At 42.7% G+C, this 72,089-nt stretch overlaps 8 protein-coding genes across 8 annotated transcripts; all 8 read right to left on the minus strand.

Moving 5' to 3' along the window:
• Window positions 1-60: 60 nt before the first annotated feature.
• On the minus strand, window positions 61-3,048 carry LOC140738331 (hydroxycarboxylic acid receptor 2-like). The gene has a single exon (XM_073065534.1). It carries the CDS (start codon window positions 3,022-3,024, stop codon window positions 2,005-2,007), a length of 1,020 nt encoding a protein of 339 aa, XP_072921635.1. The 5' UTR covers window positions 3,025-3,048; the 3' UTR covers window positions 61-2,004.
• A 7,479-nt stretch (window positions 3,049-10,527) lies between these two features.
• On the minus strand, window positions 10,528-11,535 carry LOC140738916 (hydroxycarboxylic acid receptor 2-like). The gene has a single exon (XM_073066931.1). It carries the CDS (start codon window positions 11,533-11,535, stop codon window positions 10,528-10,530), a length of 1,008 nt encoding a protein of 335 aa, XP_072923032.1.
• Window positions 11,536-22,525: 10,990 nt separating this feature from the next.
• On the minus strand, window positions 22,526-23,533 carry LOC140738917 (hydroxycarboxylic acid receptor 2-like). The gene has a single exon (XM_073066932.1). The coding sequence runs from the start codon at window positions 23,531-23,533 to the stop codon at window positions 22,526-22,528; it is 1,008 nt and encodes a 335-aa protein (XP_072923033.1).
• Window positions 23,534-31,688: 8,155 nt separating this feature from the next.
• On the minus strand, window positions 31,689-32,720 carry LOC140738918 (hydroxycarboxylic acid receptor 2-like). The gene has a single exon (XM_073066933.1). The coding sequence runs from the start codon at window positions 32,718-32,720 to the stop codon at window positions 31,689-31,691; it is 1,032 nt and encodes a 343-aa protein (XP_072923034.1).
• A 10,237-nt stretch (window positions 32,721-42,957) lies between these two features.
• LOC140738919 (hydroxycarboxylic acid receptor 2-like) lies at window positions 42,958-43,989 on the minus strand. Its single transcript, XM_073066934.1, has one exon. It carries the CDS (start codon window positions 43,987-43,989, stop codon window positions 42,958-42,960), a length of 1,032 nt encoding a protein of 343 aa, XP_072923035.1.
• Window positions 43,990-49,276: 5,287 nt separating this feature from the next.
• On the minus strand, window positions 49,277-50,227 carry LOC140738920 (hydroxycarboxylic acid receptor 2-like). Its single transcript, XM_073066935.1, has one exon. It carries the CDS (start codon window positions 50,225-50,227, stop codon window positions 49,277-49,279), a length of 951 nt encoding a protein of 316 aa, XP_072923036.1.
• A 6,251-nt stretch (window positions 50,228-56,478) lies between these two features.
• Window positions 56,479-57,510, minus strand: LOC140738921 (hydroxycarboxylic acid receptor 2-like). Its single transcript, XM_073066936.1, has one exon. It carries the CDS (start codon window positions 57,508-57,510, stop codon window positions 56,479-56,481), a length of 1,032 nt encoding a protein of 343 aa, XP_072923037.1.
• Window positions 57,511-62,268: 4,758 nt separating this feature from the next.
• On the minus strand, window positions 62,269-63,219 carry LOC140738922 (hydroxycarboxylic acid receptor 2-like). Its single transcript, XM_073066937.1, has one exon. It carries the CDS (start codon window positions 63,217-63,219, stop codon window positions 62,269-62,271), a length of 951 nt encoding a protein of 316 aa, XP_072923038.1.
• Window positions 63,220-72,089: the final 8,870 nt, after the last annotated feature.

Below are 72,089 nucleotides of genomic sequence, written 5' to 3' on the forward strand. Positions count from 1 at the left end.
GTGTTTTTTTTGTGTCTTTTTCTTCATAGTTTACACTGATGAATGTACAAATCACAAATGTAAAATGTCCTTTTTTACTGTTTATTCCTTTGTACTGTATATAATTTATATCATGAATAAAGTCATTTTTTTGAAATACAATAAAACGCAACAAGTTATAAAGAGCACAAAGATGGTCAAGCACAGGACGGAATGGGGGAGGATTGGGGGGGGGGGGGGTGTTACATCTCGTGTGCCCGGTGATCAAAGCATCTGAAGAACAGAGTTGAATTGATTCATTGCAATGTCTAAGCCTGGTCAGAATGCTAGGTCTACTTCAACAAAATATAATTCTGTAAGCAGTAGGAGAAAGGACAGCAGTACTTCCTCATTTTCAATTCCCCAGCTGTACTGCTAAAACTTGACTTTCACTAGTTTGCACTTTAACATTTTGAGACACTTATTACTGAGGCAGTCCCCTTGGGATTGAGAAGACTGGCTCTGAGAAGAGGTGGCTAGTGACGCTAAGATGCAAACGGCAGACTCTTCCACAATCTGGGTGGTAGTGCACTCCTTTCCCAACTTACACGGGGCCTCCATGTGCCCCTGATCTGCCCTGGGTCCTGGTCCAGATATCAGGTCAGTGGGGAAGCAAGTGCAGAAGCCAGCTAGATTTGAACCTGGGACCACTCGTCTTGAAGGCCAGTGCTGATGCCAGTACACCACTGGATGGCAATGGCACTATACCGTCGTGCTGTTAATAAGTACTGCTTGACATCCCCAACACTCTGCTGCTGATTGCCATGGGTATATTTGGCTGGACCAGCATTGTTCTGTTTTGCCCTTAACTGAGTAACGTTAGATTGAACTAATTAAATGCCAGTAAGAACAGCGCAATTTGGCGAGAGAATGGGTGAGAACTGTATGAGAAATACTTTGAGATTAAATGAAAGCAGCATGGTTGACAAGGAGCAACTTTAAACATTATGTACATAGAAAATACAGCTCAGAAGCAGGCCCTTTGGCCCATCCATTCTGTGCTGAATCATTTAAACTGCCTACTCCCATTGACCTGCAACTGGACCACAGCCATCCATGCCCCTACCATCCATGTACCTACCAAATTTCTCTTGAACATTGAAATCAAGCTCGCATGCATCACTTGTTCTGGAAGCTTGTTCCACACTCTTACGCCCTCTGAGTGAAGAAGTTCCCCCTCATATTCTCTGTAAACTCAGTGTCATTTCTAATTCCTGCTGAAATGGTCCCTTTATCAATCACTTTCCACCACTGAGCACATCTACAAGGTGCACTGCCACAAGAAAGCAGTGTCCATCATCTAGGTCCCCCACCACAAAGGGCATCCTCTCTTCTCGCAGCTGCCACTGGGAAATACATGCAGGAGCCTAAGGTCCCATACCACCAGGTTCAGGAACAGTTATTACACTTCAAGCATTGGGCTCCTGGACCAGCGTGGATAACTTCACGCAGCTCAGCTCTGAACTGATTCCACAACCTATAAACTCACTTTCAAGGACTCTACAGCTCTATTTCTCACTTGCATACCTACTTTTTAATGTATCTGTCTATTTATTTATTTATCCATCTATACATTTGTTTAACCAATTAAATGATTGTTTAATTACAAGGCCTATTTTCTTTGTAGTCTTACATTGGTTGTTAGTCAATCTTTGTGTGTAGTTTGTCATTAATTCTATTATTGTACCTCTTTGTTCTACCGTGAACGCCTGCAAAAAAATGAATCTCAGGGTAGCATATGGTGACATATAGATACTTTGCTAATACATTTACTCTGAACTTTGAGCTTTAAAAGGATTTAAACAGATACGCCGCAACATCAAGACTTAATAAGGTTCCAGTAAATCACAGTTCATTTCAGAACATGTTAGGACCAAACCACTTCTTGACAAAACGTGCATGATTCCGTAGTTTTGCACTAAGTCACAGGTTATCATTTAGCTACATGAGAATCGATATTACACAGCAGAATCCGACTGCAGGCGATCAGAGGAAAACGGCGGAGCTCAAATGTCGATCCGTAGAATGCTCTGCCTTAGATTCCCGAGGCTCCATTTCCTGATCCGTTGTTGACTTGGAAACGCTGATATTAAGGGGACGCAGAGCCTTCCTCAAGGCACCTTTAAACGCAGAACTTGAAAAGTAGTAGATAACTGGATCGACCACACTGTTCAGATATGTCATGAATAATGTATTATAAAATATATTAACTGCTGTGACATATGACTGGCAATCTTCATCGCTTCTAAGCCTTGTGATTAGAACGGCGACCACAGCAACATTAGTGGGCAGGAAGCAAAATATAAAAACTGCCGTCACGGCGATCACAAGCTTAATCGCTCGCCTATATTTACCCCTTATATCACTGTCCATCTGTCTTAGCTTCCAGATGATGCAGGAGGTAGAGAACAGAATCACCGTAACCGGCAAAACAAACTTAAAAACAATAAAAACCGCATCAGTCCAAATTGCTGTGGGATTCATGGGGTAGTTTATGTTAAAAGGCTCACAGAACGTGACATTCCTTTGGATGAAATCGTGTCTTTCTATCAACAAGTGCGAACAAATCAACACTGCCACAACCCAAAGGACGATTGCTATCTTCACCGCGCACCTCGGAGTTGCCTTGTTCGCTTTGTGGAGCGGGTGGACCACCTTAAAATAGCGGTCAACCGCTATGACCATAAGGAAGATGATGCTGCCGACGCGGTTTAAGGAAATCATGAATATGTTCAGGCGACAGAGGACATCACCAAAAATCCAATTTTTGTCACGTATGTAGTAACCGGCTCGGAACGGAAGACAGCAGATTAGCAGAGTGTCCGCAATTGCCAAGTTCAGAGAATACACCGTGTTTGGCTTCCAGCTCTTTACATGGAAGCAGTAGATCCACAAAGCAATCGCATTTCCAATGAATCCCAGGATGCATGTTATAATGATCACTGGCGAATTGTATGCCGAACTGGAATCGTCAGTGGGAGCACAGCGGCGGGTCACGTTCTCCATTGAAAAAGTACTGCAGTAACTTCCGTCACATTGCAATAAAATGTTTCACTTAACCGAAAGATGGGCAAATTTATACACATTCTCTAGATTACATCATATCACATGACGGGGTTAACAGAATAGGGGAAGTACGGGATTAGTAAACTTACTGGGCAAAAAATTCGAGGATACCATGACTGAATATGCATGAGGAAGAGAACAGAGTAATTGTGTAAGCCAAACTTAAACTCAGTTCTCCACACGCAAATTGATCTCTTTGGGATCAAATTTAATGAATAAAAATAATCGTAATGAGAACATTCACATTCTTATTACATTAAACCTTATTAGATATTCGGAACTCAATAATTTGAGACGGCACTGGAGTGTAGGGGTCAGCCAAGCGCTTCACGGTATGGGCGACCCAAGTTCAGATCCCGCCGCTGCCTGTGAGGAGTTTGTACGTTTTTCTCCCCACAACCGCGTGGCCTTCCTCAGGGTGCTCCGGCTTTCTCCCACAGTCCAAAGACCTACTGGTTAGTAGGTTAATTGGTCATTGTAAATGGTCCTGTAAAAAGAATCAGAATCGGATTTATTATCACCAGCATGTCTTGCGAAACTTGTTAACTTAGCAGCGGCAGCACTATTCAGTACATGACTATACAGAAATAAATGAATAAGTAAATCCATTACAGTGAGTGTGTATATATGTATATTGAATAGATTTAAAATAGTGGAAAACAGAAATAATATATATTTTTAAAAAGTGTTCATGGGTTTAATATCCATTTAGGAATGGAATGGCAGAGGGGAAGAAGCTGTTCCTGAATCACTGAGTGTGTGCCTTCAGGCTTCTGTGCCTCCTACCTGACGGTAACAGTGAGAAGAGGGCATGTCCCGGGTGATGAGTGTCCTTAATAATGAACGTCGCCTTTCTGAGGCACAACTCCTTGAAGATGTCTTGGGTACTCGGGAGGCAAGTACCCAAGACGGAGCTGATTAATTTTACAACTTTCTGTAGCTTCTTTCGGTCCAGTGTAGAAACCCGCTCCCCTTTTCAGACAGTGATGCAGCCTGTCAAAATGCTCTCTGTTGAACATCTATGGAAGTTCCTGAGTGTTTTAGCTGACAAACCAAATATCTTCAAACTCCTAATGAAATATAGCTGCTGTCTTGCCTTATTTATAGCAGCATTGATATATCAGGACCAGGTTAGATCCTCAAAGATATTGACACCCAGGAACTTAAAATTGCTCATTCTCGCCACTTCTGATCCCTCTATGAGGATTGGTTCATTTTCCCTCGTCTTACCCTTCCCGAAGTCCACAATCAGCTCTTTCATCTTACTGACATTGAGTGTAAGGTTGTTGCTGCACCATCAACTAGCTGGTACATCTTGCTCCTGTGCACCCTCTCATCTCCATCTCAGATTCTACCAACAACGATTCAATCATCAGCAAATTTATAGATGGTACTTGTGTTATAACTAGCCACACAGTCGTGAGTATAGAGGGAATAGAGCAATGAGCTGAGCACACACTCCTGAGGTACCACACTGTTGATTGTCAGCAAGGAGGAGATATTATGACCAATCCACCAGATTGTGGTCTTCCAGTGAGGAAGTTGAGGATTCAATTGCAGAAGGAGGTACAGAGGCCCAGGTTCTGTAACTTAACGATCAGGACTGTGCAAAAGATGGTATTAAATGCTGAGCTATGGTCAACAGCCAACATGCTGACATAGGTGGGTTTTTTTTCAGTGGTCTAATTAAATCCTTAGAAAGAGGTAACGTAGGATTGGAAGTTGTAGAATCCTCGTGGGTAGCATTAAGAAACGGCAAGGGTAAAAAGCAGGCCTCCAAGCAATGGCCAGGCTGTGGGATGCATATTACAATGGGAGATATAAAAATGCACGTAAAAGGGGCAATGTTGCAATAGTCATGGGATATTTCAATATACAGGTAGGTTAGGAAAATCAGGTTGGTGCTGGATCCCATGAGAGAGAATTTGTAGAATGCCTACAAGGTTGCTTTTAAGAGCAACTTGTGGTTTGGGTTCTGATTAGGAAGCTTAAGGTAAAGAAACCCTTTGGAGACAATGAATATAATAAGATAGAATTCACCCTGCAGTTTGAGAAGGAGAAGCTAACATCAAATGTATCAGTATTACAGTGGAGTCAAGGGAATGACGGGGATGTGCGAGAGCAGCTGCCAAAGTTGATTGGAAGGGGACTCTAGCAGGAATGATGGCAGAACAGCAATGGATGGAGTCTTTGGGAGGAATTTGGAAGGCACAGGAAAGATATGTCCCAAAGATGAAGAATATTCTAAAGGGAGAATGAAGCAACCATGGGTGACAAGGGAAGTCAAAGACAGCAAAAAGGCAAACGAGAAAGCATATAAAACAGCAAACAAAAAATTAGGAAGTTAGAGGATTGGAAAGCTTATAAAAACCACCAGAAGGCAACTAAGAAAGCCATAAGGAGAGAAAGGATGAAATATGAAGGTAAGCTAACCAATAATATAAAGGAGAATGCCGAGAGTTTTCTCAGCTATATAAAGAGTAAAAGAGAAGCAAGAGTGGAAAATGACACTGAAGAGTTAGTAATGGGGGACAAAGAAATGGCTGATGAGCTTATTGAGTATCTTGCATCAGTCTTCACTGTGGAAGGCATCAGCAGATGCCAGAAATGCGAGAATGTCAGGGCAGAAGTGAGAGTTGCTGCTATTACTAAGGAGAAAGTGCTTGGGAAGCTGAAAAGACTGAATTTGATAAATCACCTGGACTAGATGGACTACACCCCAGGGTTCTGAAAGAGGTAGTTGATGAGATTGTGGAGGCATAAGTAATGATCTTTTAAGATTCACCAGTTTATGGATTCGTTCCAGAGGACCAGAAATTTGGAAATCTCACTCCAATCTTTCGGAAGGGAAGGAGGCAAAAGAAAAGAAATTAACCTGACATCCGTAGTTGGAAAAAAAAAATTAAGAGTCTATTATTAAAGACGAAGTTTGGGGTGCTTTGATGCACATGATTAAATAGGCCAAATTCAGCATGGTTTTCTTCAGAGGGAATCTTGCCAGACAAATCTGTTGGAATTCTTTGAGGAAGTAACAGGCAGGATAGAAAAGGAGAGTCAGAAAATTCTTCATTTCGATTTTCAGAAGGCCTTTGATAAGGTACCACACATGAGGCGGCTTAGCTAGAGAGGAGCCCATGATATTACAGGATAGAGGACTGGCTGACTGGCAGGAAGCAAGGAATGGGAACAGAGTGGGTCATTTCTGTTTGGCTGCCAGTGACTAGTGGTGTTCTGCAGGGGTTGATATAGGGATTGCACCTTTACACGTTATATGTCAATGATTTGGATAAAGGAATTGATGTCTTAGTGTCCACATTTGCAGATGATACAAAGATAGGTGGAGGGGCAGGTAGTGTTGAGGAAGCAGGGAGGCTACAGAAGGACGTAGACAATCCTCTGGCCAAAGAAATTCCTCCTCACTTCTGTTCTAAAAGGACATCTGTATTTTCTGAGGCTGTGCTCCCTGGTCCTAGAATTCCCCACTACAAGAAACATCCTCTCGGCATCCACTCTGTCTAGGCTTTTCAGTATTTAATAGGCTTTAAGGAGATTCCCCCATGATCCTTTTAAACTCCAGCAACTACAGACTCAGAGTGTTGTGGATTTAATGTTTCAAACTCGAAGTATATTTAATATCAAAATATGTATACCATGCACAACCTTGAGGTTCGTCACCTTACAGGGAGTCACAAAACAAAGAAACCCAACAAAACCCATTTAAAAAGCTGCCAAACAGCCAATGCGCAGGGAAAAAACTCTTGCAAACCACCGAAGTTATGGAACTGAGACCGCGAAGCCAGTCATCACTGCAGCCGGTGTCGCAGCCCATTAGTTGCAGGCCACAGCCTCAGTACAGCGCAGAGAATACTTCAATAATGTTTGAGTAAACTTGTAAACAAATTGTCGGTTAAACATTGTTTGTTTCAATAATGCATTACGAGTTATCTGTCAATTACATATGTCGTGACGCTATCACGTGACGTGGGGGCGCCTCGCTTAAAGTAAAAGCACAAACTTAAAACTCTCGTCTCTTGACTCCTGTTTTCTCTTGAATTAGTTTAATATTTGTGAGTTACAAAACATAACCCAGAGTCATCAAATGCTTTTCTTGTCTCATGTTGATGCAAGAAATGAAGCACAAAGCGACCAAAACTGTTTAACAAACCTATGTGGAATATAAAGTGGTGTCGATCCAAACTGCTGCAGTATTAAAAGTGTAACTCATGTTGCTGGGCTCACATTGTGTCGCTTGTTGCCATGTGGTTCTTTATTTTTATTTATTTAGAGATTTAGCGTAGTAACAGGCCCTTCCGGCTCACCGAGCCCCTGCCCAATTACCCCCATGTGACAAATTAACCTGCTAATCAAACGTGTTTGGAATATGGCAGGACAGCGGAGCACCGGGGGGAAAGCCACACTCTCACAGAGACAATGTGCACACTCCTTGCAGACAGCGGCGGGAGCTGAACCAAGGTCACCGGTGCTGCAATAGCGCTACGCTAACTGTGCTGACCCAAACAACTTCCATCAGCAAGTGGAAACAAATGCCAGTTCCACAATTCTCAGTGCCCGTCCTGTCATCATCCCGTACATTCTGTTTACATTACAGAGTGCTCGGGCCATCTTAACACTGTGATCAAGGGTTAAATTAATCAAAAAGATGACACTGTCAATCAAGTTTAGCAAAGTCATAAACATCTTGAGGGGACAGAGAAAATCCGCAGAAATCCATTGCTTCTCAGTTACAAAGTTATCACCCTGCAGTGAGACATGACAGCACATGAACAGTGCTCACGAATACCAGATTCAGTGAATAGACAGTTCGGCATTTGAATTCCACAATTTTGAACTCCAGCTGTACAGGTAGGGTAAAGGCAGGTAGGCTTTTTTCCACTGAGGTTGGGTGGGACGGCAACTAGAAGCCACGAGGTAAGGGCAAATGGTGTAAAGTTTAAGGGAAACATGAGGGGAAACGTCTTCACACAGAAGGTCCGGAGAGTGTGGAAGGAGCTGCCATCACAAATGTTGCATGCAAGCTCGATTTTAATGTTTAAGAGAAGATTGGATGGTAGGTACATGGAGGGCTATGGTCCTGTGCAGGTCAATGGGAGTAGGCAGTTTAAATGGTGTAGAACAGACTAGATAGGCCAAACGGCCTGTTTCTCGGCTGTACTCTTCTATGACTCTACGATTTTACCTGAAAATAGAACATCTATAAAGCAGTTGTATTTCTCACTAGTCCAAGTCGATTCTTCTGCAAATTAACTGGTGGGCTGTGAGCAGAATCGACCATCTCATTGGAGACGCGTTGCGGGACTGAATTGTCAATTGTTAAAATGCCGCAGTAAACACAGTCACAATATTTCAGAGACAAGTAAACAAAATGATCTCAAATGAATTTCTGTGCACAGCAAAACTCAAAACCTTTATTGCTGCATTCCATGTTTATTAACATTCCTCTCAGAAATCACAAGATTTAATGCAATGAAATATATCCGGCATTATTATCAGAATTTTATAGGTTATAACATACAACTGTATGATACTTCAATTTGATATTAAGTACATAAACCATTTGTATGGTCCTATCAAAACCGTTTGGGATTCAGAGTTCACTCCTAATTCTGTGGAAATGCAATTTCTCTCTCTGAATAAAAACTACTCAGCTGGAACCTTACTCTACTCCAGCTCCCGTCGTAGACTAGGAAGTTGGTCCAGCAGGTGCCTTCAAATGAGATGAGCAGAGTGTTATTCAAATCCATCTCATTGATTATATAGAATTGCTGTTCCATGCACGATACTTGTACAGAGATACGAGTACAGAGAGACAACAGTATTCCCTGAGAAGATATTCTGTTGCCACAAGGATCTGCTGAATGAAGGTTAAAAGTGATTCATGCAGGCTGGACATGATTTATCATGGTTGCAGGAGGGGAGGCAGCAATAGTTCCCCGTGACACACTTTATCATGATGTTTAAGTTCACGTGGGTAAGTGTGAAGTAATCGGACAGAGACACCAGAAATATTTTGATTATGACTTGGGGAATAAAAGAACTTACTAACTCAGTATCCCACATTTCCTTGGTTATCCTTGATTCTTCATAAGGAATACAGTATTCAGTGTTCATTCCTTTCCACACTGCCACCTTGTGTTGGAGTTCTTTGCTGCAAACAATGATCCACAAAAATCACTGCCAAGGAATTTAAAGAAGAGAAAGTTTGCTGGAAATCCAAGCAACACACACCAAATGCTGGAGGAACTCAGCAGGCCAGGCAGCATCTATGGAAAAAAGTACAGTCGATGTTTCGGGCCGAGACCCTTCGGCAGGACTTTCAAGATCAAATACATTTCTGTTTTTTGACATTCCTAGATGGGTCGCAACAGGTAAGCAAAATTGTTTTAATATTAGTAATTCCAGAGCGGATTTTATAATAACCTGGTAACTTCATTGACACCCATAACACATAGGAGCAGAATTAGCACATTCAGCCCGTCGACTCTGTTCTACTATTCAATTATGGTAGCTTTACTATCGCTCTGATCTCAATCTCATGCCTTCTCGCCAGCAGTTAACAATCAAGAACATATCAACCTCTGATTTAAATACACCCAATGACGTGGCCTCCACAACCACCTCTGGCAGTAAAGTCCACAGATTGACAGCCTTCTTGTAAAAGAATTTCCTCCATATCTCCGTTCTAAATACTGATCAGCCTTCTTTAATGCTGCCCATCATTCTTCAGTACTGGTAATCTTCCTTCATTCCAGATTTCAATTTTATTTACGGAAAATAAATTCCCCAGTTTTGAACCGGCGCTTCACTTCCTGTCTCCAGTTCACCAGAAAAGGCTTTTCTTTGGCACCATTCCAGCAACCCCTTACAACACTTTGCTACAGACTGGGAGAGGCTGTTTATTCGAATTCAGTACCCAGTTACAATACTGTCAGGACATGGGTACATGCAGTTTGGCACCGGCGCAGCCGAATCTTACATCACATTGCTCCTGACTGAAAGTCCACAGGTAGGGTTGTTCTTGATTGACTAGATCACCACTGATTGCAGTGGGCAGTCCCCTGCAAAATGCTAAAAGCGGGGTAGTTCCCTCAGAGCAACACGGCTGACGCCGTCCGCCGGGATCTGCGTGCCCGCCGGGATCTGCATGCCCGCCTTCCATTAAAAAAAAAACAGGGAAGCCATGCTCTAAAGACAGGAAGGGTTTCTTAATGAACAACCTCTGAAATAAACTGACTTGATGTAGATAAGATGCTCTAACTTCTCTACATATAAAGGGAAGTGTATTTCAGAACTTGTTGGTTAAGTTCGACTTATTTCGCACCAACATTTTCAAAATTGATCAATTTCTGCGTCCGGTCGCATTTATCAGCATAACTTTGACCACATAACAATAAAGAGCATCTAGTTCACGCGGTCCGGGAGCGATCAGAAAGCTGTTACAGAGCTCGTTTGCTGACCCACAGTCTGCTCCTCCCTGGATGTTCCGGGTTCAGTGGCTGATCTGCCACAACTGAAATTAAGACGAAGTAGAGCTTTCTCCAAACCATCTTTAAACTGCGAAGTAGAAAAATAGTAAATAATGGGATCGACCACACTGTTCAGATACGTTATAAACAGCGTATTGTAAAAGATATTCACTGCTGTGTGATACGACTTGCAGTCGAAGTGTCTTCTTAGTTTAGTGACCAAAACGGCGACCACAACAACACTGGTGGGCAAGAAGCAAATGACAAAAACTGCAGCCACGGCTGTCACAAGTTTCACAGTTCGCTTATATTTACCCCGCATTCCAGTTTCCATCTGGCGTAACTTCCAGATGATGGAGGACGTAGAGTATAAGATAACTGAAACTGGCAAAAGAAACTTAAAGAATATAAAAATAAAGTCAGTCCAAATTGCTGGGGCACTCAGAGCATTCTTACTGCTGAAAGGCTCACAGTTTGTCACGTTGTGCTGTTTGAAGTCATGTTTGTCGAACAGCAAGTGCAAACAAATAGCCACCGCTACAATCCACAGACCGCCTGCTATCATCACCGCACACCTCGTAGTGATCTTGTTTACCTTGTGGAGTGGATGGACCACCTTAAAGTAACGATCGATCGCAATAATCATGAGGAAAAATACGCTGCTAATCCGGTTCAGGGAAATCATGAATATGTTCAGTCGACACAGTCCATCACCAAAAATCCAGTCCTTCCCTCGGAGAAAATAATCAGCTCGAAAGGGTACGCAGCACATTAACAAAGTGTCCGCAATCATCAGATTCAGTGAATACACAATACTCGGTTTCCGGGACTTCACATGAGCACAAAAGATCCACAAAGCAACCGTATTTGTAGCAATCCCGAGGATGAATGTGACGATAATTACGGGCGGGTTGTAGGACGAGCTCACATCTTCACCAAGAGCACATTCCTGGGTCGAGTTCGCCATTGCGCAAAGAGCGGCCACACAGTCAAGGTGTTTCAGAGCGGAGCGAACTCATTCGGAGACGAACAACCTGATCAACTGATCTTCTTCGAATGAGTTTGCGGGGTCGAGTTGGCCATTGCACGAAAAAGTCAAGATGTGTCCGGGGAGATCAAACTCAATCAGAGACAACCAACCTGAAGAGCTGATCCGCATCGAATGAGTTTGTTCCCGTCTCGCTGCAGTACATGGGCGGAGTGAAATAGTCAGAGCACCAATAAAAAGTGCGATCAACTCATCAAGTTCCAGGAAAATTAGAAGCATCAGCATTCAGATTAAGCAGCAAACAATGACATATATTTAGCTTTCAATGCCCGGCATAAAATTGTACTCCACTTAGTTTTGCTGTTGAGTGCATGAACAATTTTATTTTTAAAATTAATGAGGAGGCGTAATTTTAAGCTGATTAGAGGGAAGTATAAGGGGGTGTCAGTCAGGGGCGGAGTTTATTACGCAGCGAGGTTGGGTGCGAGGAACACGCTGCCAGGTTTGGCGGTGGAGGCGGATACATCAGGGGCATTTCAGAAACTCTTAGGTAGGCACATGGTTGGTAGGAAAATGGAGGACTATGCAGGGTTTGACAGACCTCAAAGAAGATTAAAATTCGACACACATCGTATTGTGATATAATAAGTTCTTTCAAAAAGGACAAATTATCTAATAGTATCAACCCAAAAAAAATATTTCACTCTGTTATAAAGATATTCTTGTAAAATCTCCTGCCAACAATTGACATCAAAATGCACTGGGATATGAATTAAAATCGCAAAACGCAGAAAACTCCCAGTATGTAAACCCTGGAAAGAAAATCAGAACTTATGCTTCAGTTTTCTCCTTCTTTCTCCTTTTTTTATTTGGATTTCAACAGTTTTTGATTGTCTTTTGAGAGGGGGATGACTCCCTGAACATCATCTGGTATCAGTGAAGGTGCTGTATTTAAGCAAATATTCTTCCTATTTTAAGGATTTGTAATATAGAAGTCCATCTACTTCCTCTGGTTTGGGCAAGAGATTGAATGACATAGCTGTGGAACAGAATAGTTTCAAAATATCTGAGTGGATGAATATCTATCCTGGTGTGCAATGGAGATGCTGAGAGACATTATGGGACCAGGAAAGAGGAAACTGTCAAAGCAGCAGAGGACTTCAGAGGTATCACAGGCATCTGTGATCCGTTAGCCTGTGGGGAGGCGGCAGAAACAAACTGTAAGTTATGAAACTGACGCTGGAGGGTAAATAGAGTCTTCAAGGAAATACGTCAGGGGTTCCTCCGGGAGATTAAAGCCTGATACTCAGTGGTGGGTCGAGTTCCCATTGGAAATACGAGAAAGTATCCAGGACCTGACGCGACACAGGCTCTTTCAAGTCTTCCAACAGTCAGAAGTTTAGATCTACTTTGGCTGTGAGGTTATCGATGTACTCGAACCAGTACAATAGAAATGAATGCAGGACCAGGCCATAGAAATCGTTGAACTTCATCCACAGTTCATTCAGATCTTCACCTCAACACTTGATGCACATTGGCACAAATGGCAGAACCTCTGCCGCACTGCACCTGAACTCTGGGTTCAACACATAACCCTGGATTCATTTGGGTGTGGACTTTGTACATTCTCCCTGGACTACATGGATTCGCTCCGGGTGCTCCAGTGCCCCTGCCACCTTGCAAACAAATGCATCTCAGTAGATGAATGTCCTGCTGTAAGTCGCTCCAAATATTACACCATTGGGCCAAAAGATATAGGCGCACAACAGGGTATTTGGCCCATTGACTTTGCTTTCATCGTGGCTGACACATTTTCTGTATCAGTCCCAACCTCCTGTCTTCTCCCCATATCCTTTTTTGATTAATTAAGAATCTATAAACTTCTGCCTTAAGTATACCCAATACCCTAGCCTCCACTGTCACATGTGGCCACGAAATACACAGGGTCACCAGACTCTGGCTAAAGAAATTCCTCCTGATCTCCATTCTAAAAGGAAGTCCCTGTATTCTAAGGCGCTATCCTCTGCTCTCTGACACCCGAATCTTAGGAAACATCCTCTCCACATCCTCTCTTGGTAGGTGGTAGAGTGTGGGAGGAACCAAGGAATTTGTGAGGAGAAATTTTAAAAGTTTGGATTAATTTACGTAGTATAGCTTGACAGTCACCAGAATCATAACGGGGTAAATTGTTAATTTCTCCCCGAGACTTATAGAATTAAGGACATCTGTATTCAAATACCAACAGTTTTAAGCTGATATTTGCCATACACCATACTGAACATGCAACTTGTCACGCACATGGAACAGTGGCAAGCTCACTCTCAAATCCGCAGCTTCATTCACTGACAGCTCAATAACCATATTAGGAACACTTCCACATTCCATTCTTTCACTCAGACTGACTCATTCCCTTCCCATCCGGGAAACGTGGTGCTAATCTAAAAGAAAGACGAGTTACTCAGAGTGGACGTGTGCCATTACGTTCTCATCAAAGCCATTAATTTCGGCATGAAGACAAAGGTCCATAACAGCCACTGTGAGTGGACGGATACTGTAGGTTCAGTACCTTCCGACCAAAATGCCCAAAAAGCTGATTTCAACTTGGATAAAGACTTATGAAGGCAGATTCCAAACGGTCTCTCGGAGTATCTGGGCAGCCCTGTGGTGAGGTTGTTTAAACAGTGGAGGAACCAGACTGGTGAAGATTAAAGGCGCGAAACCCCATCAGCTGGACTCCTATCAGGTTCCCTCATGTTGCCTGTGAGTTATCCTGCCAAGATTGCCAGTACTCGTGCTCAGGTATACAATATGAACTCCTGCCTTTGAGTCGCAAACCTCCAGACAATCCTTCATTGCCACCTGCATTTCTACTTCACTGAAGGCCTTTGCTCTTCCTCCAGTCTTGTTTCCATCACTGGGGCATGACAGCCCCATTCAACAAATGCAAGATGCCATCTGACTTCGGGAACCCCTGGCCTACAGCTGCTCAAAGAACAAAAGGAGCATTCGGGATGGAACTGAGAAGCTCAGGTCTATACTGCAGAAACGCTACAGAGAGCTGCCTAAATTGTAGGTGGAGCAGAGCACCTCACGTACACCCTGTCACAAGGCATCTCCCATCTCTGGAGGACCATAAGACCTCCGTAAGATATTAGATCAGAACTAGCCTATTCAGACCATCGAATCTGATCCTCTATTTAATTATGCCTGAATTTCTGTTTTCAACTCCAGTATCCCAACTTCACCCTACAAACCTTTTAAACTTTTTTTTATTGTGTTTTCAAATAGTTACAGAATAAAAGTGTGTGAAAAAGAAAATATGCGTTACCCATCCCCCCTCCCCTTAACCCCTCCCCCCTAACATCCCTATAGAAAAAAAGAAGAAAGAAAGAAAGAAAGAAAGAAAGAAAGAAAGAAAGAAAGAAAGAAAGAAAGAAAGAAAGAAAGAAAGAAAGAAAGAAAGAAAGAAAGAAAGAAAGAGAGAAAGAAAGAAAGAGAGAAAGAAAGAAAGAAAGAAAGAAAGAAAGAAAGAAAGAAAGAAAGGAAGAAAGAAAGAAAGAAAGAAAAAGGAATGGCTGGATATTGGAAGATCCCCACATGCTCCATGGAGTTCGTAATAACTTTAGTATATATATTTATTTCTTTACCCAAGTAACCAACTATTTCATCTTCGGAGCACCAATATATTTAATCCTATCTTTTGTAAATAAGGGCGCCAAATTTTCAAAAATGTTTCATATTTATCTCTTAAATTATAAGTAATATTTTCAAGTGGAATACAGACATAAATTTCTTTCTTCCAACGATCTATACTTAAGTATGTATCCGATTTCCAAGTAACTGCAATAGCCTTTTTGGCTACTGCCAATGCAATTTTTATAAATTCTTTCTGATATTTATTCAATTTGGATATCGGTTTTATCCCTTCAATATCACCTAGTAAAAGTAATATTGGATTATGTGGAAGTTGTATTCCAATAATTTGTTCCAATAAAACTCTTAAATTTGTCCAAAAAGGTTGAATTTTAGAACAAGACCAAGTAGAATGTAAAAAAGTACCAATTTCTTGGTTACATCGGAAACACTGATCAGATAAATTTGGGTTTAATTTATTTATTTTTTGTGATGTAATATATAATTGATGTAAAAAATTGTATTGCACTAATCTTAATCGGACGTTTATTGTATTTGTCATACTCTCAAGACATAGTCTTGACCAATTTTTTTCTTCAATTTTAATATTCAAATCACTTTCCCACTTTTGTCTTGACTTGTGGACTCCTTGTTTAATTGCCTGTTTTTGAATCAAATTATACATACAAGAGATAATTTTTTTAATCTTTCCTTTTTGAATTAAAGTTTCTATTTCATTGGATTTCGGTAATAACATAGTTTGACCTAATTTTTCTCTTAAATAAGCCCTTAGTTGAAAGTAACAAAAAAGAGTGTTGTTTGATACTTTATATTTATTCTTTAATTGATCGAATGACATTAATATACCTCCTTCAAAACAATCTCCTATATATCTAATCCCTTTTTGAAACCAGTTATATAAAAGTTGATTATCCATTGTAAAAGTCTATTTTGAATTAAAGATCTCTTTGCTAATAAGGATTTCTTTGTCTCATCGTCAACATTTATCTTATTCCATAAGTCAATCAAATGTTTTAATATAGGAGATTCTCTTTTCCCGTATCCATTTAGATTCCCATTTATATATAAAATCTTCTGGTGTGTTTTCTCCTATTTTATCTAGTTCTATTCTAATCCATGCCGGTTTATCAAAAGATGCAATAAAACTAAGTTGATTTGCTTTATAATAATTCTTAAAATTTGGAAGTTGTAACCCTCCTAGCTCAAATTTCCATGTCAATTTTTCCAACGATATTCTTGACATCTTACCTTTCCAAAGAAACTTCCTCACATATTTATTTAGCTCTTGAAAAATCTTCTGGGGTAATTGTATTGGTAGTGATTGAAATAAGTATTGTAATCTAGGGAATATATTCATTTTTATGGTATTTACTCTACCTACTAATGTTATTGGTAATACCATCCATTTATCAAGATCTTCTTGAATTTTTTTCAATAGTGGTAAATAATTTAATTTGTATAAGTTCTTTATGTCATTATCAACTCTTATACATAAATATTTTATACCATTTGCCGGCCATCTAAATTAAATACGGAAGAACAGAAGGGATTAGATACGCCTTTTACATTGAAAGAGGTCGAAGAAGCACCAGGATCATTTCAAAGTAATAAATCTCCAGGAGAAGATGGTTTTCCGCCTGAATTCTATAAAAAGTTTAAAGATTTATTAGTTCCTCCTTTTATGGAGTTAATACACCAAGCGGAAAGAACGCATAAACTTTCAGAATCTTTTTCGACAGCTCTTTTAATAGTATTGCCAAAAAAAGATAGAGATCTTTTAAAGCCAACATCATATAGACCTATTTCTTTATTAAACACTGATTATAAAATAATAGCAAAAATCTTATCTAATACATTATCTAAATGCTTACCAAAATTAGTACATATGGATCAAACAGGATTTATTAAAAATAGACAATCGGCAGATAATGTAACTCGGTTATTTAGTATAATTCACTTAGCGCAGAAGAGGGAGGAAATGAGCGTGGCAGTTGCTTCGGATGCAGAAAAAGCATTTGATAGATTGGAATGGGATTTTTTATTTAAGGTATTGGAAAAATATGGATTAGGAGTATCTTTTATAAAATGGATTAAAACCTTAAATACTAATCCCAAAGCTACAGTAGTGACAAATGGTCAAATTTCAACACCATTTCAGTTAACAAGGTCAACTTGGCAAGGTTGTCCATTATCACCTGCTTTATTTGTGTTGGCGATAGAACCATTAGCTGAATTGATTAGAATGGACCCAGATATTAAGGGTTTCAGAGTTAATCAGGAAGAATACAAGATTAACTTATTTGCTGATGATGTTCTGCTTTATCTAACAAACCCATTGCATTCGTTGCGTAAATTATCCTATAGATTAGAAGAATATGGGAAAATATCAGGTTATAAAATAAATTGGGATAAAAGTGAAATTTTACCTCTTACTAAAGGAAATTATAATCAATGTCGATTAAGAACCCAATTTAGATGGCCGGCAAATGGCACCCTACAAACCTTAAACCCCTTCACATCAAGAACCTATAAATCGTTATCTTAAATACACTCAATGATTTGGCCTCCTCCGCCCTATATGACAATGAATTCCACAGGTTCCTACTCTCTGCCTGAGGAAATTCCTCATCCCAGTTCCAAAGAGATGTCCCATTGTCTGGAGGCTGTGTCCTTGGATCCCGGATCCTTGGATCCTCGTATCGTCCGCTACTAATAGAAACATCCGTGACTAATTACCTCAGGATGGGAAAAAACCATCTATAGGAACGGACAGGGGTGGACAATGTTCCTTAGCTGAAGAGGTGGATATTTTGCAAACCTTTTGTATATTGAATATTCTGTAATATTTCAGTAATATTGTATATATATTTGTTGACTAAGGATTCTTCTTATAATTAATATTAATTACCATATAAATTACGTTATTTGCCTACGTCATTGTATAATAAGTGTGCGCCTCGTTGGAAGTAAAATAACGACGTTAAGGGTCTCATCTTCCTGCTCTTGTTTGTCTTTGAATTAGTTTAACGTTTTGCAGTTACAAAACATAATCCAGAGTCACCAAAGGCTTTTGATTCCTCATGTTGATGCAAAAAAAATGAAGCATAGAGTGATCAAAACTGTTCGACAAACCCATGTGGAATATAAAATGATGTCGATGAAATTGCTGCAGCATTGAAAGTGTAACTCATATTGCTGGGCACAGATTGTATCGCTTGTAGACATGTGGTATTTTATTTGGATTTATTTAGCGATTTAGCGCAGTAACAGGCCCTTCCGGCTCACCGAGCCCCTGCACAATTACACCCATGTGACCAATTAACCTACCAATCCAGGCGTGTTTGGAATGCGGCAGGAAAGCGGAGCACCAGGGGGAAACCCATGCGGTCATAGATAGAATGTACATACTCCTTACACACAGACAGCAGGTAGAAACAAATCAGCAAGTAGAAATAACTGGCGCTTCCACGATTCACAGAGCCCCACTCGTCATCATCCCGTACATTCTGTTTACATTCCAGAGTGCTCGGACCATCTTAACACTGTGATCAAGGGTTAAATTCATCAAATGGATGACACTGTCAATCAAGTTTAGCAAAGTCATAAACATCTTGAGGGGACAGAGAAAATCCCCAGAAATCCATTGCTTCTCAGTTACAAAGTTATCACCCTGCAGTGAGACATGACAGCACATGAACAGTGCCCACAAATACCAGATTCAGTGAATACACAGTTCTGCATCTGAATTCCGCAATTTTGAGCTCCAGCTGAATTCAGATCATTAATGTTGCGTTCCATGTTTATTAACATTCCTCTCGGAAATCACAAGATTTAATGCAATGAAATATATCCGGCATTATTATCAGAATTTTATAGGTTAGAACATACAATTGTATGATACTTCAACTTGATATTAAGTACATAAACCATTTGTATGGTCCTATCAAAACAGTTTGGGATTCAGAGTTCACTCCGAATTCTGTTGAAATGCAATTTCTCTCTCTGAATAAAAACTACTCAGCTGGAATCCCACCCTACTCCAGCTCCCGTCGTAGACTGGGAAGTTGGTCCAGCAGGTGCCTTCAATGAGATGAGCAGAATGTTACTCAAATCCATCTCATTGATTATATAGAATTGCTGTTCCATGCACGATACTTGCCGAGTACAGAGAGACAACAGTATTCCCAGAGCAGATTTTCTGTTACCACAAAGATCTGCTGAATGAAGGTTAGAAGTGATTTCTGATCTCCTTCATGCAGCCTGGACATGGTTTATCATGGTTGTAGGAGGGGAGGCAGCAATAGTTCCTCGCAACACACTCTATCATGTTGCGTAAGTTCACGTGGGCAAGTGTGAAATAATCGGACAGAGACACCAGAAATATTTTGATTAGGACTTGGGGAATAAAAGAACTTACTAACTCAGTAACCCACATGTCTTTGGCTATCCTTGATTCTTCATAAGGAATACAGTATTCAGTGTTCATTCCTTTCCATACTGCCACCTTGTGTTGGAGTTCTTTACTGCAAACAATGATCCACAAAAGTCACTTCCAAGGAATTTAAAGAAGAGAAAGTCTGTTGGAAATCCAAGCAACACACACACAAAATGCGGGAGGAACTCAGCGCGCCAGGCAGCATTTATGGAAAAAGGTACCGTCGATATTTCGGGCCGAAACCCTTCGGCAGGGCTTTCAAGATCAAATATATTTCAGTTATTTTTTGACATTCCTTGATAGGTCTCAACAGGTAAGTATAATTGTTTTAATATTAGTAAATCAGAGCGGATTTTATAAAAACTTGGCAACTTCATTGACACCCATAGCACATAGGAGCAGAATTACTCCATTCAGCCCATCGACTTTGTTCTACCATTATATAATGGTAGCTTTACTATCGCGCTGAACCCATTCTCACGCCTTCTCGCCAGCATGTAACAATCAGAAACATATCAACCTCTGCTTTAAATATACCCAATGACTTGGCCTCCACAACCATCTCTGGCAGTAAATTCCACAGATTGGCCACCTTGTTGTAAAAGAATTTCCTCCATATCTCCGTTCTAAATACTGATCAGCCTTCTTTAATGCTGCCCATCATTCTTCCTTCATTCCAGATTTCAGTTTTATTTACGGAACATAAATTCCACAGTTTTGAACAGGGGTTTAACCATCTGTCTCCAGTTCATTGGGAGAGGCTGGTTATTCGAATTCAGTAACCAGTTTCAGTACTGTCAGGATATGGGTACATGCAGTTTGGCACCAGCGCAGCCGCCTCTTAGATCACATTGCTCCTGACTGAAAGTCCACAGGTAGGGTTGTTCTTGATTGACTAGATCACCACTGATTGCAGTCAGTCAACCTGAGAAAGGCCCACTATAACGGGTAGAAGCTAGCTACAAACGAGAAACATAGGCTGAAGTCATCTGGGGAAGCAATTGCTTATATGGAAAGAGGAAATCTTAAATATCCATAAACCCTTTCCTTTAAAGCAGGGGATCCCAACCTGGGGTCCTCGGAAACCTTACTATTTTTTTAAGTTAATTTTTTTATAAGTTTCTACAATGCAACAACAAAAATACAGTAAAAAAAATAAGTTTATTCAGTGTAAAACCAGCATATCAAATGTACAGTTCATAACAGTTAAGGAAAAGCAGCCACAGTAGAATCGTATAAACCAGCCCACCCTCCCACCACCCAACTCCAAGCCAATTTACGATATATAGAAAAGTTAATGAAAACACCACAAAGCTGTGTTTATAAAAAGAAGGTATATTGCCTACTACCTAAACTATAATATGTTTAGACATTTAAAAAACCATAAATCTTAACCGACAGAAGCTGGCAGTAAAGGATTTAAATACAAAAGAAAAAAGGAGGGATGAACCCTGCATCTAAACGGGAATTATGAAAATATTCAAGAAAAGGTCCCCACGCCTTTTGGAACTTTATGCCCGAATTAAGAAGTGAATAATGAATCTTTTCAAGGTCTAAGCAGGACGTAATATCTCTGAGCCATTGAGCATGAGTGGGTGGGGCCGCATCTCTCCGCCTAAGAAGGACTGCATGTCTGTCCAAAAGAGAGGCGAAAGACAATGTACGACGTTTAGTCCGACTCAGATGCGCGTCATCTCCCGAGTTGCCGAAAAGAGCAGAGGGTTAGGTTCCAAGAGGCAATTAAGCATATGGAATAAACTTTAACAAAACTATGGAAGTGTATTTACATCACATAAACACAAGGTACAGCAATCAGTCAATATTTACAAGACAGTAAGTATACTGAAATTAAAATGTACCGTCTATAAGAATATCAATTCCCCGGGGGGGCCCATCGCTCACGGAAGTCCACACAATGTACCCGTCGCAACCGCGTGCTCCCTCTCCAGGTCCAGTCGGGCACGAACGTGTCCTCGGAAAAGGGGCAGGCAGACGGCTCGGGCAGCGCCCTCCACTTCCCGCCGCTATGCCTGTGAAGGGCCATCTTGGCCAAACCCAGGACCAAGCCCACCAGCAGATTCTCCTCACGCCCCGTTCCCTGGCGTCCGGGTCGTACACTAACACCTCCCGCCCACACAATGGACAGCTGGCAGGTTAAGCTGCTCAAGGGGAAGCATCCCTGCGGAAAGGGACTTCCAATGGGGACCTCTTCCCTTGCCAGATGGTAACACAAGGCGAGTCCGGTCGGCAGACGAAGGCAAGGAAGTCAAAGGTGTGCAGGAGCAGCCCGCACAAGAAACGCCTCCGAGCGTCACGGAACCGCCCGGTGGGCATCCCTGCGAGACGGCTCACGCTGTGCGGGACCCTTTCCCGCGTGCTCTCCCGAGGCGTGGCTCCATACAGCCGGAACACCACTTCCCCGCAACTCCCGGCACCCACCGTAATAGGATCGGGACCAGAAACCCCAGCAGCCACAGAACCATCCGACGGCACAGGAGCGCCCTGCCCGGATGAGGCCAGACCCCGTACCCTCCACAGTTCCCGTTAAAAGCGGGGTAGTTCCCTCAGAGCAGCACGGCTGACGCCGACTGCCGGGATCTGCGTGACCCTCCTTCCATCAGAAAACAGGGAAACCATGCTTTAAAAACAGGAAGGGTTTCTTAATGAACAACCTCTGAAATAAACTGACTTGATGTAGATACGATGCTCTAACTTCTCTACATATGAAGGGAAGTGTATTTCACAACTTGTTCGTAAAGATCGACTTATTTCGCACCAACATTTTCAAAATTGATCAATTTCTGCGTCCGGTCGCATTTATCAGCATAACTTTAATCACATAACAATAAAGAGCATCTAGTTCACGCGGTCCGGGAGCGATCAGAAAGCTGTTACAGAGCTCGTTTGCTGACCCACAGTCTGCTCCTCCCTGGATGTTCCGGGTTCAGTGGCTGATCTGCCACAACTGAAATTAAGACGAAGTAGAGCTTTCTCCAAACCATCTTTAAACTGCGAAGTAGAAAAATAGTAAATAATTGGATCGACCACACTGTTCAGATACGTTATAAACAGCGTATTGTAAAAGATATTCACTGCTGTGTGATACGACTTGCAGTCGAAGGGTCTTCTTAGTTTAGTGACCAAAACGGCGACCACAGCAACACTGGTGGGCAAGAAGCAAATGACAAAAACTGCAGCCACGGCTATCACAAGTTTCACAGTTCGCTTATATTTACCCCGCATTCCAGCTTCCATCTGCCGTAACTTCCAGATGATGGAGGACGTAGAGAAGAGGATAACTGAAACTGGCAAAAGAAACTTAAAGAATATAAAAATAATTCCAGTCCAAATTGTTGTGGTATTCAGAGGCATATTAATGCTGAAAGGCTCACAGTTTCTCACTTTGTGTTGTTTGAAGTCACGTTTGTCTATCAACAAGTGCAAACAAATAGCCACCGCTACAATCCATAGACCGCCTGCTATCATCACCGCACACCTTGTAGTGATCTTGTTTACCTTGTGGTGTGGATGGACCACCTTAAAGTAACGATCGATCGCAATAACCATGAGGAAAAAGACGCTGCCAATCCGGTTCAGGGAAATCATGAAAACGTTCACTCGACACAGTTCATCACCAAAAATCCAGTCCTTCCCTCGGAGAAAATAATCAGCTCGAAATGGTACGCAGCACATTAACAAAGTGTCCGCAATCATCAGATTCAGTGAATACACAATACTCGGTTTCCGGGACTTCACGTGAACACAAAAGATCCACAAAGCAATCGTATTTGTAGCAAGTCCGAGGATGAATGTGACGATAATTACGGGCGGGTTGTAGGACGAGTTAACATCTTCACCAGGAGCACATTCCGGGGTCGAGTTCGCCATTGTACAAAAAAGCGGCCGCACAGTCAAGATGTTTCAGAGGAGAGCGAACTGATTCGGAGACGAACAACCTAATAAACTGATCTTCTTCGAATGAGTCTGCTCTCCTCTGGGTGCAATATATGGGTGGAGTGATTACTCAGAGATGTCCGATGAAATCATCAAGTTCCAGGAAATCCAGAGGCACAAACGTTCAGATTAAGGAGCAGACAATGAAGTTATATCTGATTGTCAGATTCCTTCCACAATCTGATGTTTGCTTTAAACAACAACTGAACCCCTTGACCATGTCTGCATGTTTTCATGAACCACGAGGTTCAAGAACAGATACTACCGTCCAACCATTAGGTCCTTGAACACAACAGGATAACTGCAGGCATTCTGTTTCTGCTGTTCCCACAACCAAATGATCTAACATAAAGCACACTTTACCTTGTTATTTCATGTCCGTCTCTCTTTTTTCGATTTCAACAGTTTTTGATTGTCTTTTTAGATTTAAATGACTCCCTGTGCATCATCAGATGTTCGTGAAGTTGCTGTATTTAAGCAAATCTTTTTTATTTTAAGGAATTGTAATATAGAAGTCCATCTACTTCCTCTGGTTTGAGCAAGAGATTCTGTCGTGGTCCAGTCCGAAATCCGCATTCCGGTTCACGATCCCGTCCGCGGACTCCGGACTCTGGGTCCTCCGACTGTCCCTTGTTTCGATTGGACTTAAACATAAGCACCTGATGCTCATCTTAAGGGCTGGGAATATAAGTGGCCCTGGGATTGAGTGTGGGTGAGGGGTCGTCTCGTCAGTCTCCCCTTGGAGTAACTCACCGGTGGAAGACTAGTACATTCAGTAAGTTATGGATTTGGCTGTTCCGTAGCCCGGTGAGGTTACCGGCCGCTCGAGTCTTGGAGCCACCCCAGACCGAGCTCCCTTCCTGTCCCTCGCCTCCGTCGGGTAAGCCAGGCCGTCTGCCGTTCCCCTACGGTTAGTTTTGTCCCTTCCTGTTCCTTGCCTCCGTCGGGTTGTGTCTCACGTCCTGTCCAGGAGGCTAGCTCCTAGAACCCAAGACTCTAGCTTCGAACTCCAAGCCCCAAGACTCTAGCCTCGAAATCCAAGCCTCAAGACTCTAGCCTCGAACTCCAAGCCCCAAGACTCTAGCCTCGAACTCCAAGCTCCAAGACTCTAGCCTCGACCTCCAAACCCCAAGACTCTAGCCTCGAACTCCAAACCCCAAGACTCTAGCCTCGAACTCCAAACCCCAAGACTCTAGCCTCGAACTCCAAACCCCAAGACTCTAGCCTCGAACTCCAAACCCCAAGACTCTAGCCTCGAACTCCAAGCCCCAAGACTCTAGCCTCGAACTCCAAGCCCCAAGACTCTAGCCTCGAACTCCAAGCCCCAAGACTCTAGCCTCGAACTCCAAGCCCCAAGACTCTAGCCTCGAACTCCAAGCCCCAAGACTCTAGCCTCGAACTCCAAGCCCCGACTCTAGCCTCGAACTCCAAGCCCCAAGACTCTAGCCTCGAACTCCAAGCCCCAAGACTCTAGCCTCGAACTCCAAGCCCCAAGTCTCTAGCCTCGAACTCCAAGCCCCAAGACTCTAGCCTCGAACTCCAAGCCCCAAGACTCTAGCCTCGAACTCCAAGCCCCAAGACTCTAGCCTCGAACTCCAAGCCCCAAGACTCTAGCCTCGAACTCCAAGCCCCAAGACTCTAGCCTCGAACTCCAAGCCCCAAGACTCTAGCCTCGAACTCCAAGCCCCAAGACTCTAGCCTCGAACTCCAAGCCCCAAGACTCTAGCCTCGAACTCCAAGCCCCAAGACTCTAGCCTCGAACTCCAAGCCCCAAGACTCTAGCCTCGAACTCCAAGCCCCAAGACTCTAGCCTCGAACTCCAAGCCCCAAGACTCTAGCCTCGAACTCCAAGCCCCAAGACTCTAGCCTCGAACTCCAAGCCCCAAGACTCTAGCCTCGAACTCCAAGCCCCAAGACTCTAGCCTCGAACTCCAAGCCCCAAGACTCTAGCCTCGAACTCCAAGCCCCAAGACTCTAGCCTCGAACTCCAAGCCCCAAGACTCTAGCCTCGAACTCCAAGCCCCAAGACTCTAGCCTCGAACTCCAAGCCCCAAGACTCTAGCCTCGAACTCCAAGCCCCAAGACTCTAGCCTCGAACTCCAAGCCCCAAGACTCTAGCCTCGAACTCCAAGCCCCAAGACTCTAGCCTCGAACTCCAAGCCCCAAGACTCTAGCCTCGAACTCCAAGCCCCAAGACTCTAGCCTCGAACTCCAAGCCCCAAGACTCTAGCCTCGAACTCCAAGCCCCAAGACTCTAGCCTCGAACTCCAAGCCCCAAGACTCTAGCCTCGAACTCCAAGCCCCAAGACTCTAGCCTCGAACTCCAAGCCCCAAGACTCTAGCCTCGAACTCCAAGCCCCAAGACTCTAGCCTCGAACTCCAAGCCCCAAGACTCTAGCCTCGAACTCCAAGCCCCAAGACTCTAGCCTCGAACTCCAAGCCCCAAGACTCTAGCCTCGAACTCCAAGCCCCAAGACTCTAGCCTCGAACTCCAAGCCCCAAGACTCTAGCCTCGAACTCCAAGCCCCAAGACTCTAGCCTCGAACTCCAAGCCCCAAGACTCTAGTCTCGAGCTACCCAAGAACTCCAAGTCTCAAGTTCCTAGAACCCAGGCCTCGTCACGCCTTCGCCTGGTTTGGGGTCTGAGCCCGAGTCAAGACCCAGGTTCTGGGTCCGTGTGCAGTCTCGGGCTCGGAGTCCACCCCAGGCTCTTTGTTCCCAGTACCTCTTCCCGGTCCTGCTTCCCCAGCCCTGATGCGACCTGTCCCGTCCTGTTCCTAGTACTTCAGTGTCTGAGTCCCGCATTTGGGTCCAGTCTCAACGCCCCCCTTATCAGAGATTCAACTTGAGTGACATGGCTGTTGAACAGAATAGTTTCAAAATATTTGAGTGGATGAATATCTATCCTGGTGTGCAATGGAGATGCTGAGAGACATTATGGGACCAGGAAAGAGGAAACTGTCAAAGCAGCAGAGGGCTTCAGAGGTATCACAGGCATCTGTGATCCGTTAGCCTGCGGGGAGGACGTAGAAACAAATTGTAAGTTATGAAACTGACGCTGGAGGGTTAATAGAGTCTTCTGGAGAAATAGGTCAGGGATTCCTACGGGAGATTAAAGCCTGATACTCAGTGGAGGGTCGTGTTCCCATTGGAAATACGAGAAAGTGTCCAGGAGCTGACGTTCAGGAGAGAGTAAATTTGCACAAGCACTCTCACACTGTCCTTGTCAGGAGACTTGACGAGTCATTCTTATTGAAGAGAGTCTTGCAAATGCAGGTTCACTAGACGGAGCAAACTGAAATATTTAGTGCTGAGTTGGCAGAGAGTGAGGAACAGATCAGGGGAAGGAAAGGGCTTTCCAGAGTGAGCAGGATTTGTAAAGGATTCTGGCAATGGGGATCTTAAGTGTTGAGTACACCTGATCATTGGGACTCTAGCTTTTTAACTTCTTCTCAAGAAGGTCTGGAATCAAGCATCACTCAACTCACACATGGGAAAAGCAGGGCCTGGGGATCGATTGTCTCTGAATATATCTCCAGCAGTGCGAATACTGAGAATGTTACTGTACAAACTGAGTGGAGTGGGGAGAGCGACCAGCAGCGACATAGGCTCTTCCAAGTCTTCCAACAGTCCGAAGCTTAGATCTTTTTTGGCTGTGAGGTTCTCGATGTACTCGAACCAGTACACCAGAAATAAATGCAGGGGCAGGCCATAGAGATTCCTGACCTTCACCCACAATTCATTCAGATCTTCACCTCAATACTTGATGCACATCCACACAAATGGCAGAACCTCTGCCTCACTGCACCTGAACTCTGGGTTCAACACATAACCCTGAATTCATTTGGGTGTGAACTTTGTACATTCTCCCTGGACTACATGGACTCCCTCTGGGTGCTCCAGTACCCTGCCACCTTGCAAACAAATGCATATCAGTAGATAAATGTCCTGCTGTAAATAGCTCCAAATATTGCACCATTGGGCCAAAAGATATAGACGCACAATTAGTGTATTTGGCCCATTGACTTTGCTTTCATCGTGGTTGACACATTTTTCGTCTCAGCCCCAACCTCCTGTCTTCTCCCCATATCCTTTTTTGATTAATTAAGAATCTATAAACCTCTGCCTTAAATATACCCAATACCCTAGCCTCCACAGTCACATGTGGCCACGAAATACACAGAGTCACCAGACTCTGGCTAAAGAAATTCCTCCTGATCTCCGTTCTAAATGGACGACCCTGTATTCTAAGGCGCTATCCTCTGCTCTCTGACACCCGAATCTTAGGAAACATCCTCTCCACATCCTCTCTTGGTAGGTGGTAGAGTGTGAGAGGAACCAAGGAATTTGTGAGGAGAAATTTTAAAATATTGGATTAATTTACGTAGTATAGCTTGACAGTCGCCAGAAACATAAAGGGATAAATTGTTAATTTCTCCCCGAGACTTATAGAATTAAGGACATCTGTATTCATATACCAATAGTTTTAAGCTGATATTTGCCATACACCATACTGAACATGCAACATGTCACGCACATGGAACAGTGGCAAGCTCACTCTCAAATCCGCAGCTTCATTCACTGACAGCTCAATAACCATATTAGGAACACTTCCACATTCCATTCTTTCACTCAGACTGACTCATTCCCTTCCCATCCGGGAAACGTGGTGCTAATCTAAAAGAAAGACGAGTTACTCAGAGTGGACGTGTGCCATTACGTTCTCATCAAAGCCATTAATTTCGGCATGAAGACAAAGGTCCATAACAGCCACTGTGAGTGGACGGATACTGTAGGTTCAGTACCTTCCGACCAAAATGCCCAAAAAGCTGATTTCAACTTGGATAAAGACTTATGAAGGCAGATTCCAAACGGTCTCTCGGAGTATCTGGGCAGCCCTGTGGTGAGGTTGTTTAAACAGTGGAGGAACCAGACTGGTGAAGATCAAAGGCGCGAAACCCCATCGGCTGGAATCCTATCAGGTTCCCTCATGTTGCCTGTGAGTTATCCTGCCAAGAATGCCAGTATTAGGAGACGTCACGTGGGTGCCGGGCAAGACGGCTGCATTTTAGTGTAGCTCCGACTACCCACCATAAAATTCTATCAACTAGAGCATATTTATCCCGCCTTATTGGAATACGGCTGTTGTACAATTAAAAACTGTTTGGTTTTTTTTACACTGAAAATAATAACTTTGCGAGATAATTCGGTACGATGCCAAGACCTTCGAAGAGCGCTACTGCGATCCACGTGGCTACAAGACAGGTCCCACAATCTGAAGCTCAAGGCACGTCAACGACACAGATGGACCGAGGCTCCAACATGGAGAACTTACTAGCTGAGGTTAGTCGTGTAAGTTCCATTCTGCTCGGGGTGGCTACCGATGTGTCTACAATTAAAGAAACGACCGTCAGTGCCATTCAAGAGAGGCTGACGGAAGCCGAGGGTCGCCTCTCCAGTGTGGAGGACACCACTGTGCCACTGGTGGGTGCCAGCGAGCAGAATAATAAACGCTTGGACCTGCTGTGGAACCGTGTCGAGGAGCTTGAGAACAGGAGCAGACGCAACAACGTCAGGCTGGTCTGTCTAAAGGAGGGTGCGGAAACGGGCGGTCTGATTAAGTGCGTGCAAAGAATCATGTCAGAGGGAGTTGGCATCGAACTGAATGCAGAGTTGGAGATTGAGAGGGCGCACCAGATCCCGGCTCCGAGGCCGGGCGAGGATCGCGCCCCCGCCCCACCCCGGTAGGTGCGTTCTTGCGCTCTTCGGCCGGAGAGAAAGTGCTGCAAGCGGCCAAAGCAAAAAGAGGAGTTGAGTAGGAGGGATGCAAAGTCTCTTTCTTTCCGGATATGTCTAGAGAATTGGCTGAATAACGGAGGGCATTTACTACGGCTCGGAAAATGCTGCAAAGACTCAACGTGGGGTATACACTCGCTTATCCAGCAGTTCTACGCTTCACGTGGAAAGGAAAGAACATGTTCCTTACTAATGCTGCAGAAGCAGAGAAATTCATTCAGGAAAAGTGCGGCGCTGGCTTTGACTGAGAGACAGTAATAGGTGGAGAAAACTTTTTAGGTACAACAGGGTGGGTGGGGAGCTGGATAAAACGGTCTGTTTAGTGCTAGGCTTACTAGCTGGCACGGTACTTGGCGGACTATATCATGTGTCTTTTTCTTTTCTGTTTCTTTGTAGAGTTTATCCCGCCCATTTGTTTTTATTTGTTAGTTAATCTGGCAGGAATATATTATCGCTATGTTTTTGGGTTATGTTGGTGGTTTAATTGTTTGAAAGCTCAGCATTTGCAGTGTTTGTTGGTAATAATTGAGCATGGGGATAGAGTACAACAGGTTTTTCATTGTGTTTTTTTTAATTGTTGCATTCCAGACTCAGACATCCGGGAAAATGTATATTTTTGCAGATGTGTGCATGAAGTTTAGGACATGAAAATTGTTAATTTCATATCATGGAACATTAATGGGTGGGAAACCCAATCAAGAGGGAAAAGTTTTTATCATACCTTAAAGGTAAACAAATTGATGTTGCATTTGTCCAGGAAACACATTTTAAAGATGTTGAAGCACTGAAATTTAGAAGAGATTGGGTGGGTCAGGTATTCCATTCATCATTTAGTAGCAAACAAAATGAGACAATGATTTTAGTTAACAAAAAATTTAATTCTGTATTGCTTGGAGAATTTAAAGACAAGGAAGGCAGGAGAATTTGTATAGATACACTTATTAATGGGGTGAAGGTAGTACTTTGTAACATATATGCTCCTAATAAGAAAGACCCAGACTTTCTTAACAAGGTGAACAAAATTTTAGGTGCCAAGGAGGGAAAAATAATTTTAGCAGGAGACTTTAGCCGAGTAATGGACCCTGGTATTGATAAAAGCAAATTTCAGACATTACCAGTACCTAGGGACAGGGCTGCCTTACATCAACGTATTGAGGATATCGCTCTGGTGGATATATGGCGATTGGTGAATCCATCCGGGAAAGAATATACATTTTTCTCTCATCGACATCAATCCTACTCTAGAATAGATTTTTTTTAATATCCAACTCCGTTGTTGAACAGGTGATAGACTGTAAAATTGGCCCAATAGCATTATCAGGCCATGCACCAGTTGAAATTCAAATTGATTTAAATACTGAAAGGGGAAGGAGGTGTAGATGGCGAATGAATATTATGCTGTTAAAAGATGAGGATTTCAGTGATAAGCTGGCTGAGGATCTGACTTCGTTTTTTGAATTGAACGTAGGGAGCACAGTAAAGCTGTCCTCGGTACGGGAGGCACCCAAGGCGTTTATAAGAGGAAAATTAATAGCACAAGCATCTAAAAGGAAGAAAGAAAATATTTAGCAAATAAAAAATCTGGAGTCAGAAATAACCACATTGGAAAAGGTCTTATCAAGACAATATACTGATGACTTATACAAAGATCTGTGCAATTTGAAATTCCAGCTAAATAACATATATAACAAAGAAGCAGAATATGCATTATTTAGATTAAAAACAAGTTTCTATGAAGGTGGTGACAAAGCTGGTAAGCTGCTGGCACGATATTTAAAGCAGCAGAACAGGAATAGTGTTACACCTGTAATTAAAGGGGATACATTAGTGTCATCATCTAAAGAAATAAATGAAGTCTTTCAACAGTTCTATGAACATCCATATGCATCACCGTTTAATCATGACCAGGAGGAGCTGAATCAGTTTTTTGCTAACATAAAATTGCCTACATTATCCCCACAACAACCCTCCACAGTTCCCGGTAAAAGCGGGGTAGTTCCCTCAGAGCAGCACGGCTGACGCCGACTGCCGGGATCTGCGTGACCCTCCTTCCATCAGAAAACAGGGAAACCATGCTTTAAAAACAGGAAGGGTTTCTTAATGAACAACCTCTGAAATAAACTGACTTGATGTAGATACGATGCTCTAACTATTCTACATATAAAGTGAAGTGTATTTCAGAACTTGTTCGTAAAGATCGACTTATTTCGTACCAACATTTTCAAAGTTGATCAATTTCTGCGTCCGGTCGCATTTATCAGCATAACTTTAATCACATAACAATAAAGAGCATCTAGTTCACGCGGTCCGGGAGCGATCCGAAAGCTGTTACAGAGCTCGTTTGCTGACCCACAGTCTGCTCCTCCTTGGATGTTCTTGGTTCAGTGGCTGATCTGCCACAACTGAAATTAAGACGAAGTAGAGCTTTCTCCAAACCATCTTTAAACTGCGAAGTAGAAAAATAGTAAATAATGGTATCGACCACACTGTTCAGATACGTTATAAACAGCGTATTGTAAAAGATATTCACTGCTGGGTGATACGACTTGCAGTCGAAGGGACTTCTTAGTTTAGTGACCAAAACGGCGACCACAGCAACACTGGTGGGCAAGAAGCAAATGACAAAAACTGCAGCCACGGCTATCACAAGTTTCACAGTTCGCTTATATTTACCCCGCATTCCAGCTTCCATCTGCCGTAACCTACAGATGATGGAGGACGTAAAGAAGAGGATAACTGAAACTGGCAAAAGAAACTTAAAGAATATAAAAATAATTCCAGTCCAAATTGTTGTGGGACTCAGAGCCTTGTTAATGCTGAAAGGCTCACAGTTTGTCACGTGGTGCTGTTTGAAGTCATGTTTGTCTATCAGCAAGTGCAAACAAATAGCCACCGCTACAATCCACAGACCGCCTGCTATCATCACCGCACACCTTGTAGTGATCTTGTTTACCTTGTGGTGTGGATGGACCACCTTAAAGTAACGATCGATCGCAATAATCATGAGGAAAAAGACGCTGCCAATCCGGTTCAGGGAAATCATGAAAACTTTCACTCGACACAGTTCATCACCAAAAATCCAGTCCTTCCCTCGGAGAAAATAATTAGCTCGAAAGGGTATAGAGCACATTAACAGAGTGTCCGCAATCATCAGATTCAATGAATACACAATACTCGGTTTCCGGGACTTCACATGAGCGCAAAAGATCCACAAAGCAATCGTATTTATAGCAAGTCCGAGGATGAATGTGACGATAATTACGGGCGGGTTGTAGGACGAGTTAACATCTTCACCAGGAGCACATTCCGGGGTCGAGTTCGCCATTGCGCGAAAAAGCGGCCGCACAGTCAAGATGTTTCAGAGGAGAGCGAAATGATTCGGAGATGAACAACCTAATAAACTGATCTTCTTTGAATGAGTCTGCTCTCCTCTGGGTGCAATATATGGGTGGAGTGATTACTCAGAGATGTCCGATGAAATCATCAAGTTCCAGGAAATCCAGAGGCACAAACGTTCAGATTACGGAGCAGACAATGAAGTTATATCTGATTGTCAGATTCCTTCCACAATCTGATGTTTGGTTTAAACAACAACTGAACCCCTTGACCATGTCTGCATGTTTTCATGAACCACGAGGTTCAAGAACAGATACTACCGTCCAACCATTAGGTCCTTGAACACAAGAGGATAACTACACGCATTCTGTTTCTGCTGTTCCCACAACCAAATGATCTAAAATAAAGCACACTTTACCTTGTTATTTCATGTCCGCCTTATTTATTGCTCGTTATTTAGATTTGCATTTGCACCGTTTGCTGTTTATTGATCCTGCTTACAGTTACTAATCTATAGACTTACTGCCTGCCCGCAAGGCTAAGAATCTCAGGGTTGTACATAACGGCATGTATGTACTCTAACAATAAATCTTACTTTGAAATTTGAACTTTGAACACGATTGCCTGATTGGATAATTAACGAGCTGGTGGGCAGGTGTGCTTGATAAAATGGCCACTATTGGGATTTAGGCAGAAGTCCATAAAGGCCACTGGCCACTGTGAGTGGAAGGCTACTGCAGGTACACTAACTGCTGACCGCAGTTCCTGGGAGTTCTGTTGATTTCAACTTAGATAACGACTGAAGATGTTGGATTCCAAAGGTTCTCCCAGGGTATCAGAGCAGACCTGCAGTCAGACAATTTAACCACTAGCCTGGTGAAGATCAGAGGCACCAAGCTTTATAACTTGGACCTCTATCGGGTTCCTTCATATAGCCTATGAGTTATCCTGCCAAGACTCCCAGTGCTCGTGCTGAGATATACAAAATGAATTCAAGCATTTGTGGCCCAGTGCCCAGACAATCCTTCATGTGAGCTCAATCTCAACGTTCAGATGAATTTTGGACAGGTACATGGATGGGAAGCATATGCAGGGCTATGGGCACGGTGAAGGTCAATGAGAGTAGGCAGTTTAAATGGTTTGGTACAGACATGTTGCCTGTGAGTTAACCTGCCAAGACTCCCAGTGCTCGTGCTGAGATATACAAAATGAATTCAAGCCTTTGAGGCCCAATGTTCAGACAATCCTTCATGTGAGCTCAGTTTCAACGTTCAGATGAATTTTGGACAGGTACGTGGATGGTAGGCATATGGAGGGCTAAGGTCAATGAAAGTAGGCAGTTGAAATGGTTTGATGCAGACTAGTTCGGCCAAAGGGCCTGTTTCTGTGCTGCACTTTTCTATGACTGTATGATTTTACATGAAAATAAAATATCTACAAAGCATTTGTATTTCTGACTAGTCCTATCATGATTGTTATAATAACTACTGGTGGGCTGGAAGCACGATTGTGTCCCAATGCTCAGACAATTCTTCATCGCCATCTCAATTTCTACTTCACTTGAAGCCTTTAGAATTCCTCCAATCTTACTGCCGTCACTGGGGACATGACTGCCTCATCCAACAAATGCAAGGTGCCATCTGACTTTGGGAACCCCTGGCCTACAGCTGCTCAGAGTACAGAAGGAGATTTCGGGATGGAACTGAGAGGCTCATGCCCATACTTCAGTAACGCAAGAAAGAGCTGCGTAATTCTCACAACCAGATCAGATAAGGGACTTTTATCCCGATTCACTGGCCCCCTAATTTGGTAATCAAATCTCGAGGCGAGGCCCCAATTTGTTACCTACCCCGTAACTGGGTGTCTAACCAGCAGAGAAAGAAGAATCCGTTGGACTCTGGTGGTACCAAGCTAAAGGTGTTTATTAATAAAAATAAGCAAAACCATATCAATAATGCAAATATACATATAACACAAGGTAGCTGTAATAAACCTAAAAGTGTAGGAATAATAATAATAAGCAATAATAAACCAGCTCTATCGATCTCTAGGGGTAAATGAATTGTCATAGAATATAAAGTTCAGTTCAGTTCATGAGTGCTGATGTAGTTATGATTGTTGTATTGTAATCGTTGGAGAGAGAGAGAGAGAGAGAGAGAGAGAGAGAGAGAGAGAGAGAGAGAGAGAGATAGAGAGAGAGAGAGAGAGAGAGAGAGAGAGAGAGAGAGAGAGAGAGAGAGAGAGAGAGAGAGAGAGAGAGAGAGAGAGAGAGGTAACAGCTACAGCAGCCAAACATTCCTTCGCTTTCTTAATCCATTGCATCTTTGTGGTCATTCAGTTATGACCCCTCTGTCCTTCTGCTAGACCGTTCTTCTGTGGTGGACTCATCACTCTGGCAGGAGTGGACACACATACAGGTCCCCACCGGCCCTGCTTTTACACTGATAGCCTCAATGACCGTCCTCCTGGTTCGGTCTTCGAAGCCCCCACCTTTCTTGTGGGTTCCAACACTCAATCAGTGTCCACTGGCGTGTCTGGAGGGTGTTTCTCCAGGCCTGTCTTTTTACCCCTACTAACGGGGACTCAGCTATCCATCAATCCTGAGTGACTGTGTCCATCAAATCAGGCCACTCCTTCAGTCCACTGAGGAATGTTTATGAGCAAACTATTGTCCTTGCGGCAAAACAGTAAATAATTCGAAAAGGAGTCACAATACAGTTAATCAGCAATTTCCCCCTCTCTCTTATCTGTCGCAGATGTTCTTGCCTGTTTTTCGTCTCTCTTTCTCATGGTCAACATAACAACAGTAATAGTTCGTGGTTCTCGGGGGGGGGATGGGGGATGGTTAACTCTTTACCCCATTGTCCATCAGGTCTGTTCATCACTCATAACATTATAATTAGTTTTAATTTCTATGTAAATTATGTTAATTCCTCATGTCATCACATGATATGGGCGCACTTCGCTTGAAGTAAAACAGCAAAGTTAAAACTCGCACCTCTTGGCTGGTGTTTTCTTTCGAGACAGTTTAAAGTTCTGGAGCTACAAAACACATGATTTTGTTTTCTCATATTGATGCAACAAATGAAGCACAATGTGATCAGAACTGTTTTATAACCCATATGGAATATATAATGATGTCGATCCAAATTGTTGCAGTATTAAAAATGTAAGTCATCTTGATAGGCTCACATTGCGTCGCTTGTAGACACGTAGTTCTTTATTTTTATTTATTTAGAGAATTAGAACAGTAACAGGCCTTTCCGGCTTACCGAGCCCATGCCCAATCACACCAGTTAACATACCAATCCATCCTCTTTGGCATGTGGCAGGAAGGCGGTGTACCAGGTGGAATCCCACACGGTAACGGAACGACTGTCCTTGCTCCTTACATACAGCGGTGGGAATTGAACCCAAGGTCGCTGGTGCTGTAATGACGCTATGGTAACCGCTATATTACAGTGTGCCACAAACAAATTGTATCAGCAAGTAGAAACAAATTCCGATTCCACAATTCTCGGAGCACCTCCCTCCCAACGTCATCATTGCTTACATCCTGATTCAATTACAGTCCACCTTAAAATCGTGATCGAAAGTTCAGTTCGTTAGAAGGATGACGCTGTCAATCAAGTTTAATGAAGTCATAAAAATCTTGTGGAAGATCATGGAACATCACCAAAAATCTAGTGGTTCTCAGTTAGAAAGTCATCTCCCTGCAATGAGACAGGACAACATATTAACAGTGTCTTCGGCGAATGCAGAGTACTGTATCTGAATTCCATGACTTTGAACTTCTGGGGTATAGATTTAGTAGATGTAAGCAGGACTTTTCCACCGAGTTTCAGTGGGACAGCAAGTGGAGGTCATGGATTAAGAGTAAAATGTGAAAAGTTTACGGGGAACATGATGGGAAACTTCTACACTAAGAGCGTCTTGGGGATGGGGAATGAACTGCCGGCACAAGTAGTGCATGTGAGCTCAATTTCAACGTTCAGGTGAATTCTGGACAGGTACATGGATGGTAGGCATATGGAGGTCTATGGACCCGGTGAAGGTCAGTGAGAATAGGCAGTTTAAATGGTTTAGTACGGACTGGATCAGCCAAAGGGTCTGTTTCTGTGCTGTACTTTTCTATGACTCTATGATTTTACAAGAAAATAAAATATCTACAGAGCAGTTGCATTTCTGACTAGTCCTAGGGTGATTGTTAAAATAACTACTGGTGGGCTGTGAGCAGGGTTGTCGACCTCACTAGAGACACATTGCTGGGCCGATTTCCCCATTGTCCAAAGAAAACTTATTCAAAGATAATCGTACCTGCATACAGAAAGCTCAAAGCATCAAAATTCAGAGTTCAAAATTTTCTAACATTGCCGCCAGAATGCATAAGATTTAATGTAAGGAAATATATCCGGCTTTGTTATCGGAACTTTGTAGGTCAAAACATAGAAATGTATAAAACTGCAATTCGATTTTAGGTACATAAACAATTTGTATGATCCTACCAAAGCCATAAAACTTTGTTTGCTATTCAAGGTTCACTGTTAATTCTATTGAAATGCAAATTATCTTACGGAATGAAAATTGTCCAATTGGAAACTCACCCCACCCTAGCTCCCGTCACGAACAGGTACTGTACATTGTTCCACCAGGTGCCCTCAATGAGATGAGCACAATATTATTCAAATGCATCTCAATGATAATACAGCCATGCTGTTCCATGCACTTTTTTTCACAGAGTACAGAGAGACAACAGTATTGCCAGAGCAGATTTTCTGTTACCGCAAGGATCTTCTGAACGAAGGTTAAAAGTGATTCCTGCTCTCCTTCATGCAGCCTGGACATGGTTTATCATGGTTGTAGGAGGGGAGGCAGCAATAGTTCCTCGGGCCACACTCCATCACGGTGTTTGTAATGTGGTGAGGCAGTTCAGTCCATGTTAAAATCATGCACTACTGCCCTACTTATAGGAATAAATACCTGGCATAAATAGGCATGCACGCACTTAAGGCACAAACATACACCTGACCACGCACACGCACACAAACCATGCATCATACAAAGTTCTTCCACATTCTAGACACCACAATGCAAATGTCTGCATGAATGCAATTGTGCACGTCTGTGCACATACGTGTTCAAGTTAATGCGGGTAAATGTGAATTAATGGGACAAAGATCACAAGAAATATTTTAATTCATTCCTGGGGAAAAAAAGAGCCCGCTTTCTCAGTATCTTACCTGCCCTTACTTGTAAAGCCATTCTTCACGAGGAATATTCGGTGTTCATTCCTTTCAACACTGCCCTGTTATGTAGGAATTGCTGCAAACAATGATCAACAAAAGTTATTTCAAGGAATTAGATCAAGGAAGTTGCAGTTGGTTGACATTCCTGGATGGGTCCCTCCAGGCAAGCAAAATTATATTAAATTTATTAAATCAGAGGGGTTTTTACAATACTCTGACAACTTATTACTCTGACACCGATTAATTAGGCCATTCGGTCCATCGAGTCAATACCTTCATTCCATCATGGATGCTTTATTATCGCTGTCAACACCATTCTCCCGCCTACTAATCAGCAACCTATCAAACTCCGCTTTAAAAATGCCTAATCACATAACTCCATGGCCGTCTGCGGCAACGAATTCCACAGACTCGCCACCCTCTGTTTAAATAAATTCCTCCAAATCTCTGTTCTAAACGCTGATCGTCCTTCTTCAATTTTAATAATCCTTCCTCATTCCCGATTTCAATTTTATTTACTGATAATAGATTCCCCATTTTTCAGCCGCCGCTTCACTTCCTGTCTCTGGTTCACTAGAAAAGGCTTTTTTTTTAGAATCCGGTAAGCTCGCTCCAGTAGTCTCAGGTTATGGGAACGAGGCACATAGACTGAAGTCATCTGAGGAAGTAATTGCTTATATGGAGAAAGGAAATCTTAAATATCCATAAACCACATAGAACCTTTCCCTTTAAAGCAGGGGTTCCCAACATGGGGTCCACCAACCTCTTACTGGTAAGGCTCCATGACACGTAAAAGATTGGGAAGCCATGTTCTAAAGAAAGGAAGGGTTTCTTAATGAACAAAGTCTGAAATAAACTTACTTATGTAGGTAAGATGCAATTTCTTCTCTACATAATGGGAAGTGTATTTCACAACATGTTCGTTAAGATCGATTTAGTACGCGCTAACATTTTCAAAATGATCAATTTCTGCGTTCGGACGCATTCATCAGCTTTCCTTTGATCACATAATAATAATGAGCATTTAGTTCACGCAGACCGGGAGCGGTCAGATGGCTGTACAGAAATCGTTTGCTGATCTACAGTCTGTGATCTATAGTTAGTGATCTATAGATTTACTGTTTGCCCGCAGGGAAAAGAATCTCATGGTTGTACCTGGTGACATGTATCTACCCGGACAATAAATTTTACTTAGAAAATTGATCTTTTCAACTTTGAACTTGATTGACTGATTAGAGAGTTTCAGTAACGAGCAGTTGGACAGGTTAACCTAATAAAGTGGCCACTGACTGAATATTCCGATTTAGACAAAAATTCATAACGGCCACTGTGAGCAGGTACATACCTCCTAACCAGAATACCCGGATGTTCTGCTGACTTCAACTTGGATAGAGACTGATGATGCTGGATTCCAAAGTCTCAGGGCTGCCCTTCAGTGAGTTTATTTAACCCCTGGTGGCACTAGCCTGGCGAAGATCAGAAGCACCAAGCTTCATCACTTGGACCTCTATCAGGTTCTTTCATGTTGCCTGTGAATTAACCTGCCAAGACTCCCTGCTCGTGTTGAGATATACAAAACGATTTCGGGCCTTTAATTCCCAATGCTCAGACAATACTTCACTGCCATCTCAATTCCTACTTCACTTGAAGCCTTTAGCCTTCCTCCAATCTTACTGCCGTCACTGCGGACATGTGTGCCTCGTTCAACAAATGTAAGGTACCATCTGACGTTGGGAATCCCTCGCCCACAGCTGCTCGAAGTACAGAAGGAGCATTCGGGACAACACATTAACAGGGTCCACAAATAACAGTTTCAGAGAATACACAGTGCTGTATCTGAATTCCATGATTTTAAATTCCTGGGGTATATAGACCCGGTAAATTCAAGCAGGCTTTTTCCACTGAGGTTCAGTGGGACGGCAACTGGAGGTCATGGATTAAGAGTAAAAGGTGAAAAGATTTCGGGGAACATAAGGGGAACATGATGGGAAACTTCTTCACTCAGAGGATCCTGAGAGTGTGGAATAAGCTGCCGGCACAAGTGGTGCATGTGAGCTCAATTTCAACGTTCAGGTGAATTTTGGGCAGGTACATGGATGGTAGGCATCTGGAGGGCTATTGACCCGGTGAAGGTCAGTGAGAGTAGACAGATTAAATGGTTTAGTACAGACTGGATCGGCCAAAGGGCCTGTTTCTGTGCTGTATTTTTCTACGACTCTATGATTTTATATGAAAATAAAACATCTACAAAGCAGTTGTATTTCTGACTAGTTCTAGGACGATTGTTATAACTGCTGGTGGGCTGTGAGCAGGATTGACGACCTCACTAGAGACACATTGCTGGGCCAATTGCCCAAAGAAAACTTATCCAAAGATAATCGTATCTGCATACAGAAAGCTCAGAGCATCAAAATTCAGAGTTCAAAATTTTCTAACATTGCCGGCAGAATGCATCAGATTTAATGTAACGAAATATATCCGGCTTTGTTTCAGAAATTTGTAGGTCATAACATAGAAATGTATAATACTTCAATTCGATATTAAGAACATAAACCATTTGTATAATCCTACCAAAACCATAAAACTTTATTTGCTATTCAAAGTTCACTCCTAATTCTGCTGAAATGCAAATTCTCTAGTTTATTGAAAACCGTCCTATTGGAAACTCACCCAACTCCAGCTCCCGTCACGAACTGGTACTGTAAACTGTTCCACCAGATGCCTTCAATGAGATGAGCAGAATATTATTCAAATCCGTCTCATTGATTATATAGAATTGCTGTTCCATGCACTTTTTTCACAGAGTACAGAGAGACAACAGTATTGCCAGAGTAGATTTTCTGTCACCACGAAGATCTGCTGAACGAAGGTTAAAAGTGATTTCTGCTCTTCTTCATGCAGCCTGGACATGGTTTATCGAGGTTGTAGGAGGGGAGGCAGCAATAGTTCCTCGTGACACACTCCATCACGGTGTTTGTAATGTGGTGAGGCAGTTCAGTCTGTATTAAAATCATTCACTGCCGCACTGCTACCCTCCTCATGGTAATAAATACCTGGCATTAGTGTGCATGCACGCACTTCAGTCCCAAACATATACGTGACCGCGCACATGCACACAAACCATGCATTACACAACGTTCTTCCACATTCTAGACACCACAATGCAAATGTCTGTATGTATGCAATTGTGCACGTGTGTGCACATACGCGTTCAAGTTAATGCGGGTAAGTGTGAAATAATGGACGTTGGTCACCAGAAATATTTTAATTCGATCCTGGCGAGAAAAGAGCCCGCTATCCAACACGTCCTTTGTTGTAAAGACATTCTTCACAAGGAGTGTTTAGTGTTCATTGCCCTCTTATGTTGCAGTTCTTCGCTACAAGCAATGATCCACAAAAGTCATTTCTAAGGAATTAGATCAATTAAGTAACAGTTTGTTCACATTCCTGGATGGGTCCCTCCAGGCAGGTAAAATTATATTAACTTTATTGAAGCAGAGAAGCTTTTTACAATAATCTGGGGATTTCTTTGACACCAGTAAAACATAGGGACAGAATTAGGCCATTCGGTCCATCAAGTCTATTCCTTCATTCCATCATGGTTGCTTTATTATTGCTCTCAAAACCATTCTCCTGCCTACTCCCCGAAACCTGGGTAATCAGCAACCTATCAACCTCCACTTTAAATGCACCCAATGACTTGGCTCCATGGCCGTCTGTGGCAACGACTTCGTCCATATCTCTGTTCTAGATGCTGACCATTCTTCTTCATTCCCAATTTCAATTTTATTTAGTGATAATAGCATCCACAATTTTGAACCGGCGCTTCATTTCCAGTCTCCAGTTCACTTGAAGAGACTTTCTTTGGAATCCGGGAAACTAGCTCGAGTAGTGTCAGGATCTGGGTACTTTCCTCCTGACTGGAAGTCTGCAGGTAGGGTTGTTCTTGGTGAATAGTTTACCTCAGAATCCTCTGGACGGTCAGTCAACCTGAGAATGCCTCACTATAACGGGCGGAAACTAGCGACAAACGAGACGCATATGCTGAATTCTGAGGAAGTATTTGCTTACATGGAAAGAGAAAATCTTAAATATCTATAAACCCTTTCCTTTAGAGGTTCAGAAAACTGGGATTCACGCACCCCTCACTGGTAAGGCGGCATGACATATACAACATTGGGAACCAGTGCTTTGAAGAAAGGAAGGGTATCTTAATGAACAAGGTCTGAAATAAACTTATTTATGTAGTTAAGCTACAATTTCTTCTCGGCATAAAGGGAAATGTATTCCAGGGCCTGTTCATTAAGATCGACATGTCGCACCAACACTTTTAGATTATATAATTCATTGGCTTTCTCAAACTATGTTATGTCTAAATTTAGAAAAAATTAGAAGTGCTGTATTTGATACTTCTATTAAATTTGAAAAGATATGGAGACCATTTATTCAATATTTTCATATGATGTAATGGCCCTGTGCCGGGCTTATTGGTTTTTTTTTCAGCTTTAATCGTATGTATGTTGAGAGGATCGGAGTTGACGTCATTGATGTTTATGTATACTCGTGAGATACTATGAACAGCCCTTTTTTTTTCTCTTTTTAAAAGTTTTTTTTATTTTTTTTTCTTCTTTGTTTTTTTTTCTTTTTCTTGATACTAGATTAGTAGATTAGCTAACTTCCTTAGATAGATTTTTTTCTCTCTTTTTTACACTATATATTATGAAATATCTAAACTTACCTTGTTCATATATATACTATACGGTTTATGTTTTGGGAAACTTACTTATGCTCTATTCATTGTTTATGTAATACTTTATGTATAATGGGAGTCTATATATTTGTAATCCCTTACCATTATTTGAATTGTATCTCATTCATAATATTCTAAATATTAATAAAAAGATTGAAAGAGATTATATAAATTTCCGCATTCGGTCGCATTTATCAGCTTTACTTTAATCACATAACAATAAAGAGCATCTAGTTCACTCGGCCCTGGAGCGATTGGATGGCTGTTACAGAGGTCGTTTGCTGACCCACAGTCTGCTCTTCCCTGGATGTTCCGGGTTCAGTGGCTGATCTGCAAGAGCTTAAATTAAGATCATGTAGAGCCTTCTCTAAACCATCTTTAAACTGCGAAGTAGAAAAATAGTAAATAATGGGATCGACCACACTGTTCAGATACGTTATAAACAACGTATCGTAAAAGATATTCACTGCTGTGTGATACGACTTGCAGTCGAAGGGACTTCTTAGTTTAGTGACCAAAACCGCGACCACAGCAACACTGGTGGGCAAGAAGCAAATGACAAAAACTGCAGCCACGGTTATCACAAGTTTCACAGTTCGCTTATATTTACCCCGCATTCCAGTTTCCATCTGGCGTAACCTCCAGACGATGGAGGACGTAGAGAACAGGATTACTGAAACTGGCAAAATAAACTTAAAGAATATAAAAATAATCTCAGTCCAAACTGCTGTGGGACTCAGAGCCTTGTTAATGCTGAAAGGCTCACAGTTCGTCACGTTGTGTTGTTTGAAGTCACGTTTGTCTATCAGCAAGTGCAAACAAATAACCACCGCTACAATCCACAGACTGCCTGCCATCATCACCGCACACCTTGTAGGGATCTTGTTTACCTTGTGGTGTGGATGAACCACCTTAAAGTAACGATCGATCGCAATAACCATGAGGAAAAAGACGCTGCCAATCCGGTTCATGGAAATCATGAATATGTTCAGTCGACACAGTCCTTCACCAAAAATCCAGTCCTTCCCTCGGAGAAAATAATCAGCTCGGAAAGGTAGACAGCACATTAACAGAGTGTCCGCAATCATCAGATTCAGTGAATACACAATATTTGGTTTCCGGGACTTCACATGAACACAAAAGATCCACAAAGCAATCGTATTTGTAGCAAGCCCGAGGATGAATGTGACGATAATTACGGGCGGGTTGTAGGACGAGTTAATATCTTCATCAGCAGCACATTCCGGGGTCGAGTTCGCCATTGCGCAAAAAGGCGGCCACACAGTCAAGATGTTTCAAAGGAGAGCAAACTGATTCCAAGATGAACAACCTTACAAGCTGATCTTCTGCGAATGAGCTTGCTTAACTTTCGTTGGAGTATATGGGCGGAGTGCAATAGCCAAGAGCACCAATAAGTTATGCGATCAAATTAGCAAGTTCCGGAGAAACTCGAAGCATTAGCATTTAAATTAAGAAGCAGACAATGAATTATATTTGGATTGATCTGGAATCAGGCATCACTCGATTCACGCATGGAAAAAGCAGGATTTAGGGACTAATCAAGAATCTATCAACGTCTGCCTAAAATATATCCAATACTCTGGCCTCCACAGCTACCTGTGGCAGCGAATTGTGCAGTCAGCTCTCTCTGGCTAAAGAAGTTTTTCCTCGTCTCCATTCTAAAAGGTGTCACTCTATTCTGAGCCATGCCCTCTCGTCATAGACTCCCCCACCACAGGAAACATCCTCTCCACATCCACTCTCGTAGGTGGCAGAATGTGGGAGAAACCAAAGAGGTTATGTGGAAATTTCTTTAAAAGTAGATTTAACTTCATACTTGGGTAACCGGTGCTTGACTGTCACCAGAAACATAATGGGCCAAATCGCTCGTTTCTCACTGTGACTTTGTGTCTTACTGAAAGAATGTAAAATATGTGTATCAAAAACCCAGCACCATAAACAACAATAAACATGCACCTTATCACGCACATCGTACTGCGGCGAGCCTCGCTTTCAAGTACGCAGCTTGTTTAACCATAATAGGAACTGTCAACTCTTCAGCCATAACAGGAGCAATAGCTCCAGTTGCCATCACAAATGTTGCATGCAAGCTCGATTTTAATGTTTAAGAGAAGTTTGGATGGTAGGTACATGGAGGGCTATGGTCCTGTGCAGGTCAATGGGAGTAGGCAGTTTAAATAGTTCAGCACAGACTGGATAGGCCAAACGGCCTGTTTCTCTGCTGCACTTTCCTATGACTCTATAATTTACACGTCGCAGTAAACACGGTCACAATATTTAGATAGATAGATAGATAGATAGATAGATAGATAGATAGATAGATAGATAGATAGATAGATAGATAGATAGATACTTTATTCATCCCCATGGGGAAATTCAACTTTTTTTCCAATGTCCCATACACTTGTTGTAGCAAAACTAATTACATACAATACTTAACTCAGTAAAAAATATGATATGCATCTAAATCACTATCTCAAAAAGCATTAATAATAGCTTTTAAAAAGTTCTTAAGTCCTGGCGGTTGAATTGTAAAGCCTAATGGCATTGGGGAGTATTGACCTCTTCATCCTGTCTGAGGAGCATTGCATCGATAGTAACCTGTCGCTGAAACTGCTTCTCTGTCTCTGGATGGTGCTATGTAGAGGATGTTCAGAGTTTTCCATAATTGACCGTAGCCTACTCAGCGCCCTTCGCTCAGCTACCGATGTTAAACTCTCCAGTACTTTGCCCACGACAGAGCCCGCCTTCCTTACCAGCTTATTAAGACGTGAGGCGTCCCTCTTCTTAATGCTTCCTCCCCAACACGCCACCACAAAGAAGAGGGCACTCTCCACAACTGACCTATAGAACATCTTCAGCATCTCACTACAGACATTGAATGACGCGAACCTTCTAAGGAAGTACAGTCGACTCTGTGCCTTCCTGCACAAGGCATCTGTGTTGGCAGTCCAGTCTAGCTTCTCGTCTAACTGTACTCCCAGATACTTGTAGGTCTTAACCTGCTCCACACATTCTCCATTAATGATCACTGGCTCCATATGAGGCCTAGATCTCCTAAAGTCCACCACCATCTCCTTGGTCTTGGAGACAATTAAGGAAAATGATCACTAATGAAGTTCTGCGTACAGCAAAATTCAGAGTATTGATGTTGCCTTCCATGTTTATTAACATTCCTCCCAGAAATCACAAGATTTAATGCAGTGAAATATAGCTGGCATTATTATCAGAATTTTATAGGTTGTAATATACAACACTGTATGATACTTCAATTTGATACTAAGTACATAAACCAGTTGTATGGTCCTATCAAAAGTGTAAAACTTTATTTGGTATTCAGATTTCACTCCTAATTCTGTTGAAATGCAAATTCTCTATCTGAATAAAACTTCCCCAATTGGAACCTCACCCTACTCCAGCTCGTGTCACAAGCTGGTCAATTGTTCCAGCAGGTGCTGTCAATAACGTGAGCGGAATAGTATTCAAATCCATCACATTGATAATACAGAATTGCTCTCCCATGCACTTTACTCACAGAATACCGAGAGACAGCAGTATTCCCAGAGTAGATTTTCTGTTACTGCAAGGATCTGCTCAATGAAATTTTCAAAGGGAAGAAGGACACTACTGTAGCTGACAAGTGAAGTCAGAGCCAAAGGAAAAGCAAAAGAGAGGACATACAAGGAAGTCAGAGCTCTCTTACCAGTTCCACAGTGGTCAGTGTTGGGACCACTGCTTTTTACGATGTATGTCAATGATTTAGATTACGGTACTAATGAATTTGTGGCTAAAGTTGCCGATGATACAAAGAGGCGGAAGAGCGGGTAGTGTTGAGGAAACAAAGATCCTGCAGAGAGAATTAGATAGTTTATGGGCAAAGAAGTGGCAACTGAAATACGATGTTGGAAAGTGTATGGTCATGCACTTTGGTGGAAGGAATAAACGAGCAGGCTATTAGATAGATGGCGAGAGAATTCAAAATGCAGAGACGCAAAGAGACGTGAAAATCCTTGTTCAAGATACTCTAAAGGTTAACCTCCAAGATGAGTCGGTAGTGAAGAAGGCGAATGCAAACTTGGCATTCATTTCTAGAGGTATAGAATATAAGAGCAAGGATGTAATATTGACGCTCTATAAGGCACTTGAGAGACCACGCTTGGAGTATTGTGTGCTGTTTTGGGCTCCTTATTTTAGAAAGAATATACTGACATTGGAGAGGGTTCAGAGAAGATTCACGAGAATGATTCCAGGAATGAAAGGGTAACTGTATGAGGATCGTCTGGCAGTTCTTGGGCTGTATTCCCTGGAGTTCAGGAGAATGAGGGGGGGCCTCATAGAAATATTCTGAATGTTAAAAGGCCTGAACAGATTAGATATGGCAAAGTTATTTCCCATGGTAGGGGAGTCTAGGACAAGAGGGCACGACTTCAGGATTGGAAGGACTTCCTTATAGAACTGAGATGTGGAGGAATTACTTTAATCAGAAGGTGGTAAATCTGTGGAATTTGTTACCACGAGCGGCTGTGGAGGCCAAGTCATTGGGTGGATTTAAGGCAGAGATAGATAGGTTCTTGATTAGCCAGGGCATCAAAGGGTATGGGGAGAAAGCAGGGGAGTGGGAATGACTGGAAGAATTGGATCAGTCCATGATTGAATGGCGGAGCAGAATCGATGGCCCGAATGGCCTACTTCTGCTTCTATATCTTATAGTCTTATGGTCTTAATGAAGGTTAAAAGTGATTTCTGATCTCCTTCATGCAGCCTGGACATGATTTATCATGGTTGTCGGAGGGGAGGCAGCAATAGTTCTTCGGGCCACTCTCCATCATGGTGTTTGTAACGTGGTGAGGCAGTTCAGTCTGTATTCAAGTCATTCACTGCTGCACTGCTGCCCTACTGATAATAATAAATACCTGGCATACATATGCATGCACGCACTTGAGGCACAAACATATACGTGACCACGCACACGCATACGAACCATGCATCGCACTGAATTCTTCCACATGCTCGCCACCACAATCCAACTGTCTGCGTGTGTGCATATGTGTTTAGGTTCATGTGGGTAAGTGTGAAACAATGGGACGAACAACACCAGAAATATTTTGATTAGATCCGGGGGAATAAAACAACTTACTAACTCAGTATCCCTTGGTTTTCCTTGATTCTTCATAAGGAATACTCAGTGTTCATTCCTCTCCACACTGTCACCTTGTGTTGTCACCTTGTGTTGGAAATCTGTGTGGAGAAAGTCTGTTGGAAATCCAAGCAACTCACACAAAATGCTGGAGGAACTCAGCACGCCAGTAAGCATCTATGGAAAAAAGTACAGTCGATGTTTCGGGCCGAAACCCTTCGGCAGGACTTTCAAGATCAAACAGGTTGCTGTTGTTTGACATTTCTTAGTAGGTCTTAACAGGTAAGCAAAATTATTTTAACATTAGTAAACTAGAGAGACTTTTATAATAATCTGGTAACTTCATTACCACCCATAGCACATAGCAGCAGAATTAGTCCATTCAGCCCATCGACTCTGTTCCACCATTCCATCATGGTACCTTTATTATCTTCTCGCAATCAAGAATCTATCAACCTCTGGTTAAATATACCTAATGACTTGGCCTCCACAGCCTTCTCTGGCAGTGAACGCCACAGCCTGACCACCCTCAGGTTAAAGAAGATCCTCTGTATCTTCTGATTACCGATCACCCTTCTGTAATACTGACCAGCCTTCTTTATTACTGATAATCCTTCTTTATTTCAGGTTTCAATTTTATTTAAGGAAAATAAATTCCCCAGCTTTGAGTCGGCGCTTCATTTCCTGGATCCAGTTCACTAGAAGAGGTTTTCATCTTTTTTTCAAATGCAGTAACCTAGTTCCAGTACTGTCATGATGCGGTTACATGCAACTTGGCACCAGTCCAACAACCCTTTACATCACTTTGCTACTGACTGAATGTCTGCACGTAGGGTTGTACTTGGTTGCATAGTATTAGCGTAGACTCCACTGGACAGTCAACTTGTGGATGTCCCACTATAATAGGTAGAAGCTAGCTGCAAACGAGACGCATCGGTTGAGGTTATCTGAGGAAGCAATTGCCTATCTGGAAAGAGGAAATCTTAAATATCCACAAAACATATAGAACCCTTTCCTTTAAACCTGTCGTTCCCAACCTGGCGTCCACGGACCTCTTACTGGTAGGGCTCCATGACATATAAAAGATTGGGAACACATACTTTAAAAGGGAAAGTTTCTTAAAGAACAAGCTCTGAAATAAAGTTACTTATCTAGATACGGTGCAGTATCGTCTTCACAAAAAAAGTAAACTGTCTTTCAGAACTTGTTCCTTTAGATGACTTATGTCGCAGCAACATATTCAGATATATTCAATTTCTGCGTTTAAGGCACATTTATCAGATTTGCTTTGACCACATAACAAGAGCATCGAATTCACGCAGACCAGAGGCGATGAGATGCAGTTAAGAGCCCGTTTGTAGATCTACAGTCAGCTCCTCTTTGGATATTTTTCATTGTTCACTGGCTGGTCTGGAAGTGATGAAATTTAGACGAAATAGATTTATCTCCAAAGTATCCTTAAATTGCGAAGTAGAAAAATAGTAAATAACGGGATCGACCACACTGTTCAGATACGTTATAAACAGCGTATTGTAAAAGATATTCATTGCTGTGTGATACGACTTGCAGTCGAAGTGTCTTCTTAGTTTAGTGACCAAAACGGCGACCACAGCAACACTGGTGGGCAAGAAGCAAATGACAAAAACTGCAGCCACGGCTATCACAAGTTTCACAGTTCGCTTATATTTACCCCGCATTCCAGCTTCCATCTGCCGTAACCTCCAGATGATGGAGGACGTAGAGAAGAGGATAACTGAAACTGGCAAAAGAAACTTAAAGAATATAAAAATAATCCCAGTCCAAACTGCTGTGGGACTCAGAGCCTTGTTAGTGCTGAAAGGCTCACAGTTTCTCACATGGTGTTGTTTGAAGTCATGTTTGTCTATCAGCAAGTGCAAACAAATAGCCACCGCTACAATCCACAGACCGCCTGCTATCATCACCGCACACCTTGTAGTGATCTTGTTTACCTTGTGGAGTGGATGGACCACCTTAAAGTAACGATCGATCGCAATAATCATGAGGAAAAAGACGTTGCCAATCCGGTTCAGGGAAATCATGAAAACGTTCACTCGACACAGTTCATCACCAAAAATCCAGTCCTTCCGTCGGAGAAAATAATCAGCTCGAAATGGTACGCAGCACATTAACAGAGTGTCCGCAATCATCAGATTCAGTGAATACACAATACTTGGTTTCCGGGACTTCACGTGAACACAAAAGATCCACAAAGCAATCGTATTTGTAGCAAGTCCGAGGATGAATGTGACGATAATTACGGGCGGGTTGTAGGACGAGTTAACATCTTCACCAGGAGCACATTCCGGGGTCGAGTTCGCCATTGCGCGAAAAAGCGGCCGCACAGTCAAGATGTTTCAGAGGAGAGCGAACTGATTCGGAGACGAACAACCTAATAAACTGATCTTCTTCGAATGAGTCTGCTCTCCTCTGGGTGCAATATATGGGTGGAGTGATTACTCAGAGATGTCCGATGAAATCATCAAGTTCCAGGAAATCCAGAGGCACAAACGTTCAGATTAAGGAGCAGACAATGAAGTTATATCTGATTGTCAGATTCCTTCCACAATCTGATGTTTGGTTTAAACAACAACTGAACCCCTTGACCATGTCTGCATGTTTTCATGAACCACGAGGTTCAAGAACAGATACTACCGTCCAACCATTAGGTCCTTGAACACAAGAGGATAACTACACGCATTCTGTTTCTGCTGTTCCCACAACCAAATGATCTAACATAAAGCACACTTTACCTTGTTATTTCATGTCCGCCTTATTTATTGCTCGTTATTTAGATTTGCATTTGCACCGTTTGCTGTTTATTGATCCTGCTTACAGTTACTAATCTATAGACTTACTGCCTGCCCGCAAGGCTAAGAATCTCAGGGTTGTACATAACGGCATGTATGTACTCTAACAATAAATCTTACTTTGAAATTTGAACTTTGAACACGATTGCCTGATTGGATAATTAACGAGCTGGTTGGGCAGGTGTGCTTGATAAAATGGCCACTATTGGGATTTAGGCAGAAGTCCGTAAAGGCCACTGGCCACTGTGAGTGGAAGGCTACTGCAGGTACACTAACTGCTGACCGAAGTTCCTGGGAGTTCTGTTGATTTCAACTTAGATAACGACTGAAGATGTTGGATTCCAAAGGTTCTCCCAGGGTATCAGAGCAGACCTGCAGTCAGACAATTTAACCACTAGCCTGGTGAAGATCAGAGGCACCAAGCTTTATCACTTGGACCTCTATCGGGTTCCTTCATATAGCCTATGAGTTATCCTGCCAAGACTCCCAGTGCTCGTGCTGAGATATACAAAATGAATTCAAGCATTTGTGGCCCAGTGCCCAGACAATCCTTCATGTGAGCTCAATCTCAACGTTCAGATGAATTTTGGACAGGTACATGGATGGGAAGCATATGCAGGGCTATGGGCACGGTGAAGGTCAATGAGAGTAGGCAGTTTAAATGGTTTGGTACAGACATGTTGCCTGTGAGTTAACCTGCCAAGACTCCCAGTGCTCGTGCTGAGATATACAAAATGAATTCAAGCCTTTGAGGCCCAATGTTCAGACAATCCTTCATGTGAGCTCAGTTTCAACGTTCAGATGAATTTTGGACAGGTACGTGGATGGTAGGCATATGGAGGGCTAAGGTCAATGAAAGTAGGCAGTTGAAATGGTTTGGTGCAGACTAGTTCGGCCAAAGGGCCTGTTTCTGTGCTGCACTTTTCTATGACTGTATGATTTTACATGAAAATAAAATATCTACAAAGCATTTGTATTTCTGACTAGTCCTATCATGATTGTTATAATAACTACTGGTGGGCTGGAAGCACGATTGTGTCCCAATGCTCAGACAATTCTTCATCGCCATCTCAATTTCTACTTCACTTGAAGCCTTTAGAATTCCTCCAATCTTACTGCCGTCACTGGGGACATGACTGCTTCATCCAACAAATGCAAGGTGCCATCTGACTTTGGGAACCCCTGGCCTACATCTGCTCAGAGTACAGAAGGAGATTTCGGGATGGAACTGAGAGGCTCATGTCCATACTTCAGTAACGCAAGAAAGAGCTGCGTAATTCTCACAACCAGATCAGATAAGGGACTTTTATCCCGATTCACTGGCCCCCTAATTTGGTAATCAAATCTCGAGGCGAGGCCCCAATTTGTTACCTACCCCATAACTGGGTGTCTAACAGCAGAGAAAGAAGAATCCGTTGGACTCTGGTGGTACCAAGCTAAAGGTGTTTATTAATAAAAATAAGCAAAACCATATCAATAATGCAAATAAACATATAACACAAGGTAGCTGTAATAAACCTAAAAGTGTAGGAATAATAATAATAAGCAATAATAAATCAGCTCTATCGATCTCTAGGGGTAAATGAATTGTCATAGGATATAAAGTTCAGTTCAGTTCATGAGTGCTGATGTAGTTATGATTGTTGCATTGTAATCGTTGGAGAGAGAGAGAGAGAGAGAGAGAGAGAGAGAGAGAGAGAGAGAGAGAGGTAACAGTTACAGCAGCCAAACATTCCTTCGCTTTCTTAATCCATTGCATCTTTGTGGTCATTCAGTTATGACCCCTCTGTCCTTCTGCTAGACCGTTCTTCTGTGGTGGACTCGTCACTCTGGCATGAGTGGACACACATACAAGTCCCCACCGGCCCTGCTTTTACACTGATAGCCTCAATGACCGACCTCCTGGTTCGGTCTTCGAAGCCCCCGCCTTTCTTGTGGGTTCCAACACTCAATCAGTGTCCACTGGCGTGTCTGGAGGGTGTTTCTCCAGGCCTGTCTTTTTACCCCTACTAACGGGGACTCAGCTATCCATCAATCCTGAGTGACTGTGTCCATCAAATCAGGCCACTCCTTCAGTCCACTGAGGAATGTTTATGAGCAAACTATTGTCCTTGCGGCAAAACAGTAAATAATTCGAAAAGGAGTCACAATACAGTTAAACAGCAATTTCCCCCTCTCTCTTATCTGTCGCAGATGTTCTTGCCTGTTTTTCGTCTCTCTTTCTCATGGTCAACATAACAACAGTAATAGTTCGTGGTTCTCGGGGAGGGATGGGGGATGGTTAACTCTTTACCCCATTGTCCATCAGGTCTGTTCATCACTCATAACATTATAATTAGTTTTAATTTCTATGTAAATTATGTCAATTCCTCATGTCATCGCATGATATGGGCGCGCTTCGCTTGAAGTAAAACAGCAAAGTTAAAACTCGCACCTCTTGGCTGGTGTTTTCTTTCGAGACAGTTTAAAGTTCTGGAGCTACAAAACACATGATTTTGTTTTCTCATATTGATGCAACAAATGAAGCACAATGTGATCAGAACTGTTTTATAACCCATATGGAATATATAATGATGTCGATCCAAATTGTTGCAGTATTAAAAATGTAAGTCATCTTGATAGGCTCACATTGCGTCGCTTGTAGACACGTAGTTCTTTATTTTTATTTATTTAGAGAATTAGAACAGTAACAGGCCTTTCCGGCTTACCGCGCCCATGCCCAATCACACCAGTTAACATACCAATCCATCCTCTTTGGCATGTGGCAGGAAGGCGGTGTACCAGGTGGAATCCCACACGGTAACGGAACGACTGTCCTTGCTCCTTACATACAGCGGTGGGAATTGAACCCAAGGTCGCTGGTGCTGTAATGGCGCTATGGTAATCGCTATATTACAGTGTGCCACAAACAAATTGTATCAGCAAGTAGAAACAAATTCCGATTCCACAATTCTCGGAGCACCTCCCTCCCAACGTCATCATTGCTTACATCCTGATTCAATTACAGTCCACCTTAAAATCGTGATCGAAAGTTCAGTTCGTTAGAAGGATGACGCTGTCAATCAAGCTTAACGAAGTCATAAAAATCTTGTGGAAGATCATGGAACATCACCAAAAATCTAGTGGTTCTCAGTTAGAAAGTCATCTCCCTGCAATGAGACAGGACAACATATTAACAGTGTCTTCGGCGAATACAGAGTACTGTATCTGAATTCCATGACTTTGAACTTCTGGGGTATAGATTTAGTAGATGTAAGCAGGACTTTTCCACCGAGTTTCAGTGGGACGGCAAGTGGAGGTCATGGATTAAGAGTAAAATGTGAAAAGTTTACGGGGAACATGATGGGAAACTTCTACACTAAGAGCGTCTTGGGGATGGGGAATGAACTGCCGGCACAAGTAGTGCATGTGAGCTCAATTTCAACGTTCAGGTGAATTCTGGACAGGTACATGGATGGTAGGCATATGGAGGTCTATGGACCCGGTGAAGGTCAGTGAGAGTAGGCAGTTTAAATGGTTTAGTACGGACTGGATCAGCCGAAGGGCCTGTTTCTGTGCTGTACTTTTCTATGACTCTATGATTTTACATGAAAATAAAATATCTACAGAGCAGTTGCATTTCTGACTAGTCCTAGGGTGATTGTTAAAATAACTACTGGTGGGCTGTGAGCAGGGTTGTCGACCTCACTAGAGACACATTGCTGGGCCGATTTCCCCATTGTCCAAAGAAAACTTATTCAAAGATAATCGTACCTGCATACAGAAAGCTCAAAGCATCAAAATTCAGAGTTCAAAATTTTCTAACATTGCCGCCAGAATGCATAAGATTTAATGTAAGGATATATATCCGGCTTTGTTATCGGAACTTTGTAGGTCAAAACATAGAAATGTATAAAACTGCAATTCGATTTTAGGTACATAAACAATTTGTATGATCCTACCAAAACCATAAAACTTTGTTTGCTATTCAAGGTTCACTGTTAATTCTATTGAAATGCAAATCATCTTCCGGAATGAAAATTGTCCAATTGGAAACTCACCCCACCCTAGCTCCCGTCACGAACAGGTACTGTACATTGTTCCACCAGGTGCCCTCAATGAGATGAGCACAATATTATTCAAATGCATCTCAATGATAATACAGCCATGCTGTTCCATGCACTTTTTTCACAGAGTACAGAGAGACAACAGTATTGCCAGAGTAGATTTTCTGTTACCGCAAAGATCTGCTGAATGAAGGTTAAAAGTGATTCATGCAGCCTGGACATGGTTTATCGAGGTTGTAGGAGGGGAGGCAGCAATAGTTCCTCGTGACACACTCCATCACGGTGTTTGTAATGTGGTGAGGCAGTTCAGTCTGTATTAAAATCATTCACTGCCGCACTGCTACCCTCCTCATGGTAATAAATACCTGGCATTAGTGTGCATGCACGCACTTCAGTCCCAAACATATACGTGACCGCGCACATGCACACAAACCATGCATTACACAACGTTCTTCCACATTCTAGACATCACAATGCAAATGTCTGTATGTATGCAATTGTGCACGTGTGTGCACATACGCGTTCAAGTTAATGCGGGTAAGTGTGAAATAATGGACGTTGGTCACCAGAAATATTTTAATTCGATCCTGGCGAGAAAAGAGCCCGCTATCCAACACGTCCTTTGTTGTAAAGACATTCTTCACAAGGAGTGTTTAGTGTTCATTGCCCTCTTATGTTGCAGTTCTTCGCTACAAGCAATGATCCACAAAAGTCATTTCCAAGGAATTAGATCAATTAAGTAGCAGTTTGTTCACATTCCTGGATGGGTCCCTCTAGGCAGGTAAAATTATATTAACTTTATTGAAGCAGAGAGGCTTTTTACAATAATCTGGGGATTTCTTTGACACCAATGAAACATAGGGACAGAATTAGGCCATTCGGTCCATCAAGTCTATTCCTTCATTCCATCATGGTTGCTTTATTATTGCTCTCAAAACCATTCTCCTGCCTACTCCCCGAAACCTGGGTAATCAGCAACCTATCAACCTCCACTTTAAATGCACCCAATGACTTGGCTCCATGGCCGTCTGTGGCAACGAATTCGTCCATATCTCTGTTCTAGATGCTGACCATTCTTCTTCATTCCCAATTTCAATTTTATTTAGTGATAATAGCATCCACAATTTTGAACCGGCGCTTCATTTCCAGTCTCCAGTTCACTTGAAGAGACTTTCTTTGGAATCCGGGAAACTAGCTCGAGTAGTGTCAGGATCTGGGTACTTTCCTCCTGACTGGAAGTCTGCAGGTAGGGTTGTTCTTGGTGAATAGTTTACCTCAGAATCCTCTGGACGGTCAGTCAACCTGAGAATGCCTCACTATAACGGGCGGAAACTAGCGACAAACGAGACGCATAGGCCAAATTCTGAGGAAGTATTTGCTTACATGGAAAGAGAAAATCTTAAATATCTATAAACCCTTTCCTTTAAAGCAGAGGTTCAGAAACCTGGGATTCACGCACCCCTCACTGGTAAGGCGGCATGACATATACAACATTGGGAACCCGTGCTTTGAAGAAAGGAAGGGTATCTTAATGAACAAGGTCTGAAATAAACTTATTTATGTAGTTAAGCTACAATTTCTTCTCGGCATAAAGGGAAATGTATTCCAGGGCCCGTTCATTAAGATCGACATGTCGCACCAACACTTTTAGATTATATAAATTTCCGCATTCGGTCGCATTTATCAGCTTTACTTTAATCACATAACAATAAAGAGCATCTAGTTCACTCGGCCCTGGAGCGATTGGATGGCTGTTACAGAGCCCGTTTGCTGACCCACAGTCTGCTCCACCCTGGACGTTCCGGGTTCAGTGGCTGATCTGCAAGAGCTTAAATTAAGATCATGTAGAGCCTTCTCTAAACCATCTTTAAACTGCGAAGTAGAAAAATAGTAAATAATGGGATCAACCACACTGTTCAGATACGTTATAAACAACGTATCGTAAAAGGTATTCACTGCTATGTGATACGACTTGCAGTGGAATGGTCTTCTTAGTTTAGTGACCAAAACGGCGACCACAGCAACACTGGTGGGCAAGAAGCAAATGACAAAAACTGCAGCCACGGCTATCACAAGTTTCACAGTTCGCTTATATTTAGCCCGCATTCCAGTTTCCATCTGCCGTAACTTCCAGATGATGGAAGACGTAGAGAACAGGATTACTGAAACTGGCAAAATAAACTTAAAGAATATAAAAATAATCCCAGTCCAAACTGCTGTGGGACTCAGAGCCTTGTTAATGCTGAAAGGCTCACAGTTTGTCACGTTATGCTGTTTGAAGTCACGTTGGTCTATCAGCAAGTGCAAACAAATAACCACCGCTACAATCCACAGACCGCCTGCTATCATAACCGCACACCTTGTAGGGATCTTGTTTACTTTGTGGAGTGGATGAACCACCTTAAAGTAACGATCGATCGCAATAATCATGAGGAAAAAGACGCTGCCAATCCGGTTCAGGGAAATCATGAATATGTTCAGTCGACACAGTCCTTCACCAAAAATCCAGTCCTTCCCTCGGAGAAAATAATCAGCTCGGAAGGGTAGACAGCACATTAACAGAGTGTCCGCAATCATCAGATTCAGTGAATACACAATATTTGGTTTCCGGGACTTCACATGAACACAAAAGATCCACAAAGCAATCGTATTTGTAGCAAGCCCGAGGATGAATGTGACGATAATTACGGGCGGGTTGTAGGACGAGTTAATATCTTCATCAGGAGCACATTCCGGGGTCGAGTTCGCCATTGTACAAAAAAGCGGCCGCACAGTCAAGATGTTTCAGAGGAGAGCAAACTGATTCCAAGATGAACAACCTTACAAGCTGATCTTCCGCGAATGAGCTTGCTTCCCTTTCGTTGGAGTATATGGGCGGAGTGCAATAGCCAAGAGCACCAATAAGTTATGCGATCAAATTAGCAAGTTCCGGAGAAACTCGAAGCATTAGCATTTAAATTAAGAAGCAGACAATGAATTATATTTGGATTGATCTGGAATCATTTATCACTCGATTCACGCATGGAAAAAGCAGGATTTAGGGACTAATCAAGAATCTATCAACGTCTGCCTAAAATATATCCAATACTCTGGCCTCCACAGCTACCTGTGGCAGCGAATTGTGCAGTCAGCCCTCTCTGGCTAAAGAAGTTCCTCCTCGTCTCCATTCTAAAAGGTGTCACTCTATTCTGAGGCCATGCCCTCTCGTCTTAGACTCCCCCACCACAGGAAACATCCTCTCCACATCCACTCTCGTAGGTGGCAGAATGTGGGAGAAACCAAAGAGGTTAAGGAGAAATTTCTTTAAAAGTAGATTTAACTTCATACTTGGGTAACCGGTGCTTGACTGTCACCAGAAACATAATGGGCCAAATCGCTCGTTTCTCACTGTGACTTTGTGTCTTACTGAAAGAATGTAAAATATGTGTATCAAAAACCCAGCACCATAAACAACAATAAACATGCACCTTATCACGCACATCGTACTGCGGCGAGCCTCGCTTTCAAGTACACAGCTTGTTTAACCATAATAGGAACTGTCAGCTCTTCAGCCATAACAGGAACAATAGTTCCAGTTGCCATCACAAATGTTGCATGCAGGCTCGATTTTAATGTTTAAGAGAAGTTTGGATGGTAGGTACATGGAGGGCTATGGTCCTGTGCAGGTCAATGGGAGTAGGCAGTTTAAATAGTTCAGCACAGACTGGATAGGCCAAACGGCCTGTTTCTCTGCTGCACTTTCCTATGACTCTATAATTTACACGTCGCAGTAAACACGGTCACAATATTTCAGAGACAATTAAGGAAAATGATCACTAATGAAGTTCTGCGTACAGCAAAATTCAGTGCATTGATGTTGCCTTCCATGTTTATTAACATTCCTCCCAGAAATCACAAGATTTAATGCAGTGAAATATATCCGGCATTATTATCAGAATTTTATAGGTTGTAATATACAACACTGTATGATACTTCAATTTGATACTAAGTACATAAACCAGTTGTATGGTCCTATCAAAAGTGTAAAACTTTGTTTGGTATTCAGATTTCACTCCTAATTCTGTTGAAATGCAAATTCTCTATCTGAATAAAACTTCCCCAATTGGAACCTCACCCTACTCCAGCTCGCGTCACAAGCTGGTCAATTGTTCCAGCAGGTGCTGTCAATGACGTGAGCGGAATAGTATTCAAATCCATCACATTGATAATACAGAATTGCTGTTCCATGCACTTTACTCACAGAGTACCGAGAGACAGCAGTATTCCCAGAGTAGATTTTCTGTTACTGCAAGGATCTGCTCAATGAAATTTTCAAAGGGAAGAAGGACACTACTGTAGCTGACAAGTGAAGTCAGAGCCAAAGGAAAAGCAAAAGAGAGGACATACAAGGAAGTCAGAGCTCTCTTACCAGTTCCACAGTGGTCAGTGTTGGGACCACTGCTTTTTACGATGTATGTCAATGATTTAGATTACGGTACTAATGAATTTGTGGCTAAAGTTGCCGATGATACAAAGAGGCGGAAGAGCGGGTAGTGTTGAGGAAACAAAGATCCTGCAGAGAGAATTAGATAGTTTATGGGCAAAGAAGTGGCAACTGAAATACGATGTTGGAAAGTGTATGGTCATGCACTTTGGTGGAAGGAATAAACGGGCAGGCTATTAGATAGATGGCGAGAGAATTCAAAATGCAGAGACGCAAAGAGACTTGAAAATCCTTGTTCAAGATACTCTAAAGGTTAACCTCCAAGATGAGTCGGTAGTGAAGAAGGCGAATGCAAACTTGGCATTCATTTCTAGAGGTATAGAATATAAGAGCAAGGATGTAATATTGACGCTCTATAAGGCACTTGTGAGACCACGCTTGGAGTATTGTGTGCTGTTTTGGGCTCCTTATTTTAGAAAGAATATACTGACATTGGAGAGGGTTCAGAGAAGATTCACGAGAATGATTCCAGGAATGAAAGGGTAACTGTATGAGGATCGTCTGGCAGTTAGATAGATAGATAGATAGATACTTTATTCATCCCCATGGGGAAATTCAACTTTTTTCCCAATGTCCCTTACACTTGTTGTAGCAAAACTAATTACATACAATACTTAACTCAGTAAAAAATATGATATGCATCTAAATCACTAACTCAGTAAAAAATACGATATGCATCTAAATCACTAACTCAGTAAAAATATGATATGCATCTAAATCACTAACTCAGTAAAAAATATGATTTGCATCTAAATCACTAACTCAGTTCTTGGGCTGTATTCCCTGGAGTTCAGGAGAATGAGGGGGGAACTCAAAGAAATATTCCAAATGTTAAAAGGCCTGAACAGATTAGATATGGCAAAGTTATTTCCCATGATAGGGGAGTCTAGGACAAGAGGGCACAACTTCAGGATTGGAAGGACTTCCTTATAGAACTGAGATGTGGAGGAATTACTTTAATCAGAAGGTGGTAAATCTGTGGAATTTGTTACCACGAGCGGCTGTGGAGGCCAAGTCATTGGGTGGATTTAAGGCAGAGATAGATAGGTTCTTGATTAGCCAGGGCATCAAAGGGTATGGGGAGAAAGCAGGGGAGTGGGAATGACTGGAAGAATTGGATCAGTCCATGATTGAATGGCGGAGCAGAATCGATGGCCCGAATGGCCTACTTCTGCTTCTATATCTTATAGTCTTATGGTCTTAATGAAGGTTAAAAGTGATTTCTGATCTCCTTCATGCAGCCTGGACATGATTTATCATGGTTTTCGGAGGGGAGGCAGCAATAGTTCTTCGGGCCACTCTCCATCATGGTGTTTGTAACGTGGTGAGGCAGTTCAGTCTGTATTCAAGTCATTCACTGCTGCACTGCTGCCCTACTGATAATAATAAATACCTGGCATACATATGCATGCACGCACTTGAGGCACAAACATATACGTGACCACGCACACGCATACGAACCATGCATCGCACTGAATTCTTCCACATGCTCGTCACCACAATCCAACTGTCTGCGTGTGTGCAGTTGTGCATGTGTGTGCATATGTGTTTAGGTTCATGTGGGTAAGTGTGAAACAATGGGACGAACAACACCAGAAATATTTTGATTAGATCCGGGGGAATAATACAACTTACTAACTCAGTATCCCTGGGTTTTCCTTGATTCTTCATAAGGAATACTCAGTGTTCATTCCTCTCCACACTGTCACCTTGTGTTGTCACCTTGTGTTGGAAATCTGTGTGGAGAAAGTCTGTTGGAAATCCAAGCAACTCACACAAAATGCTGGAGGAACTCAGCACGCCAGTAAGCATCTATGGAAAAAAGTACAGTCGATGTTTCGGGCCGAAACCCTTCGGCAGGACTTTCAAGATCAAACAGGTTGCTGTTGTTTGACATTTCTTAGTAGGTCTTAACAGGTAAGCAAAATTATTTTAACATTAGTAAACTAGAGAGACTTTTATAGTAATCTGGTAACTTCATTACCACCCATAGCACATAGCAGCAGAATTAGTCCGTTCAGCCCATCGACTCTGTTCCACCATTCCATCATGGTACCTTTATTATCTTCTCGCAATCAAGAATCTATCAACCTCTGGGTTAAATATACCTAATGACTTGGCTTCCACTGCCTTCTCTGGCAGTGAACGCCACAGCCTGACCACCCTCAGGTTAAAGAAGATCCTCTGTATCTTCTGATTACCGATCACCCTTCTGTAATACTGACCAGCCTTCTTTATTACTGATAATCCTTCTTTATTTCAGGTTTCAATTTTATTTAAGGAAAATAAATTCCCCAGCTTTGAGTCGGCGCTTCATTTCCTGTATCCAGTTCACTAGAAGAGGTTTTCATCTTTTTTCAAATGCAGTAACCTAGTTCCAGTACTGTCATGATGCGGTTACATGCAACTTGGCACCAGTCCAACAACCCTTTACATCACTTTGCTACTGACTGAATGTCTGCACGTAGGGTTGTACTTGGTTGCATAGTATTAGCGTAGACTCCACTGGACAGTCAACTTGTGGATGTCCCACTATAATAGGTAGAAGCTAGCTGCAAACGAGACGCATCGGTTGAGGTTATCTGAGGAAGCAATTGCCTATCTGGAAAGAGGAAATCTTAAATATCCACAAAACATATAGAACCCTTTCCTTTAAACCTGTCGTTCCCAACCTAGCGTCCACGGACCTCTTACTGGTAGGGCTCCATGACATATAAAAGATTGGGAACACATACTTTAAAAGGGAAAGTTTCTTAAAGAACAAGCTCTGAAATAAAGTTACTTATCTAGATAAGGTGCAGTATCGTCTTCACAAAAAAAGTAAACTGTCTTTCAGAACTTGTTCCTTTAGATGACTTATGTCGCAGCAACATATTCAGATATATTCAATTTCTGCGTTTAAGGCACATTTATCAGATTTGCTTTGACCACATAACAAGAGCATCGAATTCACGCAGACCAGAGGCGATGAGATGCAGTTAAGAGCCCGTTTGTAGATCTACAGTCAGCTCCTCTTTGGATATTATTCATTGTTCACTGGCTGGTCTGGAAGAGATTAAATTAAGACGAAATAGATTTATCTCCAAAGTATCCTTAAATTGCGAAGTAGAAAAATAGTAAATAACGGGATCGACCGCACTGTTCAGATACGTTATAAACAGCGTATTGTAAAAGATATTCATTGCTGTGTGATACGACTTGCAGTCGAAGGGTCTTCTTAGTTCAGTGACCAAAACGGCGACCACAGCAACACTGGTGGGCAAGAAGCAAATGACAAAAACTGCAGCCACGGCTATCACAAGTTTCACAGTTCGCTTATATTTAGCCCGCATTCCAGCTTCCATCTGCCGTAACCTCCAGATGATGGAGGACGTAGAGAAGAGGATAACTGAAACTGGCAAAAGAAACTGAAAGAATATAAAAATAAAGTCAGTCCAAACTGTTGTGGGATTCAGAGCCTTGTTAATGCTGAAAGGCTCACAGTTTGTCACGTTGTGTTGTTTGAAGTCATGTTTGTCTATCAGCAAGTGCAAACAAATAGCCACCGCTACAATCCACAGACCGCCTGCTATCATCACCGCACACCTTGTAGTGATCTTGTTTACCTTGTGGAGTGGATGGACCACCTTAAAGTAACGATCGATCGCAATAACCATGAGGAAAAAGACGCTGCCAATCCGGTTCAGGGAAATCATGAAAATGTTCAGTCGACACAGTCCTTCACCAAAAATCCAGTCCTTCCCTCGGAGAAAATAATCAGCTCGGAAGGGTAGACAGCACATTAACAGAGTGTCCGCAATCATCAGATTCAGTGAATACACAATATTTGGTTTCCGGGACTTCACATGAGCACAAAAGATCCACAAAGCAATCGTATTTGTAGCAAGTCCGAGGATGAATGTGACGATAATTACGGGCGGGTTGTAGGAAGAGTTAACATCTTCACCAGGAGCACATTCCGGGGTCGAGTTCGCCATTGCGCGAAAAAGCCAAGTTGTGTCCCGGGAGAGCAAACTCAATCAGAGACGAACAACCTGAAGAGTTGATCCGCACCGAATGAGTTTGCTCCCGTCTCGGTGCAGTACATGGGCGGAATGAAATAGTCAGAGCACCAATAAAAAGTGCGATCAACTCATCAAGTTCCAGGAAAATTAGAAGCATCAGCATTCAAATTAAGCAGCAAACAATGACATATATTTCGAAACTGACGACAATTGACATAAAAATCCATTTGGATAAGAATTAAAAACAGAAAACTCAGGGAAGTCCCAGCGTGTCAATTATGGAAATAAAACGGAGCTTCTGCTTCAGTATGTAGATCTTGCATTTTTTCGATTTCAGCTGTTTTTTATTCTCTGAACATCATCTGATATCAGCGAAGGAATTGTAAATTAGAAGTCTCTCTACTTCCTCTGGATTGGGGAAGTGATACATCTTGAGTGACATGGCTGCTGAACAGAATGGTTTCAAAATTTCTGAGTGGATGAATATCTATCCTGGTGTGCAATGGAGATGCAGAGGGACATTATGGGACCAGGAAAGAGGAAACTATCAAAGCAGCAGAGGGCTTCAGAGGTATCACAGAAACCTGTGATCCGTTAGCCTGCGGGGAGGCGGTAGAAACAAACTGTAAGTTATGAAACTTTCTCTGGAGGGTAAATAGAGTCTTCTGGGGAAATACCGGTATGTCAGAGATTCCTACGGAAGATTAAAGCCTGATACTCAGTGGTGGGTCGTGTTCCCACTGGAAATACGAGAAGGTATCCAGGAGCTGACGTTCAGGAGACAGTAATTTACACAAGCACTCTCACACTGTCCTTGTCAGACCAAACTAATTCGAAGGTGAACAATCTTATAAGCTGATCTTCTTCGAATGAGTTTGTTCCCCTCTGGGTGCAGTATATGGGCGGAGTGAATTAATCAGAGTTGCGCGATGACGTTATCATGTTCCAGGAAATCTAGAGGCTTTAACTTTCATCTTACGGAGCAGACAATGAAATATAGGTGATTGTCACATTTCTTCCCTAATCTGATGTTTAGTTTAATCAATACCTGAACCCCTTGACCATGTCTGCATACTTACATGCATTACATTTCTTCCACATGAACCACGACTGTCAAGGACAGTTATAGACAATAGACAATAGACAATAGGTGAAGAGGTAGACCATTCGGCCCTTCGAGCCTGCACCGCCATTTTGAGATCATGGCTGATCATTTACTATCAATACCCGGTTCCTGCCTTGTCCCCATATCCCTTGATTCCCCTATCCATAAGATACCTATCTAGCTCCTTCTTGAAAGCATCCAGAGAATTGGCCTCCACTACCTTCCGAGGCAGCGCATTCCAGACCCCCACAACTCTCTGGGAGAAGAAGTTTTTCCTTAACTCTGTCCTAAATGACCTACCCATTCTCAAAACATGCCCTCTGGTACTGGACTCTCCCAGCATCTGGAACATATTTCCTGCCTCTATCTTGTCCAATCCCTTAATAATCTTATATGTTTCAATCAGATCCCCTCTCAATCTCCTTAATTCCAGCGTGTACAAGCCCAGTCTCTCTAACCTCTCTGCGTAAGACAGTCCAGACATCCCAGGAATTAACCTCGTGAATCTACGCTGCACTTCCTCTACAGCCAGGATATCCTTCCTTAACCCTGGAGACCAAAACTGTACACAATACTCCAGATTTGGTCTCACCAGGGCTCTGTACAAATGCAAGAGGATTTCCTTGCTCTTGTACTCAATTCCCTTTGTAATAAAGGCCAACATTCCATTAGCCTTCTTCACTGCCTGCTGCACTTGCTCATTCACCTTCAGTGACTGATTAACAAGGACTCCTAGATCTCTTTGTATTTCTCCTTTACCTAACTCTACACCGTTCAGATAATAATCTGCCTTCCTGTTCTTACTCCCAAAGTGGATAACCTCACACTTAATCACATTAAACGTCATCTGCCAAGTATCTGCCCACTCACCCAGCCTATCCAAGTCACCCTGAATTCTCCTAACATCCTCATCACATGTCACACTGCCACCCAGCTTAGTATCATCGGCAAATTTGCTGATGTTATTCTCAATGCCTTCTTCTAAATCGTTGACGTAAATTGTAAACAGCTGTGGTCCCAATACCGAGCCCTGTGGCACCCCACTAGTCACCACCTGCCATTCCGAGAAACACACATTCACCGCTACCCTTTGCTTTCTATCTGCCAACCAGTTTTCTATCCATGTCAATGTCTTCCCCCTGATGCCCTGAGCTTTGATTTTACCCAGCAATCTCCTATGTGGGACCTTATCAAATGCCTTCTGAAAATTGAGGTACACTGCATCCACTGGATCTCCCCCATCTAACTTCCTGGTTACATCCTCGAAAAACTCCAATAGATTAGTCAAGCATGATTTATCCTTGGTAAATCCATGCTGGCTCGGCCCAATCCTATCACTGCTATCTAGATATGCCACTATTTCATCTTTAATAATGGACTCTAGCATCTTCCCCACTACTGATGTTAGGCTGACAGGACGATAGTTCTCTGTTTTCTCCCTCCCTCCTTTCTTAAAAAGTGGGATAACATTAGCCATTCTCCAATCCTCAGGAACTGATCCTGAATCTAAGGAACATTGGAAAATGATTACCAATGCATCTGCAATTTCCTGGGCCACCTCCTTTAGTACCCTAGGATGCAGACCATCTGGACAGCCTTCATTCAGTCCCATCAGTCTACTCATCACCATTTCCTTCCTAATGTCAATCTGTTTCATTTCCTCTGTTATCTTATGTCCTTGGCCCATCCATACATCTGGGAGACTGCTTGTGTCTTCCCTAGTGAAGACAGATCTAAAGTACTTATTAAATTCTTCTGCCATTTCTCTGTTTCCCATAACAATTTCACCCAATTCATTCTTCAAGGGCCCAACATTGTTCTTAACTATCTTCGTTCTCTTCACATACCTAAAAAAGCTTTTGCTATCCTCCTTTATATTCCTGGCTAGCTTGCATTTGTACCTCATTTTTTCACCCCGTATTGCCTTTTTAGTTAAGTTTTGTTGTTCCTTAAAAATTTCCCAATCATCCATCCTCCCACTCACCTTAGCTCTGTCATATTTCCTTTTTTTTTAATGCTATGCAATCTCTGACTTCCTTTGTCAACCACTGTGGCCCCTTTCCCCCCTTTGAATCCTTCCTTCTCCGGGGGATGAACTGATTTTGCACCTTGTGCATTATTCCCAAGAATACCTGCCATTGCTGTTCCACTGCCTTTTCTGCTAGGATATCCGTCCAGTTAACTTTGGCCAGCTCCTCTCTCATGGCTCCATAGTTTCCCCTGTTCAACTGCAACACTGACACCTCCGATCTGCCCTTATCCTTCTCAAATTGCAGATAAAAACTTATCATATTATGGTCACTACCTCCTAATGGCTCCTTTACTGCAAGATCGCTTATCAAATCCTGTTCATTACACAAGACTAAATCCAGAATAGCCTTGTCCCTGGTCGGCTCTCGTACAAGCTGTTCCAAGAATGCATCCCGTAGGCACTCTACAAACTCCCTATCCTGGGGTCCAGCACCAACCTGATTCTCCCAGTTCACCTGCATGTTGAAATTCCCCATAACTACTGCGACATTACCTTTGCCACATGCCAATGTTAACTCCCTATTCAACTTGCACCCAATATCCATGCTACTGTTTGGTGGCCTGTAGACAACACCCATTAGGGTCTTTTTGCCCTTACTGTTCCTCAGTTCTATCCACACAGACTCTACTTTCCTGATCCTATGTCCCCCCTTGCAAAGGACTGAATCTCATTCCTCACCAACAGGGCCACCCCACCCCCTCTGCCCACATTTCTGACCCTACAATAGCATGTATATCCTTGTACATTCATTTCCCAGGTCTGATCTCCCTGCAGCCATGTCTCCATTAGCCCAACAACATCATAGTTACCCATTCGCACCTGAGCTTCAAGCTCATCCGCCTTATTTCTGACACTTTGTGCATTCAGATATAGAATTTTCAGCCCATTTCTCCTCTCTCTGTTTAAATCGCTGCCTCTTGTGCTTAACCCAGCTCCCCGAACTCCCTTCGGGCTATACGCCCCTTGAATTTTGTTGTCCTTTCTAAATTTACTTATTCTTTCAGCACATTTAACTCCATGTTCCATCAGACCATCCCTCTGTACATGTGTCCTCCTTATCACTTGTTCCGCCTCACCTTTCTCTACTACACACTTAATATTCCGGAACCGTGTAGTCCCCACCTGTCCTTTATTCTTCATCTCACTATCCTCTCTCGCATTCTGGATCCCTGCTCCCTGCAAATTTAGTTTAACCCCCCCCCCCCCCCCCGGAGAAGCACTAGCAAACTTTCCTGCAAGAATGTTAGTACCGCTCCAGTTCAGGTGTAAACCATCCCGTCAGAACAGATCCCACCTTCCCTGGAACAAAGCCCAATTATCTAAAAACCTGAAGCCCTCCCTCCTGCACCATCCTCTCAGCCACGTATTAATCTTTATAATCTTTCTGTTCCTTGCCTCACTCGCACGTGGCACAGGTAGCAATCCTGAGATTGTTACCCTGGAGGTCCTGCTCTTCAGCTTCGCACCTAACTCCCTGAACTCCCTACGCAGGACCCCCTCACTCAATCTACGCATGTCATTGGTTCCTACATGGACCACAACATCTGGATTCTTGCCCTTCCTCTCGAGAATAACCTACACCCGACCTGAGATGTCTCGGTACCAGGGAGGCAACATACCATCCGAGACTCCCGATCTTCCCCACAAAATCTCCTATCCGCCCCCCTGACTACAGAATCCCCTATCAATATCGCTCTCTTCTCTTCCCTCCTCCCCTTCCTAGTCGAGGGTCCAACCTCAGTGCCGGAGACAGGACCACTGCAGCTTGTTCCTGATAGGTCATCCCCACCAATAGTGTCCAAAACGGTATATTATTTTTGATGGGAACGGCCACAGGGGTGCTCTTCTCTCTCTGTCTGCTCCCCCTGCCTCTCTTGACTGTCACCCATTTGCCTACCTCCTGTCTTTTCAGTGTGACTACCTCCCGATAACTCTTATCTATCTCTGCCTCTGCCTCCCGAATGATCCGTAGTTCATCCAGCTCCTGCTCCAATTCCCTAACTCGGTCTGATAGGAGCTGCAGCTGGATGCACCTGTTGCAGGTGTAGTCATCAGGAACAACTGTGTTGACCCTGACCTCCCACATACTGCATACGGAGCACACCACTGCTCTAACTGTCTCCTCCATTACCTGATCCCAGATTAGTCAGAATAAATGATAAGCACGTACTCAGGCTCACTGATTTCTTCTTGCCGAAGCCCTCTTGCGCCGAAGCCCGCTGAGCCAAAGCCCAGCACTCTGCTCCCGCGCACTCCGCTGCCCGCACCGACGCTGCCCGCTCCTGAAAGTGGGCCGCTTTTTAAAGCCCACAGTTGCTACCCCTCAACCATCAGGCTCTTGAGCATGTTACGTACCCCGTAACTGGGTCACTTACCAGCAAAAATAGAGAGGTCCGTTGAAGTCTGATGGTACTATTTTTAACAGTATTTATTTATAAAAATACACAAAAATAATATCAATGCAAACACACAGATAATATACGTCGTCAATACTAAATCTAAAAGCGCGGGTATAATAATAATCAATAAGAAATAGCTCTATCGTTGTCTAGGGGATAATGTATTGTCCGATGGAAATATAAAAGTCACTTTAGTTCAGTCAAGCTGTAGGCTGCAGCCTTTTTGGTTGGAGAGAAAGACGGAGGTTTAACTTGCCCATTCCTTTTATGATGTCAATCCTTCGAGAGTCGTTGGGGGACTGATTTCCCCTTCGAGGTTAGCTAAAGCCGTGCTTCCGTGGCAAGACCCACCAATTCCGAGGCAAATGGAAAAGGACGCACGTGGGCTGGTTCCACTGGCTTTCGCTGTTACGCTGTTACAGGAGCTCTAGCATTTCTTCTGGTGCGTCTAAAGGGGCTGTTCCTCAGACCCTCTTTTATCCTGACTCACAGGGTCTCAGATGTCAATCAGGGTGGGATGATGCAATCCCTCCACCAACAACCCCCCCCCCCCCCTCGGTTCATTGCCTGGGGGCTTCGATGCATCGTACAGGATTCAATACACAAGTCCGTCTCCAAGAGACAATAGCCGTTATCAATGGTTCCGCCTTTCGGAGGCCAGGACACATTCCAAACTCTTTGTGGATTCTGCATGACTTTCTCTCATTTCCTGGGTGACCTGACTCGAATCAATAGCGATCCTGCCATTCTCAAAAAGGAGGGGGCCACGGGCATAACAAACAAAAGAGGTAACTACTCTCATTCTATTTCCGATGTTCCCACAACCAATTATGTCACTTTAAGGACCCTTTATCTTATTATTTCATGTTTCTAGTTATTTATTGCTATTTATTTAGATTTCCATTTGCACCGTCTGTTGTTCATTGATCTATAAATTTGCTGAGTATGCCACAGGTAAAAGAATGTGATGAAATGTATGTACTCTGATAATACATTTCACTTTGCAATTTAAACTTTGAACTTTGATTGGGTGATCAGATATTTGCCTTAACGAGCAGGTGGACAGGTGCACCTAATAAAGTGGGCACTGTGTGCATACTGGGATATAGGTAAAAGCCCAAAACAGCAGCTGTGAATGGAAGGATACTGCAGGTACCGTACCTGCTGACCAGAATGCCCGGGAGTTCTGCTGATTTCAACTTGGATAAAGACTTATGAAGATAGAGACCAAACGGTCTGCCACACGATCAGAGCAGACCTGCAGTCAAATTATTAAACCACTGGGGACACTAACCTGGTGAAGATCAAAGACGCCAAGCTTCATCACTTGGAGTTAGGTTCCCTCGTGTTGCCTGTGCGTTATCCTTCCAAGAATGCCAGTGCTCGTGCTGAGATATACAATATCTGTATATCCTGCCTTTGAGTCCCAAACCTCCAGACAATCCTTCATTGCCACCTGCATTTCTACTTCATTGTAAGTCTTGAGCCTTCCTCCGGTCTTGGTGCCGTCACTGGGGACACGACTGCCTCATTCAACAAATTCGAATTCTCCTTCCGACTTTGGGAACCCCTGGCTCACGGCTGCTCAAAGTACAGAAGGAGCTTTTGGGATGGAGCTGAGAAGCTCAGGCCCATACTTCAGTAATTAGTAGGTGGAGCAGAGCACCTCACCTACACCCACCCGACAGCCGGTCAGGAAGCATCTGCCCATCAGTGGAGGACCATAAACTCATCATGAGGTATTGAATCAGGATAAGGCTATTCGGACCATCGAGTCTATTTAATCATGGCTGAGTTTTCAATTCCATGCCCCCAGCTTCTTATGATAACCCTTAAACTCCCTTAACAAACAAGCAAGAAACAATAAATCTTTGTCTTAAATACACTCAATGATTTGGCCTCCGCCGCCCTATATGACAATGAATTCCATAGATTCCCCACACTCTGATTGAGGAAATTCCGCATCTCAGTTCAAAAGAGATGCCCCTTTATTTTGAAACTGTGCCCTTGTGTCCTGGATCCTTGGATCCTCTCCTACTAATGGAAACATACTCTTCACGTCCACTTTATCCAGGATTATTGTTCCTCACACTGAGCCGACTAATTACCTCAGAATGGAAAAAAATCTATGGGAACGGACAAGGGTGGATAATGTTCCTTATCCGCAGAGCTGGACATATTGCAGACTGGTTGTGTATTTAATATTGTGTAATATTTGATATTAAGTACATAAACCATTTATATGGTCCTATTAAAATTGTAAAGCTTTCTTTGGGATTCAGAGTTCACTCCAAATTCTATTAAAATGTAACTTCTCTACCTGAATGAAAATTCCCCATTTGGAAACTCACCCAACTCCAGTTCCCGTCACAAACTGGTAAATGTCTCCAGCAGGTGCCCTCAATGAGGTGGAGCAGAATAATACTGAAATCCATCTCATTGATTACACAGAATTGCTGTTCCATGCACTTTACTCACAGAGTACAGAGACGACAATATTCCCAGAGTAGATTTTCTGTTACCACAAGGATCTGCTGAATGAAGGTTAAAAGTGATTTCTGATCTCCTTCATGCAGCCTGGACATGATTTATCATGGTTGTTGGAGGGGAGGCAGCAATAGTTCTTCGGGCCACTCTCCATCATGGTGTTTGTAACGTGGTGAGGCAGTTCAGTCTGTATTCAAGTCATTCACTGCTGCACTGCTTCCCTACTCATCCTAATAAATACCTGGCATACATATGATTGCACGCACTTAAGGCACAAACATATACGTGACCACGTACTTGCACACAAATCATGAGTCACATTAAGTTCTTCCACATTCTAGACACCAGAAAGCAAATGTCTGCATGTATGCAACTGTGCACATGTGTGCGTCTACATGCTTAAGTTTGTGTGAAATAATGGGACAGAGGGCTGTAGAGGTGTTTTAATTCGATACTGGGGGACAAAAAGAGCCCGCTATCTCAGATTCCTACAGGTCCTTGGTTGTAAAGACATTGTTCACAAGGAATGTTCGGTATTCATGCCTATCAACGCTGCCCTCTTGTATTGTAGTTCTTTACTGCAAACAATGGTCCACAAAACACATTTCCAAGGAATTAGAGCAAGTAAGTTGTTATTGGTTGACATTCCTGGATGGGTCCCAGCGGGTAAGCAAAATTATATTAACTTTATTAAATAAGAGAGTCTTTCAACAATAATCAGGGAACTTCATTGACACTAGTGAAGCATAGGATCAGAATTATGCCACTCGGCCCTTTGAGTCTATTCCATCATTCCACCACGGTTGCTTTATTATTGCTC

Source organism: Hemitrygon akajei, chromosome 14 (assembly GCF_048418815.1).
Source record: "Hemitrygon akajei chromosome 14, sHemAka1.3, whole genome shotgun sequence".
Classification (NCBI taxonomy): Eukaryota; Metazoa; Chordata; class Chondrichthyes; order Myliobatiformes; family Dasyatidae; genus Hemitrygon; species Hemitrygon akajei.

Coding starts and splice junctions, on each gene's coding strand:
- LOC140738922 (XM_073066937.1), bottom strand. CDS start 63,219: ATGGCGAACTCGACCCCGGAATGTGCTCCTGGTGAAGATGTTAACTCT.
- LOC140738331 (XM_073065534.1), bottom strand. CDS start 3,024: ATGGAGAACGTGACCCGCCGCTGTGCTCCCACTGACGATTCCAGTTCG.
- LOC140738917 (XM_073066932.1), bottom strand. CDS start 23,533: ATGGCGAACTCGACCCCGGAATGTGCTCCTGGTGAAGATGTTAACTCG.
- LOC140738918 (XM_073066933.1), bottom strand. CDS start 32,720: ATGGCGAACTCGACCCCGGAATGTGCTCCTGGTGAAGATGTTAACTCG.
- LOC140738916 (XM_073066931.1), bottom strand. CDS start 11,535: ATGGCGAACTCGACCCAGGAATGTGCTCTTGGTGAAGATGTGAGCTCG.
- LOC140738920 (XM_073066935.1), bottom strand. CDS start 50,227: ATGGCGAACTCGACCCCGGAATGTGCTCCTGGTGAAGATGTTAACTCG.
- LOC140738921 (XM_073066936.1), bottom strand. CDS start 57,510: ATGGCGAACTCGACCCCGGAATGTGCTCCTGATGAAGATATTAACTCG.
- LOC140738919 (XM_073066934.1), bottom strand. CDS start 43,989: ATGGCGAACTCGACCCCGGAATGTGCTGCTGATGAAGATATTAACTCG.